The following is a 60,948-nucleotide window of genomic DNA, read 5'->3' as shown; positions in this document are numbered from 1 at the left end:
AGCCCACCTATTGGGAATTCCCACCTGAGTATCCTGCTGAGTTCTTAAATATGGCAGTTCAGAAATAAGGCCTGCAATTCAAACTGCTCATTAAGAGTCCATGCTGCAGAGTTAGAGTGTCTTGTGTTTGAATCCTCCCCCTGTACTTCCTAAATGTAATACTTTGGAAAAGTTACTTAACATCTTTGTGTCACAGTTTCAGTTTTGTTTAAGGATTGTAAAAGCATCATATCTTTCTTTGAATTGTTTTGATAATTAGATGAAAAATATAAGAAAAGTGGATAAAATAAAGTGCTACATATGAAAGCAGTCAAATGGAAGCTGTGGATAGAGATGTTCCTGAACTTATACAGGGGTTATATCCATATTAATTTCTCATAAATTGAAAATATCCCAAGTCAAAAACACAGGTAAGTATTCCTAACCTGCCAAATAACATAGCTTGGCTTAACACCTGCCTAATGTGCTTACCTTAGCTTACACTGGGCATTACAAGAATATCATACCACATCACTAGCCAAGGAAGAGTTCAAAATTCAAAACTCCAAATATTGCCTATCTAAATATATGCTATGTTTGCACTATCAGAAGATTCAAAGATGGTGTAAATACCATGTAAAATAGTTTGATTCTTCCTTAAAAGGCAAAACATAGAATCACCATATCATTTAGCAAATTCACTTTTTTATATAAAAGAAGAATAGAAAACAGATGTTAAACAAAGACATATACACAAATGTTAATAGAAGGAAGAGAAAGGAAAAAAGTCAACTATCCTTTAAATGACAAATTGTAGTGTATTTGTACAATGAATATCATTAAGCCATAAGAAGACACATACTACAACATAGATTAATATTGAAAACACTATTCTGAAGTCAACAAACACGTCACAAAAGATCAGACCATATATAATGTGATTCCATTTTGATGAAATGTTAGAATAGGCCAGTCTACAGACAGAGAAAGTAGATAAGTGTTTAAGGAAGAGTGTCATGTGAGAAGAAGGAGGTGACACAAGAGGACACAAGAATTATTTCTGTCATGATGAAAATTTTCTAACACTGGCTTTGGTGATGATATACATATCTAAGACTATATTAAATATTGTTGAATATTTAATGAATTGTGTGTCCTATGTGAACTATATTGCAATAAAGATATTTAAACACTGGCAATTGAAAATGCTTCATAACCTATTAAAACAATAACATGTATACAAAATATGATCATAAATATATATGTCTCTTATTACTTACACAGATAGTCTAGGTATAGACATAGATATCAATGTTAAAAATATAGATAAAATGATACCAAACAGGAAGTCAGAAGCCCTAGCACCAACTGAGTCACTAATGAGTGAGAAAAAGTAACAAAAAGCTGATAGAAATTATTTTTTCATGAAGGGAATAGTGAGTTGCTTTTGTTCACTTTAATTTGTTTCAGTTTCTTAAAATTTTTCAAAGTCATTTTTGTGAAAAAAAAATGATTATAACTTTAATAAGTTCTGAAACTCTGGAATCCAAATTCATCCTAAACTGACTAAAAGGAAACCTGCAGTTCTCTTGTAGAATTCAAACCATAGTCATAAATAAAGAGCATGTTTATCTGGAAGTAGAGATTCCAAGTTCACAAATAGTGGTAAGTACATGGATATTACCAGACTTCTAAAACTGTAAGAGAATTTCTATACATCACACTCAGGCACATCAAAATACTGATTTAAAAATGATAGAAATCAATGGAACAAATATAATGGGCTACAGATTCTGGCTAATTGGATAATAGCTTATTTAAATAGAAAAATTCCCAGAAGAAACAGGTATCATGTTGCAATTTCTACAACACAGTAGCAATATTAGCACCAGCTAAGAGATTTTGGTTCACATCTTAGTTCAGCAACTCTTTAGCTCTATGGCACTGCACAAATGTCTGACCTGCTCAGTGCCTTGTTTATTTCCTCAGTATGCTGGTAAAATTAGTGAAATCTGCTTAAAGTTATTATATTAATTACATATTTCAGTATTTGGAAAGTGCATAGCACAGTGTATGGACATAGCAAACATTGTAAAACATTTTGTTGAAGATCAAATTGTATACACAAGCAGACATTGATCACATAAGAAACTATATGATCTTACCTGTTTGTCACAAGCTCTTAAACAACAGATTTAAGAGCAGAATATTCCCCAGCTAAAGACAAGGCAAAATTGGAAGGATGGATCATAACTTATTCACTCTTCACAAATATGTGCTTATTAGGTCAGTGCTTTTTTCAGAGCCTGTTGTACCTCCTTGTTTCTAAAGTAAAATATCAAATAATTTTGGGAAGGGATCACAATATTGGTCAATACCTGAAGCACAGAGTCCAGTCAAGGGCTGTCGACAGGGTAGAGGTAAGTGAGGACCAACAGTCCATGGAAGAACCGGATGAAAGTCAGGTGGGCACTGCAGGGGAGAAGGCTCTGTGAGGGAACAATGCAAGCATAAGTGAGTAAAGGAAAAACACATGAGTGCAATGAGACCTGCACTGGTGAAACTCATCGTCTGAGCTAGAGAGGTCCCTGAGCAGCCCAGGGGCAGCACCACCAGCATATCACAGAAAAAAAATACTGTCCGCCTTATGGACCACAACAGGACAACTTAAAGATGAGGTATGTGAGGACAGATACATGCAGACCACTCCCATCCAGGTGCCCAGATTCATGACAGCACTCACCTGCTGACTCATGATGTGTCACCAAGAGTGACAGTAAAGCAGTCACATACTGTCGTGGTGTACAGTAAACAACCTGGAAATAGAAGAGTTGAGAGGCACATCCCCGTTAAGAGCTGGCACAATTTTGTCCCATTAGGTAAAGTACCATTTTGGAAGAATTCACTGAAGGGAAAAAGATGTCAAACCCTGACAGATTTCCCAGGAAGAAACATACAGGGTTGTGAAGCTTAGAGGAGATGAGGATGGTGGGGGAAATGAGCAGGCTCCCCAAGCAGAGTAAGCAGGTGGAAGGACAGAAATAGGAAAAAGAGTGTATGTTCCCTCCTATTTGTTTGAGGGATTCCCATCAGGAAGAACTTGGTAGGGTGTGAATTCTCATGCCCATGTCCAGTTAGTCCTGGAAGATCAAAGAATTGACCACACTGTGGAGAGTTTTTCCTAATGAAATACCTTCATAGAATGCATTGGAAGCTAATAACACCTATACACTATAGGACTTAATACTCTTGAGCAATTAATTATTATTTGACAACGAAAGGAAGAGAAATACTAGAGATAGCATAAAGTAGCAATTATAGAATAATTTTTGCACTTGGATATATCTCGGCTTACATGCCACATCTGCTTCCCATTTTGTGACTCCAGATAGAAATATAAAGTCTTTAATGTCTTCTGAATTTCTGTAGAGAGTACACTAGTATCTTACAGTTTTTGTAAATATTAATGCTTGTGTGTGGGGAAGGTTACTGGGGATTGAACCCAGGGCCTCTGGCATAGTAGGCACACACTCTACCACTGAGCTACACTCCCAGGCCCTATGAAGAGTGCTTGAGCATGTAGTACTTAGCGTGATGCCACCCCTTGAGAAGTATCTACTCAAGATATTAATTTGTTTTAAAGGGACCTTTATTCTACAACTCTTCTGTGGGGTGATAAGGAGCTCTCTGGGATTATTATTGACAAGTATTATTTATGAAGCTTTTTTTTTTAACATCTGCAATAGGAACAACTGAAAACAGAATTTTCTAGTGAGTACATAAAACATAATGGAAAAGAAAATATTTAATGTATTTAAAAACAATATACAATTAACAATGTTAAAAAAAAAAAAATGAACTATCTGAGTTACTCAAGATGGCAGATTAGAGGAAAGCTATATTTCCCGTGGTCCGGGATTCAAGCAGAAAGAGCACTGCTTCTTAGCGAGGTGGATTAAAGAGGCAATTCACAAAAATTCAGTATCAGACAGTCGGAGACTCTTAGAGACTCAGAAATTCTGATATTTTGAATGAAAGACCAGAAAAAGTACATTGGAACTAAGCCTCTTGTGACAGCAGCAGTGACCCCCATTTCATTGCAGAGGGAACGGGTAACACAAAAAGAAACAACAGACAACTTTGGCCTGGAAAAAACTACAGAACAGAAAAGCAGTCTGAACTTAACTGAACCAGAGGCTGCACGGTGGGCTGGTGTATGAAAAGTGCTCATTATTTCTCAACTGGCAAGTGGCGAACTGAGGCAGAGAGTCATCTTGTGGAGTTCACACTGAAGCTTGCTCTGGCAATATTTTCACAAAAAATATTGTCACATTGTCCTGGCAAGCACCTACCGTGTGGCCTAGAGTGTACCTAGCAGAAAGTGATTGAAACAGGCACACAGAAGATTATACCAGGGGGTTTCAAGTCAGAGAGAGAGGGCAGTGCAACTCACTTTGTCTTTGAGTCTGGAGGTTCACATGACCAGCTTAAAAGGGTCAGAAACTGAATAGGTGGGTGTGGTGACATTCAGGGCTGAGAGGGGAAGAACTATTGGTCGGTGGCAGAGCATGCAAGACCTGTGGAGGGTTGGCTCCCCAACCTGTGAGTGGAATTCATAGGAGACGAGGGGTGTTGATCTAATCTCTGCAGGGAAGACAGCACCCACCACTATCCTCTAGAACTAAATTCTAGCCTCTGGAACCACCCACTTGGAACTCTGCTGCAACCCCAACCTGGGAGTCTGTCCATCTAATCTGTCAGGACAAAAACTCAAAATAACAGTACTTCCTCTTCTGTCCTACCTTATACTGGTGAGAAGTTGAAAACTATTTCAACAAACTTCAGTTTTAGGCCACTCCAGCTAAAAACCAAGTTAGCAACACCACAAGAGGAAGGGTTTTAAAATCCCTCTGAAGAGTACACAACCCACAGAGAAGCAGGAAAAATGACAGCCTGGCATAGACAGAGATCATCCATTCTCATCAACAGTTTTGACCACCTCACTGGAGACAATTCTTTCATTTCTTTAATAGTTTTTTTCCCTTGTCTTTTTTTCTTCTTTTTCCCCTTGGTGTTTTTCTTCTGTTTATTTGTTCCTGGATATATATTTTTTCACACTTTCACATATATATGCATACATATATTTGTTTCTTTTTTCTAATTTTTAACATTTTTATGAATTTTTTTCTTCACCTTGTCTTTTGAGGGCTGTTTTTCTTTTCAGTTTTGTTTTGTTTGTGTTTGTGTCTCGTTTCTCTTTATCTCTTCTCTCTCTAATAGCCAAATAAACTTATTCTCTGTTTCCCTTTTCTTAGATTTTTCTTTTATTTTTTTTCTCCTTCTTCTTTATAGATGTCACTGGATACATCTCTTCTGCTCTCTCTCTCCCTGTTCACATTCTGAACATTCTGAACTTTCTTTACCTTCCTAACACATTTTTTTTCCTCTTACTGGCCTGCATTGTTAACATCTTTTAGAGGTATTTGGTCTACATAATTCTTGCCATCACCACACATTCTGATGCAGTTATTAGTGCATAAATGGCCGATATTTGTTTAAATGACAAATCTAGTTTATAGCTACTTATTGCTTTTGCTATTAGCAATTTCTGAACAACTATTACTGCTTTTGTGGTAACTGGTGTTGCAGCTGTCCTAGTAGGCATCAGATACTTATTTTAATGTTGTAGATTGTTTGTTTCTATTGTTGTAATGGGTTGTTTTCTCTTTTCCTGTGAGGTGCAATGAATCTAATGTAACACTACAGATTGCCCAGGGTGGAGATTTTCCTGCTGAGCTAAACCAAGACAAGAGACAGTGTGCATTGCTACATGCATAAACAGACCCTGCTCAGTCTTCAATGATACCTTAAGAAAAAATAATAGGAGGTTAAAAACCCCAACCTAAGAACCAGTCCCACAATAGCAATGATGGATGAGGGGGGAATCTCAAGTCCCACTCATGAACATTCACTTCTACATCCAAAACAGAGAAAAGCAACACAAAGTCTGTGACATAACACTGACAAGGGGGTCTCAATTGATATCTGTGTCAAGTCCCTGTAGAATGCAGCGTTGTTAAGTGAAGAAGAGTCATCACCCCATATACCCTGCTGTATACAGCACTATCTCAAGATCTGCAAGAAATACTTCACTGTTTTTTTGAGGCTTCAGGGAAAGTGGAATTCTCAAGCTCTGACATAATCTACACTGTATCATAATACAATAATCATCATCAATGAATGAGCAGGGAAACTATACTAAAATACCCACTTGGAAATATATTGAGAAATTCACAACACTTTGACAAAAGAAGCAGTGCCCTAAAAAGGAACACACATAACAGTGGAAGAGAAATTCATCCCGATAAATACAAAAAACCCAACATGTGCATACAAATGAAAAAAACAAGGTGATACAATGCCTCTCAAGGTCATAATTTCCCAAGAACTGACTCCACTCTTCAATAAGTAGATAAAATACTAGGTAAATAATTAAAAGAATGATTATAAAGATGATCAATAAATTCCCAGAGAACACAGAAAATAACTGAATGAATTAAGCTACTCAATATAGGATGTGAATGAGATATTTAATAGGGAAATAGAGATAGTTCAAAAAAAGAACCAAAGAGAAATCTAGGAAATGAAAGACACAGTGAAACAAACAAATTATTCAGTGGAAAGTCCCTCTAATAGAGTAGATCAAGCTGAAGATTTAATATAAGTGACCAGCCTTGAATATTCAGACAGTATTTTAAAAATGAAAGAAAAGAAGCAACCATGACTAGAATATACAAGAACACTGGAATAACATTAAGAGGGTAAGTTTAAGAATTACTGGAATAAAAGAGGGCTGTGAGATGCAGGCTAATGGAATGAATAATCTTTTCAGGGAAATGATTCCAAACCTCGAGAATGAGATGGACATTCAAATACCAGAAAAATTATGAGCCCCAAATAGGCAAGATCAAAAAGAACCTCTCCAAGACATAATTAAATGCCTGTTATGGTTTAGATAGTAGGTGCCCCTCAAAAGGTCATGCAGGAGAAAATAAAATAAAATTCAGAGATCAAATGATTGTGTTATGACAGTCTTAATCTAATCAGTGCCATTAATTCACTGATAGAGCCTGACTGGGTGGAAACTGTAGGCAGAAAGTTTGTGGCTAGAGGAGGTAGGTCCCTGTGTTTTCCAGCTTTGTATTCTGTCCCTGGTGAGTGGAGATTGATATCTCTCTCTCTCTCTCTCTCTCTCTGGGCTGTTATGTCCTAAGCTGTTTTCCTCCACCATGCTTTTCCACCTTGACATTCTGCTTCACCTTGGGCCCAATGGAGTTGGCCATCTATGGACTGAAATCTCTGAAACCATGAGCCCCACCTCCCCACACACACAAAACTTTTCTTCCTCTAAATCCCTTGTCAGGTCTTTTGATCAAGCAGCAAAAAAAGCTGACTGAAACAATGTTTACATAGGGAACAAGGAGAGAATCTTAAAAACTTCAAGAGAAAAATGCCAGGCCATATTTAGAGGTAAGGAAGTCAAAATTACTTCTGATGAGTAATCTACATCTTGTACAACCATAGAAATGAAAAGATGTACCCAATTTGTGTACAATGAATCAAAATGCAGTCTGTAAAAATAAAAAAAAATTAAAGATATATGTGAATACTCAAAAAAAAAAAAAAGAATTACTTCTGATTTTTCTGATTTTTTTTTCCTCTGAAAAAAGAAGGGCTTAGAACAATGTGCTCCAAGCCCTGAAGGAAATTATCCGTCAACAAAGACTGCTATATCTAGCAAAGAAATCCTTCAGAATTTAATAAGAAATAAAAACCTGATATAAACAAAATTTAAATAAATTCATAACATCTAAGCTGGCACTGCAGAAATACTTAACTGAAATACTACACAGAGAAGCAACCCATAGAATATTTCATTCTTCAACAACCAAATTCACTTTCTTCTCAGCTGCTCATGGAGCTTTCTCTAAAGTACAACATATTTTAGGTCACAAAGCAAACATTAGCAAATACACACACACAAAAATGCCAATATAATTTCTTAAATCTTATTGGATCATATTTGAATGAAATTAGAACTCAACACCAAAAAAACTATATAAAGAAAATATATAGAAGAGACTATATAAATATGTGGAATTGAACAATACACTTCAGAATGATAGAAAATCAGGGAAGAAAATTAAAAATTCTTAGAATCCTGTAAGAATAGTGACACAACACACCAGAACCTCTGGGCATTATTAAGGTGGTTCTAGAAGAAAGTTGATAGCTATGAGTGCCTAGATAAGACTATCAGGAGGATACTAAATAAACAACCAAATGGTGTGTCTTGAGGTCCTTGAAAAATAAGAACAAACCAATTCCAAGACCCATAGAAGAAAGGAGATAATTAAGATGAGAGCCAATATCAATGAAATAGAGAATTGAAAAATAGAAATTTTCAATGAAAGGCTTTCTGGTTCTTTGAAAATATTTATATAAAAAATAGATATACACTTAGACAAACTAACTAAAAGATAAAGGGAGAAGACCCAAATCAATAAAATTGAAATGAAAAAGGAGAAATTACTGCAGATAACAAAGAAATCCAGAGGATCAGTGGGGACTATTGTGAAAATTTATACTCCCCGAAATTAGAAAACCTAAAGGAAATATATATGTTTCTAGATGCATATGAACTATCAAAATTGACTCAAGTGGATATAGAAAACTTAAATAGACCAAAATCTGGCATTGAGATAAAAGTAGTAATGAAAAAGCCTTCCTTCAAAAAAAAAAAAAAAAAAAAAAAAAAGGAACCCAGGACCAGATGTATTCTCAGGACCAGATGTATTCTCAGCTGAATTCTACCACACATTAAGGAGGAGTTAATGCCAATGCTCCTTAAATTGTTCTATGAAATAAAAATAGGTAAAACATTTCCACCTTAATTCTGTGAAGCCAGTATCACCCTCATACCAAAACCAGATAAGGACATATGAGAAAAACAAAACTGCAGAGAAATATCTCCAATGCATTTAGATGCAAAAATCTTTGAGAAAATTGTATACAACAACATATTAAGAAGATTTTACATCATGACCAATTTGGGTTCATGATAGGGATGCAAGCATTGTTATGAAATGTAGAGGGAGGGCAGGATAATAGAGGAAAGGAACAAGAAGAGGGAGGAGGGGAGGAAAGGGAACAATATTGACCAAATTATATCATTATATCATGTGCATGTATGAACACATAACAACAAACTCCACTATTTTATATTATAATAATTCATCAATAAAATGGAAATAAAAGAATCAAATGAGAACAGAAACAAGCATATTGTAATCTCTGGGACACATTGAATGCAGCTCTGATAGGAAAGTTTATAGCTATGAAAGACAAAATAAAAGAATCAGAAAGATTGCAAATAAATGGCATAATGTTGCTGCTTATCAAAACAAGAACAAATTATTAGTAAAACAAGAAAGAAAGAAATGGTAAAGATTAGAGCTCAAGTTAATAAAATAGAGAATAGAAAAGAAATTCAAAGGAATTCAAAGGATTAATGAAACAAAAGAGTTGGTTCTTTGAAAAAACAACACAGATTGATAAACCTTTAGTTAAACTAACCATGTTAAAAAGAGAAAACCAAAATTTATAATGTTAGAAACAAAAAAGATGATATTACAACAGAATGAAGTAAAATGTAAAAGGTCATTAGGGACTATTTTGAAAATTTATATTTCAATAAATTAAAAAAAGATAGAAGTAGGTAATTTTCTAGATGCATAAAACCTAACAAAATTGAACCAAGAGAATATAGACCAATAAAAAGCAATTAGATTGAAGAAGTAATAAAAATTCTTCCCACAAAAATGCTCAGTACCAGATGATTCATAGATGAATTCTACCAGAACCATAAATTACTTGTGCCAACACTCCTCAAATTATTCTATGAAATAGAAAGAAAGTACTTTCAATTACATTCTACATAACAAAAATATTACAGATACCAAAACTGGATAAGGAAAGTTCAAGAAAAGAAAATTACAAAATATTCTTTGTGAACATAGAAACAAAAATCCTTAATAAAATGTTGGCATAGCAAATTGAATGACACACTAAAAAGATCATACATACGTCATGATTAAGTTGGTTTTATTTCTGGGATAAACATATTATGCCATATAAATTGAATCCAGGACAAAAGTTACACAATCATCTCAACAGATGTAGAAAAAATTTTTGTCAATATTCAACACTGCTTTATGATAAAAAAAAAAAAACCTGAAGAAACTAGAGAGAGAAGGAACTTGCCTCAACATCAAAAGGCCATATACAACAAACTCAAAAACAAAAACAACATTGTACTGAACAGGGAAAAACTGAAAACATTTTTTCTAAAGTCAAGAACAAAACAAGGATGTTCACTTTCACTATTCTGATATCACACTTGAAATTTTAGCCAGAGCAATTAGGTTATGGAATGAAAATAAAGAAATTCAAAAAAAGATACAAATAAGAAAAAAAGAAAATCATACCTGTTTGTAGACATGCTCCTATACTTAGAAAGAAAAAGTTCCTCCAGAAGGCTTCCAGAGCTAATAAACAAATTTAGCAATGTAGTAGAATACAAAATCAATATACAAAAATTAATAGCTTTTCTATACCCCAAAAATGAATCTGTTTACAGTGAAACAGGAAAAATTCCATTCATGATCATTTCAAAAATAAAAGACATAGAAATAAACCTAAGCAAAGAGGTAAAAAGCATCTTCAGTGACAATTACACCTCACTAAAAAAGGAAATTGAAGACACCAGAAAACGGACTTCCCATGTTCGTGGACAGAAAGAATTATATAGCTAAAATAACCATATTACCAAAATCAATCTACAGACTCAGTGTAATACACATCAAAATACCAATGATATGTTTCTCAACACAATCTTAAAATCCATGTGAAGAAAGAAAAGCCAAACCAATTCTCAGCAAAAGGAGTACTGCTGGAGGGACCACAATGCACAATTTCAATTTATACTATAGCCATAATAACAAAAACAGCTGGATGCTGGCATAAAAACAGATATGTAGGGGCCGGGGTTGTAGCTGGGTTGGGGTTATGGCTCAGTGATAGAGTGCTTGCCTAGCATGTGTAAGGCACTGGATTCAATTTTCAGCACCACATACAAATAAATGAAAAAAATAAGGGTCTATCAACATCTTTAAAAAAAATATGTAGACCAATGGAATAGAATAGAAGACAAGAGTAAAAGCCTATACTGTTACCGTCATCTGATTCTTGACAAAGTTTCTTAAAATATATATTGGAGAAAAGACAGACTCTTTAGCAAGCAGTCCTGGGGAAACTGTGTATCTCATTGTGTATATATACTATATTTTCTTTTCTTTCTTTCTTTTTTTTTTTGTACCAGAGATTGAACTGAGAGGTGCTTAACCACTGAGTCACATCCTAAACCCTTTTGAAAATATTTTATTTAGAGATAGAGCATGATTAAATTGCTTAGGGCCTCACTAAGTTGCTAAGGCTGGCTTTGAACTCATGATCCTCCTGCCTCAGCCTCCTGAACTATAGGGATTACAGGTGTGTGCCATATATACTACATTCTCTTTATCCATTCTTCTGTTGACAGACACCTGGGTTGATTCCCTAGTATAGCTAGTATAAATTGTGAAGTGATAAAATTGGAGAAGCAGTGAAACTAGATTCTCATCTTTCCATATACAAAAATCCACCTCAAAATTCATCAAAGATTGCATTATAAAACCAGAGACTTTGAAACTTTTAGAAGAAAACCTAGGAGAAACACTTCAACATGTAGAATCTAGCAAAGATTTCCTAAATAGGACACTTATTCCTGAGGAAATAAGAAAAAAAAAAAGTTCAACAAATGGTGCAGCATCAAATTAAAAACCTTCTGCATAGTAAAGGAAATTTTTAATAATGAGGAAACATTATACAGAATGAGAGAAAATCTTTGCCAGTTACTCTTCTGACAGGATTAACATCCAGAATATATAAAGAAATTTTTTAAAAACCAACATAAAAGTGCAAGTAACACAATCAATAAATAAGCAAATGGAGTGAAAAGACACTTCCCACACGAAGTGCAAATGGCAAACATCTATAAAAAAAAGTTCAACATCTTTAGCCATCAGGGTAAGGCAAATCAAAACTACTCTGAGATTCTATTTCACTCCAGTTGAAACTGAAAAAACCAAGAACACAAATAATGACAAATGCTGGTGAGGATGTGTAGAGAAAGTAACTCTTACACGTGATTGTTGGCCATGTAAGTTAGTACTGCCATTATGGAAATCAGGATGGAGTTCCATGAAAAACTAAAAATAGGGAACTATAGTATTATCCAGCTATACCTCTCCTAGGTATTTATCCAAAGTAATTAAAATCATCATACCTTAGAGATAACTGCTTCTCTAATTTTATCACTTCACAATTTATACTAGCTACACTAGGGAATCAACCCAGGTGTCTGTCAACAGAAGAATGGATAAAGAGAATGTAGTATATATGGCACACACCTGTAATCCCAGTAGTTCAGGAGGCTGAGGTAGGAGGATTTTGAGTTCAAAGCCAGCCTTAGCAACTTAGTGAGGCCCTAAGCAATTTAATCATGCTCTATCTCTAAATAAAATATATTAAAAAGGGCTTAGGATGTGACTCAGTGGTTAAGCACCTCTCAGTTCAATCTCTGGTACAAAAAAAAAAAAAGAAAGAAAAGAAAATATAGTATATATACACAATGAGGTTTTAGTCAACAATGAAGACAAATAAAGTTACATCATTTGCACAAAGTTAGATTGAATTAGAGCCTACAATTTTGAGCAAAATAAGCCAGATTCAGAGAGAAGTATCATTTGTTTTCTCTCATATATAGAACCTAGAGGAAATAAAAACAGGAGCAAAAAGAATGGCCTGAAAATAAACCCTATGGTTATAGGGTGGAGGAAGGAAATAGAGGGGAGGCAAGAAGGAAGGATGAAAGGTTATTGGGGAGCAAGTTTGATTAAATTATGTTTTGTATATATATGAATATGCCACAATTAACTCATCATTATGCATAATTAATATGTATCATTTTTAGAAGAAAACTAATGTTCTTAACCAAATAAATGAGAAATAAGAATTTTTTTAAAGAAAGCATGATTCATGTGATTCATAATAAAAGCTTATCTTTTTTGACTAGCAGTGATCATTTTTTGTGAAACTACGTGATATAACTCGCATGTCATAAAACTCACCATTTAAAGGGTACAACTCAATGACTTTATATTTACGGGGAGTATTTGTAGAGAACAAATATTTACAGCACTATACAGCTCTCACCTCAATATAATTTTGGTACATTCCCCTCACACTAATAAGAAACCTCATGCCCATGCATAATCATGCCCATTAGCACCACCGGCTCTAGGTAATTACTAACCTATTTCCTTTCTGTATACATTTGTCCATTTGGACATCCACAATAAGTGGAGTTTTACAGTATCTGTTTCCTTTTACTTTGTTTCCTTCACCATGCATACTGTTTTGAAATTTCTCTGTAGTTACATGTACAGAGCCCATATCTTGCTTTATTGTTGCTGATGAATAATTTTCCACTGCATGAATATTTATAATTTTTCCTGCACCATAGCTAAGATTTTAATTTAATTTGTTCATATGGCCTATTGGTCCCCAAATCATTGGCTTAAACTTAGAAGCATTTCAAGCCCTCAAATTTGTCATTATCTTCATCAAGTCAAAGTGAATTATTTTGGATTAAGTCACATATTAAACAGCTCCATGCATGAGTCCTGGAAAATAAAATAGAAATGAATTATTTATTTTCAGCTTATCATCTCACTTTCCTCCTGAGTCACTACGAAAACCAGTTCAGAGTTAGGGAAAACCAGCCCAATAAAAGTAATGTTGACTAGCAGTGCTCCCCAATTTATATATATATACACACACATATATATATATTTAAATTTTTTATTATAAATAGATTGTTTCACATCTAAGTAATTCCAGGAATTAATTATTTGTAACCATCCCTATGACGTACACATGTACTAGAAAACAACATTAACAACAGTGTATCTGTACATTGTATTACAAAACATTTCCTTTCAACTTCCTCGAACTCATGTTTTCAGCAAAACCCCAAGAAATAATATAAAATTGTAAGTAACATAAAAGCCCCATATTGTGTTATTCATTGTAAATCATTCATTCCTTTAAAAAGTATCCATAACAGAAATAACACATTTGTCAGATGGATATATTAATTCAGGTGTCTGGGTCATTACTAACAAAAGATTTGTTTCACACAAAACTTTATGAACATATTATTTGTATATTATATATACTGAAATTAACATATGGATTTACAAGAAGAAATGCAATAACTTATTAACTAGAATGCATGTGTTAACGGTTCAGCATAGTCTTTTGTAAGTGGGAGAATTTTACATTTTAAGCAAAACACTTTCTTCCGGGAACACTTGGTTTTTACAAAGTTAAAATAGAGTGGACTAGATGATTATAACCAAGGGGTCTCCCTCTACAATGATTTGACCCACTTTTCTTCACTGTGTCAGTATAGCTTTCAACAGGTTGAACTACCTGTCATTGTCATTTGCTATTTCCTCTCCACCGGACACTAGATATACACCTTCTATTTGTTAAAAGTCTACTTCTTTTTTACTATTCAACAGCTTTATAAAGGTATAATTTATAGGCCAGTTCTAACTGTGAAATTCAATTTTTTCCAGACATTCATAGCATTGTACAAGCATTACTAAAATCTCAAACATTTCCATCATCCCAAAATTTCCTGGGGTCCACTTGCAACCAGTTTTCAGTTCTACTTCCTTCCCCAGTAAAGCACTAGTTGACTTTTTGGTCTATAAACATTTGTCTTCTCTAAGCATTTCATTTAAATGAAATAACATAATGTATTGCCTGTCGAATATGGTTGTTTCATTTACCATGATATTGTTGAGGTATATCCATGCTATAGAGTATAAAATAATTTGTCCTTTTTACTTCTGCTTAATATTCCATTTATGGCAATACAACATTATCTCTTCACCACATAAAGGACATGCAGAATGTTTCCAGTTTTTAATATACTATCAATGTTTCTATGAATATTGATACACAAACTTTTGTGTGTGTTTCCTGATTTAGTCTATCACCAAAGACTAAATTATTTTTTGAGACTTTTAAAATTATCATAGTATCTTTTTTCTCAGATCTGTGGTAAGCCTCATAAAATCAAACTAGGTTGTAGAATGACTCCTATAGACATTTAATTTCAGCATTTATCTATTTAATTCTCACTAGTTAGTGTTTCAAAGGGACTCTTTCTATAGTTCATTGGGTCAGCCCAATATAGACATTTATATAGACACTACACGTAGGTGGGCAAATTAGTTTTTCCCAGATTAGTTATTTCAACTACCACTTATTAAGAATAGAAATATTTCACTGAAACGGCAGCAATCACTGTGTTGAAATTTTGTGTCCTTCCTCACCTACACATTAAGTCGTATCACATATACAGATGTGCATGGGTCCCTGATCCACCTGCTTGCTAACAATAGGACTATCATGGTACCATGTGGCTTAGAAACTGACAAGCCCGACATAACCACATCGGACTACATCACCCACTTTGAGATATAAACCAAAGTGAAGTCTAAACTGAAATCTCTGAAGACGATTCAGGAAACTAGAAAAAGGAAAACAAATGTATTCACTGGGGAAAAAAGTATAGTTAACTCCAGGCCTAAACTACATGCTCTAATTTAGTAATTATACAACTTAGTTATCAGTGTTAAATTGTTATTTTCATGAAGTCTGACACTTGGTTTTATCCTAATTGATTCCAGACATGGAAGAAAAATACAAGGGTGTTGCATGTTATCCGCTCAAATATCAGTAAATTGAAGATAATACCATAGGCTGGCAATTTGGAAGAAATAAGAAATAGATCAGATTGTTGGCATTTCAGAAAAAAAAGCATGTAAGAGGAATTTGTGAATATTATAAATAACAGTGAGCTGACTTAATGAGCCTCATGATCTTTGATTGCATTGGTCTGGCATAGGATGGTGGTTGAAGTGGCCAGAGCTGGACAAAGTCTCTAATCCAACAGTCACATAGGCAGCTATGACCTGTCACATCCCTTGACATATAAAATAGAGTTGTTTTCCTTAGATATATAGAAATATTTTTCTCAACCCTGATCCAGATTCAACTAACTGCTGCTGTCTCTTTCACTGGTTTGAATAGAGTTAGATTTTTTTGTTTTTGTTTTTATTTTTGTTTTTTGCCTTATACACCTTAAGATTATTCTTTTTTTATTATTTTTATTTTTATTTTTAAAGTTCAAGGTAGATTGACAGACGTATGAACAATGCAAAGAACACTGAATGAAGTTTCTCAGAGCAAATAAAAGATGATCTGCATACTTTTGACAATAAAATATTTCAGGTTAGTTGGATAAATAGGTCATGCATTAAAATTATGTTTAATTTTGCTTTTTAAAATAATGAATTCATTACATTAAAGTCTCTGACAGTAGAGTTTCCTCCTTTCCTAGGAAAAAAGAAATTGGTCCCTATGATATACAAAGTATTTTAAAGTATTTAGAAAGATAAACATCATAATTCACTTCTTAAAGTGCCATTTTATTGATTTCAAATTTGTTATTTCAATTCATTTCACAGTGCCAATGGGAGGAATAAAAGTGATTTAAGTTAGCCCATTTTGACATCACAGAGGCAAAAATGGAATAATATTTGCAATGTACTTTGTCTTCAGATAAGCACTTTGGATTTCCTCTTTTAACCAGATTTGTAGGTCCCTTCTGTGCACAGCATTGTTGCTTTTATCTCAACCTACATTTTCCCAGCCCCTCTTCTATTTTTCTTCCAACTCTTTATCCCTATCACATGTGGAAAATTTGTTACATACCTATATTGTCAAATATGTTTTACCCACTAAGTCTAAAGACCATGTCTATCTTATTCACCACTGTCCTATTTGGCTAGTACTGCACCTTATAAGTAGGGCCTGTCAGTAAATAGTTGACCTTACTCTAATGGCTAAGCCTTTCTGACTTAACTGTTTTCTAGGAGAGTATCTAAAATGTTGAATAATAATTTATGAATCATCAAACAATTCAAAATGATGATAGAAGCCTCACAATTTCTACTTCATGATAATGAAGTAACTTAAGCAATAAAAATCTATCAACTTAGAGAAAAAAGGAATTTTCCTGGAACAGTGTGTTTAGAGAAAGAACAACGGAAATGGTAGAGACAACATCAGTATTCTGGACCATCAGAGATTGACTAAGACAATGAATAATTTTCTTCTAAGGTGCCAAGTTTTGGAGAAATTTGTTGTACTATAATAGATATCTAATGCTATACCATACATATATGGCACAGGAAATCCAAAAACTTTCAAAGAAGGAAAATAATGTTCCCCACAAAAGAAAATGTGGTGATATTAGTAATTGGTAGGAAAATCAGGTGAACATCTCAAATATACAGGATTCTCACAAAGGCAGAGAGTAATATAGTAAACATTCTAAGGAAAATCAGGTGGTGAAGAAATGAGTAGTTCAGGATGCATCTTTAGCAGATAAAATAATTTGTAACACATATAGTATTCCAATAAAGTATTCCATAAAGTATTCCAATAAAGAACATGTTTCAATAAGGTAGAAATATGTGTGGTTAGAAACATCTTGATACTTTTATAACAATCCATTCAAATGATGGAGCCTAATTTCTCTACTACTGAGTATGGACTTAGTGACTCCTTCTAATGAAGAGAAAATAAAAGCAGAAGTGACTGCATGTGATTTTGGAAAGTAGGTCAGGAAATGATCTGCAGGCTCCTGCTGATACCCTTTTTTATATCATCCACTATGAGATAATCAGCTGCCTTACATGTGTGAGGACATGTAAGTAGCTATTGTAGTGAGAGGAACTGAAGCCTCCCACTTATGGCCCAGTACTGAAGCATCTTGCAAGTAGATCCTGTGTTAGATGACTGTTGCCCTGGCTGGCTGAATAACTGCAACCCCCTGAGAGTCCCAGTTAAGACTACCCAATTAAGTTATACCAGTATTATTAACCATCAGACACAGTCTAAGATAATAAATTACTTTCTTCCACCCTACCAAGTTTTGGAGAAATTTGTTGCACTACAATAATCTAAACATGATGCAGGGGATCCACGAACTTTCATATAAGGTAACAGATGTTGTTCATGAAAGAAAATGTGATAATACTAGCAACTATGGTAGTAAATCAGGTGATTGCATATACAAGCTTGATTTATATCACACCTAGATGGTGCTCTAAATGCTTTCACCACTTTGGTCTTTGTATGTATGGGTCATGTAGCAAGCATTCTACCCAGATTCCTTCTGACACCAGAGTTTTAAGTAAACAGTGAATCAAAGACTTATGAATAAATGGGTAAAAATACTGAAGTTATTATTTTCCAGTCGTTGCCTATTTCTGTGAATGTTATCCATTGTGCTTTCCTGTATACACTGTATCATCATAAATTTTTCCATATGTGGTCACTCAACCTTCCTGTACCTTAGTTCTTCCGTATATAATTGTGGATAGGAATCATAAGTACTAACAGAGATGTGCTTCAGATTGCATCAGTCAATATATGCAAATTAATATAACAATGAATGATAAGGAGAAAATTAGTTGTGAGATATCATTATACAGAATTTATGATATTTTCAGTTCTTTTTATAAAGCAGTATTCTAGAAGAAAGGAAAAAGATTCCACAATAGATTCAGATGGTTTAAGCATGAGTAATTCCTGTTCTTAGCCTTTTCAGCTATAAAATGAATATATCATAGAATTTACCTCTTAAAACTCTGATTAATTTAACAATACATGTTAATTACTTTAAATGCTGTTATATACTTAATAAGCAAGTTTTCAACATTACCTCTTCTTCTAGGTATTGGAGTGGATGAATCTAAATAGATGTTAGACTTAACTATGTTCTAGGATAGTCAGTGTTTAAAATGTTAAATACTTTAAGAATCATTGAACAATTCAAAATGATAATAGAGGTATCATAATTTTCATGATAATGAAATGGTTAAGCAATAGAACAATCAACTAAGAGAAGAAAGGAACTGTCTCAGGGATTTTTAGAGAAGGTATTATGGAAATGGTAAAGACAACCTCAGTGTTCTTGACCTTCAAAGACAGTCTAATAATGAATAATTTTGTTTTAAGTTGCCAAGATTTGGATTAATATGTTGCACTATACTAGAATATACTACAATACCATAGATGGTGCAGGAGATTCAAGAACTTTCAAAAAAGAACAATAAGATTGCCCATAAAGGACAACATGAGTATATTAGAAACTATGGTCATGACTTAACTTCAATTAACTAGAGACCTGTTAGATTTTAGGAAACAAAGAGTGCTCACCCAGGATACAAATCTTGGGTTCTAAAAGTCTTTTCAAATGGATTTAAGAAATCTCTTTTCCGTTTTTACACAGATAGATCAGTGGCCAGTTTCTCCCTTGAGACACAATGGATGAAATTCAACAGTAAAATTCTCTGATGACCTTGGTAAAAACCAGAGAGATTATAAACTGAGTGTCGTTATGGTAGAAAAGTGAAACATGTTGACTTGGGGGACTTGAAATGGAGTCAGGAGGGTTTGTTAAACCAAGACTCAGGCACATTCATGGCTAAACCTTGGAACAGAGCTGTCTACAAACCCACTTTGGTGAATGCTGACCAGGTGAACTGAGCTAAAATGCAACTCCAGGCATGAAATACACCTGCCATCAGGACAGTGTGTGAAATACCTCTCATGCTTCCTGAGATGGTGCAATGCCTCTCTTAAAAGGCAGTGTGCTCTTGACACGCCTAACACAAATCTTGACAAATGACTCATGTGATTTCCAACACTCTTGCAGTAAAAGTTATAAAAATAGTCAATGTTCTGTAACGCCTTGGAACATGTTTTCAAGGCTACTTCAATTTGGCATCTCCTGGAAGGATTGCAATCCTAAAGGAATCACAGTAACATAATTCTTTCTTGTTCTCAACAAGGTTGATTTATCTCAGTAGACGCTATAAATTTTTACTTGCCAAATTGTGTAGTCTTCTTACACTACCTTGTCAACTCTAAAACCAAGATTTATAGACTGGACAAAGTGATACTGTTGAAGAAGAGAAAAAGCCATCAATTTGAAGAGGAAGGAATAAACACATGGAGGAATAAGCAGGCTGTGGCCTCTAGACACTTGTTGCTTTAATAATAAACAATCAAAGCAGAATTCCATGAAATACAGAGTGTGGAGCAGACGAAAGATGCTGTTTTGGCAAATTGCAAAAAGAGAAAATGCTGAGCTAACAGGAAGAAGCTTCTTTGAAGGTATAAATCCGTGCTTTGGTCTGCTAAATCCTGATGACATGAATGTTGAAATTTCCCGGAAATGAGAGACAGTAACCTTGCCCAGTTTGTTACTTGACAATAATCCTGGTGCAAAAGGAATAGATCTGAAAAACTAACCCAAAAATCAGAGAGGCACTGTTTCTGCTTCTCAGATCCAAGTTACCATCTTCCTCAGGGCCACTTTCACATCCTTGTTTCTCAAGGAATAAATCAAAGGATTGAGGGAAGGAGTGATGACATTATTCAGCACTTGAACAACAGAATCCAGCCAGGGACTGGAAGCAGGTCTGAGATAGACAAGAATCACTGGTCCATAGACCAAGAGGATGGAGGTCAGGTGGGCACTGCAGGTGGAGAAGGCTCTGCGCCTGCCTTCAGAGGAACGGATTTTCAATATAGAGAGAACAATGCGGGTGTAAGAAGTGAGGATGAGGAGAAAACACACCAGGGCAACCACACCTATGTTGGTGAAACTCACCATCTGAGCCAGAGAAGTGTCTGCACAGGCCAGGGACAGCACCGCCGGAATGTCACAGAAAAAACTGTCCACCTCATTGGGCCCACAGTAGGGCAACCTAAAGATGAGGAACGCCAGGACGCTCCCATGCACACAGCCCCCCAGCCACGTGCACACTGTCAGGCTGGTGCACACCCTGTGGCTCATGATGACTGTGTAGCGCATGGGGTGACAAATGGCCACAAAGCGGTCATAGGCCATCACCGTGTAGAGGAAGCACTCGGTGCCACCCAGGGTGTGGTAGAAGAAGACCTGGGAGGCACAACCCTGGTAAGAGATGGTGTGGCTTCTCCCCGCCAGGGAGGCCATCATCTTGGGGGAATTCACAGAAGGGAAGAAGATGTCAAACACTGACAGGTTTCCCAGGAAGAAATACATGGGGGTGTGCAGGCTGGACGAAGCCAGAATGGTGGCCAAGATGAGCAGGTTCCCCAGCAGGGCCAAGAGGTAGAAGGCCAGAAACAGGACAAAGATCATGTTCTCCAGCCCTTCAGTGTGAGGAAGTCCCAACAGGACAAACTCCTTCATGGAGGTGTAGTTGTTCATGCTCGGGTGCCGGGAGGCCTGAAGCAAAGCAATAATGGTGACATAAGACCAGGAGGACCTGAGAACACCTTCCCCAGGGTGATTTCCCCCTCAGGAGTGGCTGCCAGCAAGAAGGCCAAGGAGGGAAAGAGACCAGCAATAAATCTAGCCTTGTAGTTGAATTGTGTGTTAAATTTGACCTCAGTTTCTTCCTGTTAAATGAGGCAACTAATTTATAGTCAGCAAATATATTATAGTAATCAAAACTTATCTCCAGTTTATATACCCTCTCCTGATCTGGTTCATCGACAAACACACTGGTATATTTCAGAGCCAGGAAAAATTTGCTACAGTTGTTTGTTACAGGTACAATGCCATTTTAGAATCAGTCAAGCCATAGTTTGTAAAAAGGCAGTGACTGAAATACATGCACATTAAAGTTTGAACCCAAGTAGAAATGATGTAACAATTACTTATTGTACTTTCATCAATAGTCTGCATACTCCATCATTTGTATTCAAACAAGAGCATACAATTCATGATCACAACCCACTCACACCCCTGCAGAAAATAAATTGAGTCTGGAAGAAGACATTGCAGAGGTGATAGAAATAACCACAGCACCCCACTAGTCATTCTGTCCTCAGTGAGGTTTCTCTCTTTCATACAGGTCAAGCAATGGCAAGTTAAAAAGCACACCTACTATTTAGTGTATTAGTTAATATATGCACTCAACTTGGGAAGCAACCTAAATTATATTTTTTGAAGCCTTAATTTCTGGGGGTTGTTTTTCATCTCACTTTATTTTACCCTCCATCTATTTCCACCAGATATAGCTAATTTTCCTTACCTGTGAACAGGATTTGTACTCTGAAATAATCTGATAAATCTATTAACACTGCTTTTTAGGTTTCTGCTTTGTTAGTCTTTCCTATTTAGACAAGAACAATGTCTTATGCTGTAGATAAAATCTCAGTATGAGTAATTACAGAAAGAAAGAAGAAGAGAAGTTGGCTGGATCTGCTCAGACTGTCGCTGTTCTCACCCTAATAGCCAGGCCTGTGTGAAGCTGGTTGCATGAAAAGCTTTTGAATCCATTGAAATTCCAGCAAAAACAGAGACAGGAAGTCTCCATTCCAACCTAAATGCTATTCACATTGAGTTTGGGCCATGGCAATCAAATTTAATACCAAACACATTTATTACCTCTTTGTTTGCTAGAAATAGAAAGACGAATAAAATAAAGTACTGTCTCTTGAAGAGCGCATTCTGGAGTTACAGGAAACTGGTTTCTAAACATAACCTGACTCTACTACTTGCTTCCTCTGAGACCTCGAGCAACAGCCTCTCTGAGCTTCATCTGCTGAAAAGAAAACTGGATACTTCCTGCTTTATAGGGTCTTCGTGAAGACTGAGATAATGAATCGGTTCTTGTACTAAATAGGAAATGAGGTTAAACAAATAAATCTCAAGCATACAACACTGAGGCAAGAGTGATACTGTGGGGACAACAAAAGCTTTGAGATGTGATGCAGAAACAATTAAAAGGGACTTTAAAGAACCTGTGGATTTTTAAAAGATTTTATTTATTTTTTAATTGTCACATGAAAACTGTGCATATTTATAGGATTTGTATGATTTAAAAGGCAGAGAAAGAAAACAGGTCAGGGAAATGTTATTTTTTCACACTCAACAACTGTTATATAAATATCCGGACAGAATTAAAAGAACTTTTTGTAAGCTAGAGGTGCATAAAGTCTCCCTTTAATCTGAACCTTTCTGTTTTGAGCTCACTAACCAGTGTTTACCACTACAAGCACAGATGCCTGGTCCAAACCTGCACCAGGCAAAGTGTACATATCACAAGTTGCCGTAGGTACACTTTCAAGATCCGCCTCGCTGCCCTCTGCAGACAGTATTCAATACTATATCTTCATCCAAACTTTATCTCAAGAAAAGACCCAGTCAAAGGAAAACTATCTAGGACTAGGTTTTACTTCATTGTAAAGAGGGTCTTCAGGGAAACACTGAATTTCCACCACAGAGCATATGAGAGTCATCCGTCAGGGCAACAAATGGGATCATTCTCTTGCAAAGAGTTTTCTTCTAACTCTAAATTCTAAAGTTTAAAACATTCACTTTTGATAAACTTTTTGAGTCTATTACCATATTCTGATATTTTCAAAAATACATATGAGGATTAAAGGAAACTCATTAATAAATGAATAGATGTTTAGGGGCAATGATTTCTAATTTTTATGCTAACTGCAAAATAGGATTACCGAATTCAGAGAACCTATCTCCTTCCATGTCACTCACCTTGCCGTATAAACCATTCTACCTGCACGCATGCGCCTGCAAGCAAGCGCGCGCGCACACACACACACACACACACACACACACACACACACACACGGACACACACATTCTCCTGCTCCGTGGCTTCTCTGAGTCACTGAACTCCACCACATGTAAGACTCTCTTCAGGCCCATGAGTCTCCTCCTTGTTTTGGTTGAGCAGGTGAAATGACCAGGACACAGAGCACCTCAGGAGAGTGGAGGAGAGCTGTGTGAGCAGAGCAAGATGAATAGAAGCAGGCAGAGCTTCAGACACCTACCAGCTGATGGAAAGCACTTGTGATGTGGGTTGAGAGGGTTTTTCCTAAAGTTTCTGGGCAAGAAGAATGCGTTCTTAAAGCCTGAAACTCTATTTTGCATAAGTTGCCATGGTGTAGAGCCAAGATTTTGCAACTTTTTCTCTGGAATGCAAGACATACATTTCTCACTCAGTCCTAAGGTATTAGTCTGGTCCTTAAATTCTGAATTTATAATGACTTCAAACTGGAAGTTATTAGTGTCACTAACAGACTGGGTTTCTTTTGAGACAATATCCCCAGTAGTCTAATTCCCACACTCAAGAAGCATGAAGGAGCACAGGGAGTAATTACAGAATGTCATCTCTTTCCATTCCCATTTCCATTATTTTATAATCTGGCTTAATTGTTTTGGGAGTAGTGTGAATATTTATAAATTATTTGGTACATATTCTAAAAGCAACAAATAATCCCACATTTTCTGTACTTTAATTACCCATATTAGTATTTTAGAGTCTTCTTTCTAATCGTTCCACCTCATGGTTGTAGTATATTTTTAACTATGTACAATCACACTATGTATGCAGTATTCCATCTTTCTGTTCAACCTAACTTTGATTCCAAATTTTATTAAAATATCCTCTGTATCACTTAGTTGTTACAGCTATCATTGTTAATGGCGGCCTTTTTTCTACATGTTATGTCTCCTTGACTCCACCATCTTAATTTTTCTGGATGTTTAGTTATTCAGTAGTTTCTCCTGATTGCTCAAAGTGAAAAAGTTCAGGCAGAAAAATATATGAATAGATGTATATGTATTCATAATGAAATACGATAATTTAGTTGTCTATTTATAAGACTGCACTGAAGATAATTTCACCAACATATAGATACTACAAATTTGATGAATACTATCATTTTGAAGATTTTTTAGTATTTTTGTTACTATTTTTTTTACATTTTTGTTACTATTGCTCTGTAGTATAGTTTAAGATCTGGTATTGTGATACCTCCTGCTTCATTTTTTCTGCTCAGGATCACTTTGGCTATTCAAGGTCTCTTATTCTTCCAGAAGAAGTTCATGATTGCTATCTCTTTTTCTATGAGGAATGTCATTTGGATTTTAATTGGAATTGCATTGAAACTGGATAGTGACTTTGGTAGAATGGCCATTTTTGACTTCAAATAGAGCACAATCTCCAAAACTTATAAAGAACTTACAAAAATCTACACCAAAAATACAAAGAACCCAGTCAATAAATGGGCCAAGGAACTGAACAGACACTTTACAGAAGACATACAGAAAACTAATAAATATATGAAAAAGTGTTCAACATCTCTGGTAATTAGAGAAATGCAAGTTAAAACAACTCTAAGATTTCATAACACAAAGAGTAATAGATGTTGGCGTGGATGTGGGGAAAAAGGCACATGTTTACATTGCTGGTGGAATTACGAATTGGTACAGTCACTCTAGAAAGCAGTGTGGAGAATCCTCAGAAAACTTGGAATGGACCCATCTTTAGACCCAGTTATCCCACTCCTTTGTTTATATCCAAAGGACTTAACATCAGCATACAACAGTCACACAGCCACATCAATGTTTATAGCAGCTCAATTCACATTAGCTAGATTGATGGAACCAACCTAGATGCCCTTTAACAGATGAATGGATAAAGAAACTGTAGTATATATACACGATGGAATATTGTTCAGCCATAAAGAATAATGATATGATAGCATTTGCAGATAAATGGATGGAATTGGAGAATATCATGCTAAGTGAAATAAGACAATCCCAAAAAACCAAAGGCTGAATCTTCCCTGGTAAGTGGATGATGATATATAATGGGGGCAGGGGGTAGGGGGTGAGAGAAGAATGAAGGAACTTTAGATTATATAGAGGGAAATGAGAGCAAGGAGGGGGTGGAGATATGAAAAATGGTGGAATAAGACAGACATCATTATCTTATGTACATGTATAATTACATGAATGGTATGAATCCACATCATGCGCAACCATTGAAACGAAAAGTTGTACTCCATTTGTGTTCAATTAATCAAAGTGCAGTCAGTAAAAAAATTAAATAAATAAATAAATAAATAAATAAATTGTGTATGTCTTCCTGATTCAGTTTTGGAGGATCATATGTTGCTAAAAGTTTGTCAATGTTTTCGATTATTTCTATTTTGTTGGATTATAGGTTTTCAAAGTAGTTTCTAATTATGTTATGTATTTCATGGTGTTTGTCATTATCTTTCCTTTTTTCATCACAAATTCTAGTAATTTAAGTTTTCTCTCGCCTCTTCATTAGTGTGGCTAAGGGTTTATCAATTTTGTTTAGTTTTTCAAAGAACCAACTTTTTCATCAATTTTTTAAATTGTTTCTCTTGTTTCAATTTCATTGACTTCAGCTCTGATTTTAATTATTTCCTGTCTTCTACTAATTTTGGTGTTGATCTGTTCTTTTTTTCCTATGGCTTTGAGATGTAATGTTAAATTATTTAGTTATTGACTTTTTATTCTTTCAGTTTATGAGCTCAATGCAATGAACTTTCCTCTTAGTACTGCTTTCAGAGTGTCCCAGAGATTTTGATATGTTGTGTCCTTGTTCTCATTTACCACTAATATATTTATTTCCGCCCTGTCTTCTGTTATCGTTGTATCATTCAATAGCATATTATTTGGTCTTCAGGTGTTGGAGTAGTTTTTGTTTTTATTTTTATCATTGATTTCTAATTGCATTCCATTATGGTCTGATAGAATACGAGGTACTCTATTTTTTTTTGAATTTACTAATGGCTTCTTTGTGGCATAGCATTTGGTCTATTTTGGAGAAGGATCCATGAGCTTCTGAGAAGAAAGTCTATTCACTGAGTGGTGGATTTATTCATATTCATTAAGTCTACGTAATGAATTGTATTAAATTCTATAGTTTCTTTGTTCGGTTTTGTTTGGAGGATCTATCCAATAGTGAGAGCAGTGTGTTAAAATCACCCAGTATTATTGTGTTTTAGTCTATTTGATTCTTGAAATTGAGAAGGGTTTTTTTGATGTACATAGAAGCTCCATTGTTTGGGGCATAAATATTTAAAATTGTTATGTCTTCCTAGTTTATGTTTATGAAATATCCTTCTTTATCCTTTCTAACTTAGGGTTGAAGTCCACTTTATCTGATATGAGGATAGAGACCTCTGGCTTTTTACTGAATCCATGTGCATGGTATGTTTTTCCCCCATCCTTTCACCTTTAGTCTGTGGATGTCTTTTTCTATGAAATGAGTCCCTTGAAGGCAGCATTTGGGGGTTATCTTTCTTTTTAATCTAATCTCCCAGTCTATGTCTTTTGATTGATGAGTTTAAGCCATTAACATTCAGGGTTATTATTGTGATATGATTTGTATTCCCAGTCATTTGGGCTTATTTTTGGTTTTTAACTTGGCTTGGTGTCTCCTTTGATTGACTTTTCCTTTAGGGTAGTTCCTCCCTTCACTGATTTGTATTGTTGTTTTTCACTTATTCCTCATGAAATATTTTGCTGAGAATGTTCTATAGTGCAGGTGTTCTATTTGTAAATTTTTTAACTTTTGTTTATAATGGAAAGATTTTATTTCATCATCAAATATGAAGGTTAGTGTTGTGAGGTATAAGATTCTTGGTTAGGATCCATGTCCTTTCAGAGGTTGAACTATATTGTTCTGGGTCCTTCTAGCTTTTAGGGTATGGACTGAGAAATCTGCTGATATCCATATTGGTTTCCCCTTGTAAGTAATCTGATGCTTTTCTCTTGCAGACTTTAAAATCCTGTCCCATTTTGTATGTGAGGTATTTTCATTATAATGTGTCTTGGTGTGAATCTGTTGTAATTTTGTGCATTTGGTGTTCTATAAACCTCTTGTATTTGATTTTCCATTTCATTCTTCAGGTTTGGGAAATTTTCTGATATTATTTAATTGAACAGATTGTTAATTCCTTTGATTTGTATCTCTGTGCCTTCCTCAATCCCATTAATTCTTAAATCTGGTCTTTTCATGATATCCCATAATTCTTAGAAGTTCCCCTCATGATTTCTTACCATCTTCTCAGTTTAGTCCACTTTATTTTCAAGATTAAATATTTTGTCTTCATTGTCTGAGATTCTGTCTTCCAGGAGATGTATTCTGTTGGTAATGCTTTCTATTCAGTTTTTAATTTGGTTTATTATTTCTTTCATTTCAAATATTTCTATTTGGTTTTTGTTTCAAAATCTCTATCTCTTTATTGAAATGATCATTTGCTTCCTGCATTTGCCCTTTTAACTCTTTATTGGAGAGATCATGCATTGCCTGCATTTTCTCTCTTATCTCATCTTTTGCTTCATGGATTTTTTTTTATTGTAAACAAATGGGATACATAAGGACTAAGGAGAAATTCAGTGACTGATTGAAAGTTTACAAAGTCCATCTGACTGGATAAAATATCCAGTTTGATTCCAATTGCTGTTGTTTTTTCCATTTTCAGCCTTATGTGGTTGCTGTTTTTTTCTTTTTTCTTTTCTTTTATTTATTTATTTTATTGTAAACAAATGTGATACATGTTGTTTCTCTGTTTGTACATGGAGTAAAGGCATACCATTTGCGTAATCATAAATTTACATAGGGTAATGTTGTTTAATTCATTCTGTTATTTTTTCCCTTCCTCCCACCCCTCCCACCCCTCTTTTACCTCTATGCAATTCTTCCTTCCTCCATTCTTGCCCCACGTCCACCCCCCCATTATGTGTCATCATCCGCTTATCAGCAAGATCATTCGTCCTTTGGTTTTTTGAGATTGGCTTATCTCACTTAGCATGATATTCTCCAATTTCATCCATTTGCCTGCAAATGCCATAATTTTATCATTCTTTATAGCTGAGTAATATTCCATTGTATACATATACTACAGTTTCTTTATCCATTCATCAATTGAAGGACATCTAGGTTGGTTCCACAATCTGGCTATTGTGAATTGAGCAACTATGAACATTGATATGGCTGTATCTTTGTAGTATGTTGATTTTAAGTCCTTTGGGTATAGGCCAAGGAGTGGGATAGCTGGGTCAAATGGTGGGTCCATTCCAAGCTTTCTGAGGAATCTCCATCCTGCTTTCCAGAGTGGCTGCACTAATTTGCAACCCCACCAACAAGGACTTAAAAGCCCCCTAATTGCATGAGTCAATTCCTATAATAAATCTCCATTTATATATCTGTATATCCTACCAGTTGTTTCACAGAGAACCCTACTATAACTCTCCCTCCACCAAAAATTATTAATGTTTTTGGTTCAAAACAATACAGATTTCAGCAATGTGCCCCATGAAAATGAACTGTGTAAGACACGTGGGAAGAGAAAGCCTGCACACGGCACCTGGAGAAGTGACTTATAAGGCAAGACAGATATGAAGCAGAGAAAAGACAGAATGGCAGGTAGAGGCAGAAATGTCACCAACCCAGACAAAAATGAACAAATGGCATCAGGAAACACAAACATTCACAGGAAAAGAGAAAAATAACAACTATTCTGAGTATCCACTATGTTCCCAACAGTTCTTACTTAGTCCTCAGAGCAACAGTATCATGATGCTCATTTTACAAGAGGAACTCTATAAATTTCAGAAAGGTAGAGATAACTGCCTGAGGTCCTACAGCTGATGGTGAATGCAAAAGCCAATATTCAAACTCAAAGCTCCTCTCCTTTCTGCCCAGTTTCAAAGGAAAAAGCAAAGGAAAAAGAAATACATCAAGAAAAATACTTTCTTTGTTGGTAGGATTTTGATGACTTCTTCTATTTCATTGCTTGAAATTGATTTATTTAAGTTGTGTACGTCCTCCTGGTTCAGATTGGGTAATTCATATGTCTCTAGAAACTTGTTGATGTCTTTGAGGTTTTCTGTTTTGTTGGAGTATAGATTTTCAAAATAGCTTCTAATCATGTTTTGTATTTCACTCATGTCTGTAGTGATATTTCCTTGTGCATTCCAAATTTTAGTAATTTGAGTTTTCTCTCTCGTTCTCTTTGTTAGTCTGGCTAAGTGATTATCACTTTTGTTTATTTTTTTCAAAGAACCAACTCTTTATTTTGTTAATTTTTTCGATTGTTTCTTTTGTTTCAATTTCGTTGATTTCAGCTCCAATTTTAACTATTTCCTGTCTTCTACTCCTTTTGGTGTTGGTCTGCTCTTCTTTTTCTAGGGCTTTAAGCTGTAGAGTTAAGTCATTTATTTGTTGATTTTTTCTTCTTTTGTTGAATGCGCCCCATGAAATAAATCTTCCTCTAAGTACTGCTTTCATAGTGTCCCAGAGATTTTGATATGATGTGTCTCTGTTCTCGTTTACTTCTAAGAATTTTTTTATTTCCCTCCTGATGTCTTCTTTTATCCATTCATCATATAATAGTGTATTATTTAATCTCCAGGTATTGGAGAAGTTTCTGTTTTTTATTCTGTCATTAATTTATAATTTCAATCCATTATGATCTGATTTAATACAAGGTAGTATCTCTATCTTCCTGTATTTGCTAACAGTAGCTTTGTGGCATAAAATATGATCTATTTTAGAGAAGAATCCATGTCCTGCAGAGAAGAAAGTGTATTAACTCTTTGTTGGATGGTATGTTCTATATATGTCTGTTAAGTCTAAATTGTTAATTGTGTTATTGAGATCTATGATTTCTTTATTCAATTTTTGTTTGGAAGATCTGTCCAGTGGTGAGAGAGATGTATTAAAATCATCTAGTATTATTGTGTTGTGGTCTATTTGATTTCTGGAATTGAGAAGGATTTGTTTGACATACATGGATGAGCCACTGTTTGGGGCATAGATGTTTATGATTGTTATATCTTGCTGATTTATGCTTCCCTTAAGCAGTATGTAATGTCCTTCTTTATCCCTTCTGGTTAGTTTTGGCTTGAAGTCCACATTATCTGAAATGAGGATGGATACCCCAGCTTTTTTGCTGTGTCCGTGTGCATGGTATGTTTTTCCCCATTCTTTCACCTTTAGTCTATGGGTATCTCTTTCTATGAGATGAGTCTCTTGCAGGCAGCAAATTGTTGGATTTTTCTTTTTAATCCAATCTGCCAATCTATGTCTTTTGATTGATGAGTTCAGGCCATTAACATTCAGGGTTATTATTGTGATATGATTTGTATTCCCAGACATCTGACTCATTTTTGTTTTTTGACATGATTTGGTTTCTCCTTTATTTGGCTATTCCCTTAGGCTAGTTCCACCCATTTCTGATTTGCATCGTTGTTTTTCATCTCTTCCTCATGGAATATTTTGCTGAGAATGTTCTGTAATGCCAGCTTTATTTTTGTAAATTCTTTTAGCTTTTGTTTATCATGGAAGGATTTTATTTCGTTGTCAAATCTGAAAGTAAGTTTTGCTTGGTATAGGATTCTTGGTTGGATCCATTTTCTTTCAGGGCTTGGTAAATGTTGTTCCAGGCCCTTCTAGCTTTTAGGGTCTGGATTGAAAAATATGCTGATATTCTTATTGGTTTCCCCCTGAATGTAATTTGATTCTTTTCTCTCATGACCTTTAAAATTCTGTCTTTATTTTTTATGTTAGGTATTTTCATTATAATGTGCCTTGGTGTGGGTCTGTTGTAATTTTGTATATTTGGAGTCCTATAAATCTCTTGTACCTGGTTTTCCATTTCATTCTTCAGATTTGGGAAATTTTCTGATATTATTTCATCGAATAGATTGTTCATTCCTTTGGTTCATTTCTCTAAGCCTTCCTCAATTCCAGTAATTCTTAAATTTGGCCTTTTCATGATATCCCATAGTTCTTGGAGATTCTGTTCATGATTTCTTACCATCTTCTCTGTTTGGTCAATTTTGTTTTCAAGGTTAAATATTTTGTCTTCAATGTCTGAGGTTCTGTCTTCCAAGTGTTCTATCCTATTGGTTATGCTTTCTATGGAGTTTTTAACTTGGTTTATTGTTTCCTTCATTTCAACGATTTCTGTTTGTTTGGTTTTTTTTTTTTTTCAGTGTCTCTAACTCTTTATTGAAATGCTCTCTTGCTTCCTGTATTTACTCTTTTAACTATTGATTGGTATGATCATTTAATGCCTGCATTTGCTCTTTCATCTCATCCTTCAATGCCTGCATTTGCTCTTTCATCTCCTCATTTTCTTCCCTGATAATTATGTACATTCTGAACTCCCTTTCTGACATTTCTTCTGCTGTGCTGTCATTGGGTTTTTTTGATATAGTATCTAGGTTTGTTTGGGACATTTTCTTCCCTTATTTTCTCATATTGGTCAGATGTCAGTGGGACTCTGAGATATTGCATATTTCCTCTATTAGCTTATAGTGTCCCTATAGATTTCCAGTATATCACCTCCCAGCCTTCAGTAGCCTGAAGTCTTGGAGGAACTTGATAATGCAATGCTTCCAAAGAAAGCTGCCCCTAGCCCACTACTGGGTCCTGGGCTGGTGGCTGGCTCTGTGCAGAAAGGCTCTCACTGGCAGGCCTGCTCCAAGAAGCTGGCTGTAAACAGGGCCTGCCACCACCCGAGGGAGCCGTGCTGCTCATGGAAAGCCTCTTGCTGTTTTGCCTTGGTCCCAGGAGACCCTGCGGGCGGGCTGCCACTGGGTTCAGGGCTTGGTGTTGGCTCTGTGCAGAAAAGCTCTCACTGGGCGACCTGCTCTGAGAACCTGGCTGTGGACCGGGTCTGCCGGGGGAGGGAGCAGGGCTGCTTGGGGAAGTCTCTCGCTGTCCTGCCCTGATCCCAGAAGCCGCCTGTGGGCCAGGACCTGCTGCTGGGTCCGGGGCTTGGGGTTGGCTCTGGGCAGAAAAGCTCTCACTGGGCGGCCTGCTTGGAGGAGCTGGCTGTGCATCGTGCCTGCCGCCAGAGGGAGCAGGGCTGCTTGGGAAAGACTCTCACTGCCCTGCTCTGCTCCAAGAAGCTGCCCATTGTCCCGGCCTGCCACCCAGGCTGAGCTTCACCCAGTGGGAGAGACTCACCCCGTGGCTCTATGTTGGTCCAAGTCTCTCAATACCTCCCCTTCTTGAATCCTGAGTTCTGGAATGACGGGAGATGCAGTCACCCTCTAGTCCACCATCTTGGATCTCTCATGGATCATTTTAATTATGCAGATTCTAAACGCTTTTTCTGTCATTCTTACTGCCATGCCGTCATTGGATTCTATCAAAATAGGATCTTGGTTTGTTAAGGACATTTTCTTACCCTGTTTTTTCATATCGTTTCTGAATATTTACCTGTAATAGTGAAGATCTGAGGTATCGCAACTCCCCCCTGTAGTGTTATTGTAACCCTACAGATTTCCAATACCTCCCCTTTGAGAGGGAGATCAATATTAGCAGCACCCAATACAAACAGTATGCAGTCCAATACCAAATAGCCACTATAAAGACATTAACATTATTGTAATAAACAGGAGGAGTTTGATTTTTTTCTACAGTATAGCCAATAGGCTTGCAATGAGCTCTACAACTTCTAGTGGCAGATGAAGAGGATGGGGAGCGGTGTAAGATATAACCATTAATGGGATAAGAAGTGAGTAAATACAGTTACCAGATCAAGGGAAGAGTGACAATGTAATCAAAAGAAGTTGGTCTTTAGCATGAGAATAGGGAGAAAGAGATTCATTCTTGCGGATTTATATGATGGTGGAATTTACTTAGATTTTTTTTTCCTTTATGTAGAAAAATTATGTTGAATTCATTACACTGTCTTTCTTATTCCTATCCACCCTCCCTTCCCTTCATTCTCCTTTGTCAAATGTACTGAATTTTCCTTCCTCCATCCCTTTATTGTGGTTTAGCTTTCACATATCAATGAAAGTATTCCACCTTTGATTTTTCAAGATTGACTTATTTCACCTAGCATGATAAACTCCAGCTCAATCCATTTACCAGCAAATGCCATGAAGTCTTCTTTATGGGTGAGTAATGTTCCATTGTGTATATATACCACAATTTCTTTATCCATTCATCTGTTAAATGGCACATAGGTTGGTTCCATAGCTTATCTATTGTGAATGAAGCTGCTATAAACCTTGATGTGGCTGCTTCACTGTAGTATGCTGATTTTAAATTTGGGGGTGTATGCTGAGGAGTGGGCTAACTGGGACAAATGGTTGTTCCATTCCTAGCTTTTTGAGGAATCACCATATTGCTTTGCAGAGTGGTTGTACCAATTTGCAGTCCCACCAAAAATGTATGAGCATATCCTTTTCCCCACATCCTCACCAACATTTATTGTTGCTTGTAATCTTGATACTTTCCATTCTGACTGAAGTGAGATGGAATCTCAGTGTAGTTTTTATTTGAATTTCTCTAGTTGCTAGAGATTTTGAACAGTTTTTCCAATATTTGTGGACCATTTATATTTCTTCTTTAGAGAAGGATTTGTTCAGTTCCTTTGCCCGTTTATCAATTTTTTTTTTATGTTAAATTTCTTGAGATCTTTGTATATCCTGGAAATTGATGATCTATTAGGGGAGTAAGTGGCAAAGATTTTCTAATATTTTATAGCCCTTTCTTCATGATCTTGATCATTTCCTTTGCTGTGAAGAAGATTTTGATTTGATTCTGTCCCATTTATTGATTCTTTATTTTATATCTTGTACTTTAGGAGTCTTGTTAAAATAATCAGTTCCTGAGCTAATGTGTTGCAGAGTTGGGCCTACATTTTCTTCTAGTAAGTATAGGGTTTCTGGTCTAATCTTTAAGTCTTTGATCCATTTTGGGCTGATTTTTGTATTGCACAAATTTCAATCAAAATTTCAAAATTCCATTTTGGCTTTCCACTGCTTCTGTTGACTGTGGATGAATTTGATGGATAAGATGATAGTGATTTTTTTTTTTGCACTATATACTTTTATTTGCATCATAAAAGGAAGAGTGTGTCACTGATAGAAGACTTACACATTTTAACAATAGGAAAAATCATTTTCTATGATCATCGTCATATAAGAACATTAATTTTCACACTGAGCAATATTGGCTAAAGGACTTTTAAAGAATTTAAAATGTTCCTATAGAAAGATCACAAGGTTTTTTATTTAGCAGTTACCATCACTTGGAGAACACAGAAAAGACCCAATTTTTCTCAGGCCAAAGTAATTGGAAACCAAGGATGGAAACCTTCCTGGTTTTCTAACTTTTTATGAATAGAGGGAACACAAAGCATTTTTAGAACAGTGAACAGTCTACATGATACTACCATGATGGGATCCCATTGTTATAGATGTGTGCAAATGCATAGAAAGTGCACCACCAAGAGAGAATGCTAATGTAAACAATGGACTTGGCATGACAATGATGTTTCAATGTAGGGTCACCAAAAACAATCAATATACAGCTGGTAGGGATGTTATCTATATGTATGTATGTATATATGTTTATTTATTTTTTGAAGACCTTAATTTTTAAAGCAGTTTTAAATTAAACTAACAGCAAATTAAATTTAAATTTAAAGTAAATTGAGAGGAAGGCCCAGAGATTTTCCATACTCCCTGCCCCCATGTGGGTATGTTATCCCCCATTAGATAATGAATCTTTAATGCTTCCCAGTGTGCTTTTTGATCTAATAGTCATGTACCCAGGTTGCTTTTGATAGAATAGGTTGATGATATTTTGCTGGTGATAACTTTCCACAAGGGTATAATAAGACCCATTTTCAAAATAGCCTTAAGAAAACCTTTTGTCTTAACAATCTTCCACAGTGTGAGAACAATTGAATCATACTATAAAAGTTTTAAATGCATTTCAATCGATACATTATAACATAAATTGCACACATTATTGGGGAACCATGTACTTTTTGATACATTGTGTAATGTTTAAATTGGTTAAACTTGTCTCCTCAAATACTTATCATTTCTTTATGGTGAAAACTTTCAAAATCCTTTCTTCCAGGTTTCTAAAATGTGCAGTACATTGCTGTTATCCAGTCACCCTGCAGTACAACAGCACACAGAATTTCTTGCTCCCATTGACCTATAACTTAGAAACCACTGATCACCATTTCCCCAGTAAGAAGGGATATTATCAACAAGACTAAAGATAGAAAGTGCTGGAGAGAATGTTGGGAAAAGCAAATGCTTCCACACTGCTGGTGAGAATGTAAATAGTCATGCACCAGTACAACCAGTATGGAAAACAGTATAGAGTTGCCTCACAAAAGTTTCAATAGAACAATCATGTGATCCAACAATCCCAATCCCTAGTATATATCCAAAGGAAATGAAATCAGTGTGTTGAAGACACATCTGCTTTCCCATGTCCACACTGTGAAGTTTTGAGTTAATGAGTCCACATAAAACTCCCTCCTCTCCACCTGCAAGGACAAGGTAGGATTGCAGGTTCTGGTTGGTGGCTATAAGTCCTGGTCAAAATATGTGCATGTTCTGGACTTTTAAATTATTAAGGAATAAAAATATTGTAAAATATTTTGGTTTTGGTTTCTTATACCCAATTTTTCTTTCATCAGAATTAAAGAATTCAAAATACAGTATGATTTAGTATAGGAAAAGAAAGCTCTGTGAATTTGGAACACACCCTGAAACATGAACCGCCCTGAACTTTATGTTATCCATATTCTACATGTAAATTATTATAAATAATATGGTTGGGGATTCCACCTTTGGGTCCCCTTCTTCCACCCAGGAGAAGTCTGCTTTTACTTTCCTTTATTAAAGCTTCTTACTTTCTATTCTACGCTTGCCTCTGCATGCTTCTCTGGTGTTATACTTCAACACCTGAGGAAGCAGTACTCGTCACCGGTAAATGGTGGTATCAGATTTGGAGGTCCCACCGAGATCTATGCCAAGGTAAGTGAGCTTCTCTCTCCGTGCACCCCACATCTGTCTGAGGTGCATCTTTCTATCTCTTTCTTTCTGGAGGGCAAAATGGGCACCTGTCAGCTACTTAAATGCAGTCAGTGCAGCCCCATCCTTCAAGACTCGTGTGAAAGGTTTCCCGGCCCAAGTAGTTCCTAATCACCTACTCTATGCAGACCAGGCATGTTGGACTCTGCCGAAGCCATTTCCTAATTTTCTGTCCAGGGCTGGAGCACAATTGCCTTCAGTACACAGTGCCCCTTGTCCTGAACTACCCAGGATGCATGTAGGCGGAGGAAAGATTGGAACAACTGCAGGGTTCTCTGGCCCAGGCTACTCTCAGGCTGACCCCAAAGGTTCCTTCTCTGGATTTCCCCTTCCAACCACCCTAAGGGGTATCCAGGGTGTTTGGTTGATGAATGGCACTGAGGGAAAGCGCCAATTACCTTTGCCTTCATATGGTCTGCATAACACTCCCCCACATCCTCTCCCTCCTGGATGTTTCCCCTTCACTCACCGATCAGACATTAAGCATTCAAATGGTAGGATCGAGAGAATGACATGGGACAATTAGTAAGAAAAGGCCCAGATTACCTTTGTTTGCATATTTAGCCTTTGCTAGTTTGTTTAGAGTTTTCCTGTGCTTAAATGTGCTCAGCGTGTTCTAAACTGCAAGGAGGATGTATTTTAAATCAAACCTTCTTCCCTTGAATCCCTCAGAGAACAGGGTATTGTATGCCTAACAACCAATAGGTGTCCCCTCACCCTCAGGAGATTCCTTTAGTCTACAAAAATAGGCAAGAAGATGTGCAATTTTTCTTTTGTTGTGCATCTCTCTTAATTAGGAATTTATAGTGGCAGGGAGGAAAGCAGTAATGCCCTTAAGTCTGAATCCTCTAAGGGTCTCTAGCACAGGGCAAACTGGGACCCTAGCACTTTGCCAAAGAAGGACATAAATAACTTTGGCAAAGTCAGGTAGTGAGAAATGGATTTTCTGGACCTGATTGAAGCTCAAACTTAGGGAGACATCCCTAAAAATGGTCTCCGGTGCGGGCACCTGAGGTCTATTTTTCTTCCACTCCGATGGGAGCTTCACTCTCAACAGTATTACCAGGTTCACCACTAGCCTGCATACTGAGAAACTGGGACAAATTTGACCCACAGGTACAAGAAAAAGTGCCTCATTTTCTTCTGCCACCAGGCCTGGCCTCAGTACCAACTCTCTGATGGAGAATCCTGGCCACCATAGGGAAGTATAAATTTTAATGCCATTTTACAGCTTGGTAGATTTTGCAAAAGGGAAGGAAAGTGGTGTGAGGTACCTTATGTTCAAACCTTCTTTACCCTAAGGGAAAACCCCAAATTATGCCAACAATGTAAAGTAGACTCAGCCATAACCACTGCCATAAGGGAAGAAACCTTAAAGAATCATCTACTGAGGGAAAGGAATCATGGGGACCCCCAAAGCTCCATTTTCTGCTAATGGCCATCAGCAGACCTCCTGTCCTGCATACCCTGGCCTTTCTCCATCTGCCCCAATGGACAGATCAAATATACTTCCTCTCCAGGAGATGCCAGGAGGAGAATTTGGACCAATTAATGTATACAATCCTTTTTCCCTCCGAGATCTAAGACAGATTAAAAACAGGCCTAGGGAAATTTTCAGAAGATCCAGATAAAAATATTGAGGTATTTCAAAACCTAGGTCAAGTGTTTGACCTCACCTGGAAAGATATTATACTGTTACTTAACCAGACTTTAACCTCCAATGAGAAGGAAGCCACCCGAAAAGCAGCTGAACAGTTTGGGGATGACCTACACCTTGCTCATGCCCCAGGAGCCCAAACTAGATCTAAACCCAACTATCCATTGGGAGCACAGGCAATTCCCAGAAATGATCCTGACTGGGATCCAAATGATGAACAGGATACTTGGAAGATCAGACACTTCCAAGTGTTAGTCCTTGAGGCCCTTAAGAGAATCAAACAGAAGCCTATTAGCTATTCTAAGATTTCTGACATTATACAAGGTCCCCAGGAAAGCCTGCCTATTTTCATGGAGAAACTCAGGGAGGCAATGAGAAAACACACCACTGTGGATCCTGAATCCACAGAAGGCCACTTACTTTTAAAGGACAAATTTATCTTCCAGTCAGCCCCAGACATTCAGAGGAAATTACAGAAAATGGCATATGGCCCTGATCAATCTTTAGATGATATCCTCCGACTTGCAACTTCCGTTTTTTGGTTTTTTTTTTTTTTGTAATCAAGATGAAGAGGAAAAGAAGGAAAGAGAGCATAGAGTCAAGAAAAACGCTGAAGCGCTGGTCTTAGCCCTAAGAGGAGTTAGCTTCCCGGGTGAAAAAGGAGAAAAATGGAATGTACCTCAGGCCACAAAAGGGATTTGTTTCCATTGTGGAGAGGAGGGACATTTCAAATGGGAATGTCCCAGAGCCAAACGGCCACCTCTGGAGCCCTGCCCTAAATGTCAAGACGATCATTGGAAAAATGACAGTCCTCAGGGGCTTAAGTCCTCGAGGCCAGACTCTTCCACACAGGCCTGATAGGGCCCAGGGTCAATTCTAATGGCTCCAATAACTCCTAGCACTACACATGAGCCCCAGATATGCTTCTCCCTAGGGAGTCAAGAGGTCAACTTCCTCTTAGATAGCGGCGCCAGTTTTTCGGTGCTCACCTCTTATCCTGGACCTCTTTTCTCTAGTACTATAATGGTGCAAGGGGTGTCCGGACCGCCTCTATCAGAAAGTTTACTCCCCCACTGAGTTGTGAATGGGGTGGGATGACGTTTTCTCATGCATTCCTGATAGTCCCAGAATGCCCTACCCCTTTATTTGGAAGGGACTTACTTTCAAAACTTCAGACTTGCATTACCATGAATTCAGGACCACAAGGATCATTATGTTTACCTCTATTAGAATGTGATATAAACCCTGAAGTATGGGCCACTGAAGGCAAGATTGGATGGGCAAAAAGTGCAATCCCAATTAAAATAGTTTTAAAGGATCCCTCTGTCTTTCCACATCAGAGACAATACCCACTACACCCAGAAGCAAAAAAGGGCTTATTAAAGATCATCCAGAACTTCAAACAGCAGAAACTTTTAGTACCTTGTAACAGTCTGTGCAATACACTGATTTGGGGAGTTCAAAAATCGAATGGGGAATGGCATTTAGTCCAAGACCTCAGAATAATTAATGAAGCAGTTGTTCCCCTCCACCCAGTAGTTCCTAATCCATATACTCTGTTATCTGAGATTCCAGCAACTGCTGCTTGGTTTACAGTGTTAGATTTAAAAGATGCCTTCTTTTGCATACCTCTGGACTCTGTCTCAGTATCTGTTTGCCTTCAAGGAACTAGATAGTGGATCTCAACCTGGACAGTACTTCCCCAAGGATTTAGAGATAGCTCCCACCTATTCAGACATACTCTGGCTAAGGACTTAACAAAATTCAGAGATAAGACATCTGCAATTCTTCTCCAATATGTGGATGACATCCTGCTATGCGCCTCCACCCAGGAGGAATGTCAAAAGACTACTACAGAACTCTTAAACTTCTTAACCATTCAGTGTTATAAAGTCTCAAAAAAGAAAGTTCAATTATGTCAACATCAGGTTCAATATTTAGGATTACAACTATCTCAAGGAATCCAGAAACTAGGATGGAAAAGAATAACTCCCATAGGACAATATCCTCTGCCTCAGACCATAAGGCATCTCAGAGACTTCCTACAAATAACTGGATACTGCAGACTTTGGATTCCTGGGTATGAGAAATTAGCTAAGCCTCTTTACAGCCTTCTGAAAGAAACTTTACACCAAGGAGGAATCACCCTAATATGGGAACTAGAATATATTAAAACTTTAAGACATTAAAAGTGGCCCTACTCTCAGTCCCTGCCCTTAGTTTATCTACCAAAGAAAAATTTAACCTGTTTGTCACTGAAGGAGGAAGAATAGCCCTAGGAGTGGTAACACAAAAGAATGGACCTGTTCAATAGCCAGTAGCCTATCTCAGTAAGGACACCTCTGGCAACGTAACTGACATCCTTAAAGATTTACACTGGCAGATAGAGGCCATGTCCTCCCCAGACTTATGGGAACAAATTCTTAGCTCCTGGTTCTCTGGTACCTCTTGGTGGAAAACATTATTTGTCTCTGTCATCACCATCATATTCATTGGCGTGTTCCTATGCTGTGACAATTACTGTTGCAGTAATCTTATCCCAGTACTCATAATTTCTTGTTTCTCTTATAGACCACCCATTTCTCAAATGACCCTCCAGCCGATTACTTCTCAACCAGACTTTTACTGTGGACCCCTTGATCGACCCAATTTCTAAAAGGGAACTCCAAACTGCTTGGCCCACGCTGCCTGCTTCCAGCTCAAAGCAGCCAGAGCAGTTGTTGCTCCCTTTCCTTATAGCAGTAGGGAGTTCATAAAACTAGAGAGGGTAATGAAGCCAGAATTGGGGACAGGCAGTTAGTGTAGAAATAGGGGATCAGGTCAGATCGAGGAAATGGGGGCCATGAAAGCCATCTGCCTCTGGAAGTTGGAGACTGTCCTGGGAGAATGGAATGTCAAGGACCTGCAGAGCCCAGTGATAACTAAATTTACCTGCCCTTGTCAGGAACTACAGGCAAGGAGATGCTAATTAATGCTCCCTGAGCCCTTACCTGCCTGAATCACCTTGGCCCTCCCCTTGCCCATGGCTTCTCACTTTATGCAAATCTGGGCCTAATCAAGTAGGCAGGAAGGAAAGAGATAAGGTGGAAAGAACAGGAGAATAAAACCTATAAAAAGGACAAGGTTTGCTCAATCCGGTGGATTCTGCCTTTGGGTCCCCTTCTTCCACCCAGGAGAAGTCTGCTTTTACTTTTCTTTAATAAAGTTTACTTTCTACTCTTAAAAAAATAAATAATAATAATAATTATTATAAGGTTGGAGCATGCTTTTGCCATTTTCATGTATAATTCTCATTTTCATATGCTGATTCACTCCACTAAGTCTAGGTTAGGCCTCTTTTTTCCCTTCTTTTCCTGTTTTTCTTTGTTTTACCAGAGCTGGAGATTCAACCCAGGGCCTTGAGCATGCTAGGCAAGTGCTCTATAACTGAGCCACATTCCAAACCCTGTGCCAGGTATATTTTAACATGGACTTAATAACACCTTTGTGTACGGAGGTTCTCTGAAGAAACTGCATCTTTATGAAAGATCCTGCAGACTGTTGATCTTAGCTAACTAAAATACTGTGGTTGTGGAGAGATGGTATGCTGTTGGTCAAGAACCAAGATTATCTTGGTCTATTTTGGTCATTTTAATAGCCACTGAGTTTCAACTTCAGTATCTGACCTAACATCTTCATCGTTATCAAAAAAAATGTTTGGAATATACCATTAATCTCAGTAGTCCTTCAGCCTCCACCAACCTTCAGGTTAAGAATGCTATAAGACAGCATGCAAAAACTACAAAAAAATTTCCCCACTCAGCAGTAGCTGCCTGTCTGTGCCAGCATCAACGTATTATTGAATTATTGCTTTATCACTTTCTTTGTTCTGTGGCTATAAAAGTTCATGGGGTAACTTGAATACAGGTTCCCAGGCCTTAGCCACTTACATTTGGCTCACAAAAACAAACCTATTTTCTTTAAATCAGGAATTATTTTATGTCAGTATCTCATATATTTATAACACTCCAAAAATCCTTCAGTTTCCCATTGAACTCCTGAGTTCTGGAGTATAAATACTATCTTAAAGATCTGGGCCCTTTGTGCCAGAAATTTAGTACTCAGAGAATTAAAATGGATGTACAAAATACTGCACTGATTTATGATTAACAGAATAGGACTGAACTGACGAAGCATCAGCTTTGGGACCACTATAAACATCACCCTATTCCTTCAGGATTTGAACCAGGTTCTTCCTGATTTAGTTGTTCATTCATTATAATTTAAAAGCCTTTTCAATCACTAGTCAACTCAGAAATTGTAGCTTGAGGAGCCGATCAGATGCACCAAGGCCACACCACACAACACTTTGGAGATTCTGGTGATCAGGGAAACAGCACTAATGAGGATCCTCAATGGACAGCATCCAGTGCAGTGCTCCAGAGCTGCTGTGTGGGAAAGAAACCTCAAGAGAACAGATCCAGATCTGAAATCAAAGAAAGGAAACTGAGCTAAAGTTTCATCATCCCCTGGGTGAAATGCAAACATCAAAGCCTGTTTTGGGTTTTTTTGTTTAGTTTTGTTTTTAATTTTTCCCTTTTGAAAATAATACTGATTGCTCTGAGATCATAATAAAGATGCAATGAGGTATTTACAAAATGAGGGTTGTCTTAATTATTATCTGATAATGCAAAAGATTCCTTATTGAGCTATTGAATTATGTCATATTTTATTTATTTTGCAGAGCTTTTGTTAACATTTTGTGTCACCCTACCCACCTCCCTGTCTTTTTTATTTATCTCTTATTGTACTCTACCTTCAACTGCATGAAGAAGATTATGTCTGAGGAAGAATTATAGGCAGGCCCTTAGAATTTCACATAATCTTTATCAGGTCAGTCATGGCACTTATGAAAAGAAACAGAACAGAAAAGGAAGGAAAAAAGGTTTGTTTTAGATGGGCAGAGTTTGATGGAACAGATCTATATCCAAAGGAAAACCTCTAGCAAACTAAAATTATGATGCACTCACACCAAGAAGTTAGGACCTTGATGGGTACAAAAGGAAGTCATTCAGTAGGAGTAATAAATAATGCTATGAATATGTGTCCAAAGTTATGTTCCTAGAAAACTCAGAAAATATTTGAGAAGATACATAAATCAGTTTCCAGAGAAACATTCTATAGAAAATGGACCAAGATGCATACAGGCAGATAACTATAAAGCTAAGACCATATTTTTCACTGAGGAGTTTAATGTGGAGCACATAAATAAACAGATGGGATGATATATTCTGATGAAGTGAATAAAACTGGATGGAGTGGAGAAGGGTGCTTTATATTGTGAGGGAAGATTTAAAAAAAAAAAAGCCCAATATTGATATATAAAATACATGTGATTATACAAAAATCTTGAACAGTTCAATAGCAAAAATTAATAATAATCAAAATAAAATAAACAGAAATAAAAACCAAGCAAGGAACCTGAAGAGAGTTTTTTTTTTTTCATAGAAGACATAAAAATTACCAACAAACATATGAAAGGATAACACCACTAGTCATCAGGAAAATGCAAGTCAAAACTACAATGAAATATTACTCATCTCTTAGGATGGCTGTTATCAAAAAGTCAAAACATAAATGATGATGTCAAAAAGAGAAATTCCTATACGTTTGTGATGGGAATGAAAATTGGTGCAGCCACTAGAAAAAACTATGGAGGTGCCTCAAAAAATTAAAAATATAATTGTCATAGAATACTTCAATTTGACTTATGGATATACAACCAGAGACAGTGAAATGAGGGTGTCAAAGATTTGTCTGCACCCCCAGATTCACTGCAGCAATATACAAGTAAGTGTTTGTCAACAGAGGAATGGCAAAGAAGGCATGGACACATATACCATTGAGATATTATCCAACCCTCCATACGAAGGGGACCCTGCCCTTTGTGAAAGCATAGATGAACCTGGAGGCCATTATGCTTAGTGAATAAGCCAAGAAAGATAAATACTGTATGATTTCACTTCCATGTTTAATCTAGAAAAAAGTCAAACTCAGAAAAAATAATGATAATAAGAGGGGCTAAAGGTTGGAGGAGGAGGGGAGAAACTGATCAGAGGGTATGTACTTTCATTTATGAGCTAAATAAGTTCTGGAGACCTAAGATCCAGCATAATGATTATGATTAATGATAATGTATTGTATACTTGACTTTGACTAACTATGTAGACCCAAGTGTTTCATCACCAAGGGAAAAAAAAGTTACGTGAGGTGCTTTACCTATTAATTAGCTTGATTATGATAATCATTTCAAAATAAATATGTGTATCAAATCAACATGTTGTAATCTGTAAATTTATTTAAAACTTTGATTTGTCAATCATATGCCAATAATGCTAGTAAAAGAAATAAAATTATCATACAAATGGCAAGGACAGCATTGAAACAATTCGTTAACAGAATGATTCTCACAGGCCAGTTATCTAGATGGGGGCCCTAGATTTGAATTTTAAAACATTTATTAACAATTTATTACAAATGCTGATTCAAGTCACTTGTTCAAGCCACTTTTACTTCTATTAACTCACTTAATCCTCATAACAATATTTTGAGAACATGGCTATATTCTCAGAGCTTTTCCCAAAGTGTTTTCACATTATTACAAAGGAAAACCTATCATTTAAAAATAATGACTGTGGTTAAAGGGAGAAGAAAATAAACGTGTCTAATAAAAGACTTGCAGTATATTTATGCTTTCAGGAAATAAAAATGTATGTGTATTTGCTAAAGCTAAGGCAAAAAAATTATCAACAAACATAAACATAGTTTATGGTTGAAATTTTACATTGAGAGAATGTAGAATTATTTATTCAGTTCAACTGAGTGTCCCCAATTTTTCTATTATTAATTTCTACAAGAACAATTTCATAAAATTCAAAATCAGAAGTGTAATATTGAGCATTTTTTAAGTCTCAGTTTGTGAATGTTTGCATTTATTATTTTATCAGAAGGTACCTAACAATTCCGAGTGGTATCTATTGCTACAGTTGTGGGGAGAAAGAAAACCCCTCTTCCCCTTTTCAGTTTTTCTGAGAATCCTTTTTCTACAATTGTTAACAGAAAAGATTAAACTATTAAGCTTAAGTTCCATAATTTAAGCACAAAAAATATTAAAACTTTAAATATGGGAAATGAAAAGGACAGAAAAAGTTTTAACAAGGAGAGTATGTGATGATGATCATCTGTTTTTACTTGTAACCAGGATCAAAATGGAGGAAAACTAAGTCGTTTCTTCTATAAATTCTAAGTCTATTGAGAATTTGGGGTTTGAAGAAGAGAGAGAAAAACATGTGTATCAGGAATATTTTAAGAGCAATAAAATCAACAAAAATATTTTAAAAAACAAGAATAAACAGAAACTCAAGATGAACTGTGGAAAAACAAAAGAAGGTAAAACAAAATGGAGTGGAAAGATAGCAATTCATTTTCTACCTATGGAGTTAAATAAGATCAATGGACAGGGGCTTTCTTTCCCATCACAAAACTTTCTGTCAAATTTCGTGTAAATTTTATTGACCTTTATGTCAAGAAACAATATGTAGCCAGAAAACTCATTTTGTTCTATTTCCTTTTGTTGAATTTAAAACTTTTACCATGTTATCATCACACAATTTCCTAAACTGAAGTCATCGCTGGGACTTTTTGAAAAAGGAGTTCAAACCCATTTTTATGGTGATGATGTCCAATTTCTTTCCCTCCTGGCTAAGAGGAGGAATGAGCGTGTGCTGAAGCTGATCCAGGTGGTTCTTCAGCTGTCTGTAACCATGGTGTGGAGTTCTTTGACATCTGCAAGCCAGGTTTCCATCAAGGCTTTGCTCGCCTCTCACCGGAATTGCATCTCCTACTCACTGTGGGCTCATAGCAGGGCATATATGGCGTCAGGCACAGGTAGACGTGATAGTAATATAATAGCTCGTTGAACCTTTCTCTCTAGAAGTCAACACACCATGGCACCATCCGAAGCCAAGAGTGTGGCTGACCTCTTGCACAGCTCCCCTCCTTTCAACGGTTCTTCTCGTCCTATCAATTCAGTTTCAGAGTCTTCATTGCAGTGACGAATCTGTCGTGTCCTGTCCTAATAGTACCATCTGCCGGCCAAAGGTAGGAACTTCACTTTGATGCACAGGCAAAGCACATGATTTCACAGCCAAAAGTGCAGGAAATGGAAATCATTGTGCCCACCAAAATCAGAAATCAAAAGACCTCTGGGAACATTTTTAAGCCATGACCAACTCCTTTTAAATACTTATCCCTACAATGACACGCAGTTTTTAGATTTGAAATGATCCTTAAAAATTATGAAGTTCAACCTCTTCAGTTTAGGAGTTAGAAACCAGGGCCATTGATGTAGGATGGCTTGTGCATGGCCACACAGCATGTTTTAGGACAACCACTTCCACCAGAGCCTGGGTGTTTTGCTGGTTGTTATAAAATTGCTTTGTACATTATGTCTTTGGGTAAAAGACATTTCTGCTCTTTCCCATTTCCTCATTAAAGGCCATGGTGAAAGAACACTATTATTACTTTCCTCCACTATACTATTTGGGAATCACTAGAAAGATTCTGTCCCTCTTGGGGAAGTCTACCTTTTTTTTCTGAGGGTTATGTTTTCCTTTCAAACTGTGAGTTTCTGTTATCAATAAAAGAATAAAAAAGAACGGAAGTAAGGATGCAGGTGAGCACATGCACACACACTCATAGTACAAAAAGATGTTCTGCTTGGAATCAGAAAGTCTCTTGAAATGAGAATTAAATTTCTAAACTGAAACCCTACACAAATCGCATTATTATAAAATAGACATTTTCTTTTCTTTGTTTTTTTTTTTTTTAACAAGAGCATTCTAAAATCTTAAACAGAAATCTCAACAACTGAATTGAGTTTGAAATAGACTATTTTAAAGTAGTTTGGAGAGAATTTTCAAGATCCTCATCTCAAAGAAATGAAATTGGAGGTGATAGATATGCTATTGCCCTAATTTGATCATTACACAGTGTATACATATTTAAATTATACTGTATCTCATAAATGTGTAATTATTATTTATCAATTCAAAATAAAACAGAATAAGTAAACCTTATTTTTGGTATAATTAAGTAGATTCAGTTAGTGTTTCTTTTGTTTACAACACAAGTTCATTTGTTTAAGTACGTGTGTGTTCATAAATATGACCTACAAACTAGGTCAATGGTCTAAAATTTCTGCTTCCTTGATGGTAGAAAAATACACATGAAGATGAAGTACAGTGGTTTCTATCACTAGGGGAAACGGACTGAATAAGTTTTGATGATCTGTTAACTGGAAGTCTCTTAATTCAGTCTTTCAGCATAGCACATAATCACTTGGGATGTATTTTAAGTTTATTAAGTGAGAAGGCAGGATTAAGAGGAAAAAGAGTGCATAAGGGAAGATAGAACAGGTAGAATAAAATAATCCCAGAACATTTGTTACACCCTGACATAGTTGATGGTATTTCTGCAATGTTTTCATCAGTACAATTTTTTTTCCTGTTATTCAAAGTCATGCAGGTATATAATCCAGTCCCAATGTGGAATAGTGCTTTCTATGGCCTAATGAAATTGATCACTCAACTTTCCATTATTCCTGCTCACCCATCATTACATAATTTTCCTCATATTTAGGTAAGATTCATTTTCTTCTCAAGCTAAGGACTCTGATTTTGTTCATCTGGGAAAGAATGAGTCAGAAAGTTAGACCTGTACGTGTGGCTCTTCACACCTCCTCCCTTTCAGTCTCTGATACACTCTCTTATATTACGCTAACTGCTCACCTCTGTGTCCTCTATGCTAGGGATCCATACCTCATTTCCTTCTGCCATTATCCTTGATCCCCATTTCCCTTCTCTTCTTACAGGACATTGGATGACTCCTTTCTACTGTCAACGCAAGGTGGACATCCTGAACTTTATCCTGTCACCATCCTGGACAATGGAACCAGCATCAAGGAATAGGAAGAAAGGCACTCAAGAAAAACCTCAGGTAGTAGCTATGACACAGAGCTAACCGTGGAAGTGAGAACCACATATTTCTAGTTCTAGCACTAGAAATGCCACTTTGGAATGGGAGAACACAGTCAGACAGGGTTTTGGTGACTCCCACAATGGCAGGTAAGATTTAAGACACTCATCTACTCAGTGAAAGAAATGTGTGAATGAGTGCCTTAAGAAAGTAGGCTTATTAAGTAATTCAGTTTTTAAGGTTGATATTTACACTAATTAATAGGTCTTAAAACAATGTGAAATGAGAAAATGAAACAAAGCTGAAAGGTTACGTACAGATGCCATTAATCCCACTTCACTTAAAAATGTACTTAGCGTCTTCTGTGTTCCAAGTACTGAGGTAGATGCCTGAGCTATGGAATTAATACGATAAGGCCTCTGTCCACAAGGAATTCACAGTACAGTACCTATGTGAATGTGGGATGGGGAGGGTTACATCAATAAATTTCAAAGCATTATTTTAGGTTCAACAATTACATACTAGCTATAACGATAGAAAGCAAGGTGACATCCATGCACTTAGGCTGGTTTAGGGACAATTTTACATAATAGAAGATAATAGAGCTGTGCTGTAAGAATGAAAATAAAAGTAAGTTATCTCTTCCTGAGAGTCTACCATGGGCCTGACAGTGTGTAAGATCATTGGTGCCAATTATTTCATTTAATTCTTTCAACAGTAAGACACTATGAATGATAATGCCAAATTTATAAGTGATGTACTGGGAATCTAAGAATAATGAGATTAGAATCAAAAGGCACAACCTCTGGCCTCTGAAGTTCACATGACTGACTCATCATTTGTATCCACAAGAGTGCAGTAGGGGAAGAAAAGGATGCTTGTCTCAAAAAATGAAATAGCTCTTCCAGAGTTTGAATAATTTGAAATGCTGAAGCATGAATGTGCATGAGAGGAGGGATCACATATGAAAGCAGACAAACAGCAAAGCAGGAGGCTGGTCTAAGAAGGGTTTTGAACACTTCTCTTCAGACAGAATTTTCTTTGTGATAAGTATAGGAAGAGCTGGCATAGAGCATGCTGTATGAGATCCTAGGCTGGAGGAATGGAGGGCAGTGGAGCTAGGAATCAATAAACATACACCAACTACTATGGATAGTAGAACTAGGGGAGAGGTATATTCAAAATTGAAAAGAAATGATAAAATCATGAGAAAGTTGAAAAACAGAAACTCCATTGACAAGATTTCAGTGAGGCAGAAGAGAAAGTCTAGTGAGAATGGAGTGACAAAGTTAGATTGAGAGAAAGAGAGAGAGAGAGACACAGGTTCAAATTTGAAATTTCAGAAGCAGGAACTTGGGAGTGGTTCAGTGATAAGAGCTCCTGCTTAACTTGTGAGAGGCTTAGCATGAAAAGAGGGAGAGGCAGAAAGAGAAGGAGAGTGAGGTAGAGGAAGGAAAGAAGAAGGAAGGAAGGAAGGAAGGTGGGAGGGAAGGAGGGGGACAAGGTAAGGGGCGGGAAAGGAAGAAAAAAGAGAGAACTACAAAAGTGGGGCAGGAATGGGTGAGGGCAGACTCTAAGGATGACCCTGGAATGGGTCCTGAAATAGAGTGGAGATAAGAGCACACGCATGAGAACTCTGAGCCCAAGACTATTAAAGAATCAACCCTGAAGGCTTAAAATTGCCCACAATCAGAATAAGTTTAGGTACAGAGAGAATGATCTCTTTCTACCCAAAATTTCAGTTAAAGTTTTAGTTACATTGTGAAACCAACTGAGAAGGGAATGAAGATAGAAAAGCTGCTAAGATTTCCACAAAAGAAAAGACTGGACAGAGGAATACAAATAATGAACCAGGGAAGTTCAAAACTAACCCTCTGTGTGTAGATTTTAAATAATCAATTTACATGTTCTATTAATTCAGTTGCAATATTTTAAAATTGGGGCCAACTTTACACAAATTATCTGCATTGGGGGGTTATTTGACAGAATTGGAGGCCCTATCACCTTCTAAATTGCCTACCAATGTGTCAAGTAGCTCACTTTTATTTTTTTTTTCTTTTTTGGCTATACACTGGAATTTCAGAACAAACATAAGTTCTGCTGAATGGAAGAATCTTCCATCAGTTAAAACTAGAAGTGAAGTAACATCTGAAAAAGGTAAGGATGTATGAACCTTTAATAGCAATAAAATCCAAGGAGTTAAGGAGTTAAATTAGTCAGTGTAGAGTAGGCTATGTCGTGAGAGGAAGTAATCTCAAGAGTTCAGCAAACACACTACAGATCTATTTTTTAGCCATGGAAAGTTTTATACAGGATGGGGAACTGCTTCCATGGCTTCTAGAGTTCCCATGCCATGGGGAGGAGAAAGTCACTGAGGTTGTTTTAATATGCCACCCTCCAGAGTGGCTGGCATCACTTCAGTGCACATCCTGAGGGAAAGAAGCCAAGAACAGGTTCCAAAGCAGCCCTCAAGGAGTCAGAAAAACTCTCTTCCTTTGTTCCAGGAAAATAAAATAAGACAGGATCTAGTGTCCAGGAGATACTGCATTTGTCCAAAGCACTTTTGCAAGAGACAAGAGGAAAGGTAGAGGGTTAATGAACCCATGGAAGAATCATGTGGAAGAAGAGTAGAGCAGCTGAGTATTTTAGTATGGAAGAAGGTGCAGAGCACAGGGGGTAGAGTTAGGGGTTGTATTTATGGTGGCAATTTACAATGATAAGAATGGCATAGGATTAAAGTAATCTAAGGTTTTATGTAAATACAAACAAATTATAACCAAGGCTTGGGCTGAACTAGGAGAAAACAACAGTATCTGTGAAGTACTGGGATTAGAACGAACTGGCACTTCTGTAGTGTCATAGTTCAAGTGATTCTGGAAGTTAAAAGTCTTCCATTCATGCATAAATACTATAAGCTTTCAAATACTGCTGGCTAAAGAAAAGTCTTCTGTGTTTATATTCACCAACTCTTTTATGCTTATGACTATAATAAAATGGAAAGATGATGAAAAAGTTTATACAGTTGCTAAAGAATGTTGAAATTTTAATTTGTGTCGCAAACAGACTCACAAGGTTGGTTTTCAAGATGGCGGACTAGAGGGCGGCTGCATTTCATGTTGCTCCAGGACGCAGGATTCAAAAGAGGAGATAGTGAGAGACTTGGGACCAACTGAAAGCTGCCGGGTGAGTCTCCCGTTGGGGAGGCATCCCGGATGGGGCGGTAGTCCCGGAACGCAGGGAACTTTGTGAACTTTGTGAAGTAGAGTTGCCCAGTGAGACACCCATCCCCCCACTGGAGCGGTAAACACGGGCAACTGGGAACATCGTAGAGGTGGCTGCTCAGCACAGCGCTTGGACTCGGAGCAACCACTGGGGCTCCGGGCAGCTGCCTCAGGAGGAGCTGTGTGGCGAGCTGTTTGGACTCAGAGCGACCGCTTCTGAACACCGGGGGGCTGCCCAGAGGAAGAGGAGGAACATGACAGGTCACTTGGTCTAGGAGTGACTGCATCAGAGCTACAGGCGGTTGCCAGAAGAGGAGGCGAGTGGTGAGTTGTTTGGACTCAAAGTGACCGCTCCTGAACACCGGTGTCCTGCCTGGAGGAAGAGCGCAGTGGGTCACTTGGTCTGCGAGCGACCGCTCCTGAACACCTGGGGGCTACACCGAGGAGGAGGAGGAACAGGGCGGGTCACTTGGACTCGGAGTGACTGCCTAGGGCTACAGGCAGTTGGCGGGAGGAGGAGACGCGAAGTGAGTTGCTTGGACTCCTAGTGAACACAGGGCAGCTGTCCGGAGGAGGAGGTGTGTGGCAGGTCTCTGGGTCTCGGACCTATTGTACGGGGCTCCAGGTGGCGGCTCAGAGGAGGGGCCACATAGCCAGGCAATTAGGTGCAGAGCAGGGTCCCAGGACCTAGGCGGCTTCTTGGTGGAAGAGCCGCACAGAGACACGCCTAGGGGCGGAGCGAAGGTTCCAGGACTGCGGGCAGATTCTCTGGGAGAGGCAGCTTAAGGAGACTCGTCTGCGAAGGGTGAGGCTCCCAGGCCCAGGAGGTAGGTCCAGGCCCCTGGGAACATTGCAGAGGAAGGCAGCCCAGCCCAGGCAGTAGTTGTAGATTGAGGGGAACCTTTAGAAGGGTAATTGACCAGTGAGACCTCCCCACCGGTGAGTGTTCCCTGGCGGGTGAGGTTTTCCCACAAGGATGGTAAAACCAGAGACACAGGCACAAACAGGCCTTCCCTCAGTCTGCAGCCTAGTTGCCCTTTGGATGACTATTGGTCAACAAGTGGAGGCACCTCTGCCCACTATCAGGGAATATACCCCACCTGAGGGTCACCACCCCTAGAGAGGCAGCTTCCGAGTGGAGCACCGCATTATCAACTTCCTCCAAGACTTCAGGCTACTGAAGGATAAGAGGGGATATACTAGCAATCTTCAGGGACATTATAAGTCAATAGAGGAAATCTGCAATATCTTAATGATCCACTGATTCCTGAACAATATGAGAAAACAAGGGAAGAAATTGCCCCAAACAAATCTAGATATTACGTCAATAAAATCCAACGACAGCATAGCAGAAGAAATGACACAAAGGGAGTACAGAATGTACATAATTAAAACAATCAGAGAAGCAAATGAGGAGATGAAAGAGCAAATGCAGGCATTGAATGATGACATGAAAGAGCAAATGCAGGCATTGAATGATCGCACCAATCGACAGTTAAAAGAGCAAATACAGGAAGCAAAATATCATTTCAATAAAGAGTTAGAGATATTGAAAAAAAAACAAACAGAAATCCTTGAAATGAAGGAAACAATAAACCAAATTAAGAACTCCACAGAAAGCATAACCAATAGGATAGAACACCTGGAAGACAGAACCTCAGATATTGAAGACAAAATATTTACCCTTGAAAACAAAGTTGACCAAACAGAGAAGATGGTAAGAAATCATGAACAGAATCTACAAGAACTATGGGATATCATGAAAAGGCCAAATTTGAGAATTATTGGGATTGAGGAAGGCTTAGAGAAACAAACCAAAGGAATGAACAATCTATTCAATGAAATAATGTCAGAAAATTTCCCAAATCTGAAGAATGAAATGGAAAATCAAGTTCAAGAGGCTTATAGGACTCCAAATACACAAAATTACAACAGACCCACACCAAGGCACATTATAATGAAAATACCTAACATACAAAATAAAGACAGAATTTTAAAGGCGATGAGAGAAAAGAATTAAATTACATTCAGGGGGAAACCAATACAGATATCAGCAGATTTTTCAATCCAGACACTAAAAACTAGAAGGGCCTGGAACAACATTTTTCAAGCTCTGAAAGAAAATGGATGCCAACCAAGAATCTTATACCCAGCAAAACTTACCTTCAAATTTACGATGAAATAAAATCATTCCATGATAAACGAAAGCTAAAAGAATTTACAAAAAGAAAGCCAGCATTACAGAACATTCTCAGCAAAATATTCTATGAGGAAGAGATGAAAAACAAAGAAGCAAATCAGCAAAGGGAGGAATTATCCTAAAGGAACTGTCAAATGAAGGAGGAACCAAGTTGTGTCAAAAAAAGAAAGAAAGAAAGAAAATTTTAAAAAAACAACCAAATGACGAGGAATACAAATCATATCTCAATAATAACCCTGAATGTTAATGGCCTGAATTCATCAATCAAAAGACATAGAATGGCAGATTGGATTAAAAAGAAAGATACAACAATATGTTTCCTGCAAGAGACTCACCTCATAGAAAGAGATACCCATAGAATAAAGGTGAAAGGATGGGGAAAAACATACCATGCACATGGACTCAGCAAAAACACTGGAGAATCCATCCTCATTTCAGATAATGTGGACTTCAAGCCAAAGTTAGACAGAAGGGATAAAGAAGGACATTTCATACTGCTTAAGGGAACCATAAATCAGCAAGATATAACAATCATAAACATCTATGCCCCAAACAGTGGCTCATCCATGTATGTCAAACAAATCCTTCTCAATGCCAGAAACCAAATAGACCATAACACAATAATACTAGGTGATTTTAACACGCCTCTCTCACCACTGGACAGATCTTCCAAACAAAAATTGAACAAAGAAACTGTAGATCTCAATAACACAATCAACAATTCAGACTTAACAGACATTTATAGAATATACCATCCGACCAAGAGCGAATACACTTTCTTCTCAGCAGCACATGGATCCTTCTCTAAAATAGACCATATATTGTGCCACAAAGCTAATGTTATCAATTACAAGAAGATAGAAACACTACCTTGTATTCTACCAGATCATAATGGATTGAAGTTAGAAATAAATGAAAGAGTAAAAAACAAACTACTCCAACACCTGGAGATTAAACAATATGCTATTATATGATGAATGGATAACAGAAGATATTAGGAAGGAAATTAAAAAATTCTTAGAGGTAAATGAGAACAAAGAAACATCATATCAAAATCTCTGGGACACTATGAAAGCAGTACTTAGAGGAAAATTTATTTCATGGAGCACATTTAATAAAAGAGGTAAAACTCAACAAATAAAAGACCTAACACTACAGCTCAAAGCCCCAGAAAAAGAAGAACAGACCAACACCAAAAGTAGTAGAAGACAGGAAATAGTTAAACTCAGAGCTGAAATCAACGAAATTGAAACAAAAGAAACAATACAAAAAATTTACAAAATAAATAGTTGGTTCTTTGAAAAAATAAACAAAATTGATAAACCTTTAGCCACAGTAACAAAGAGAAGACGAGAGAAAACCCAAATCACTAAAATTCAGAATGAACAAGGAAATATCACAACAGACACGACTGAAATACAAAACATAATTAGAAGCTATTTTGAAAATCTATACTCCAACAAAATAGAAAATTTCGAAGACATCAACAGGTTTCTAGAGACATATGAATTGCCTAAACTGAACCAGGAGGACATACACAATTTAAATAGACCAATTTCAAGTAATGAAATAGAAGAAGTCATCAAAAGCCTACCAACAAAGAAAAGTCCAGGACCAGATGGGTTCTCAGCCGAGTTCTACAAAACCTTTAAAGAAGAGCTCATCCCAATACTTTTCAAAGTATTCCATAAAATAGAAGAGGAGGGAACCCTCCCAAACTCATTCTATGAAGCCAATATTACCCTGATACCTAAACCAGACAGAGACACATCGAGGAAAGAAAATTTCAGACCAATATCCTTAATGAACATCAATGCAAAAATTCTCAACTAAATTTTAGCAAATCACATACAAAAACATATTAAAAAGATAGTGCACCATGATCAAGTGGGTTTCATCCCAGGGATGCAAGGTTGGTTCAACATCAGGAAATCAATAAATGTAATTCACCATATCAATAGACTTAAAGTCAAGAATCACATGATTATTTCAATAGATGCAGAAAAAGCATTTGATAAAATACAGCACCCCTTCATGCTCAAAACACTAGAAAAAATAGGGATAGTGGGAACATTCCTTAACATTGTAAAGGCCATCTATGCTAAGCCCATGGCTAATATCATTCTAAATGGTGAAAAACTGAAAGCATTCCCCCTAAAAACTGGAACAAGGCAGGGATGTCCTCTTTCACCACTTCTATTCAATATCGTCCTTGAAACTCTAGCCAGAGCAATTAGACAGACCAAAGAAAGTAAAGGGATACAAATAGGAAAAGAAGAACTCAAACTATCCCTATTTGCTGATGATATGATTATATACTTAGAGGAACCAGGAAATTCCACCAGAAAACTTTTAGATCTCATAAGTGAATTCAGTAAAGTAGCAGGATATAAGATCAATGCACATAAATCTAATGCATTTTTATACATAAGTGATGAATCTTCAGAAAGAGAAATTAGGAAAACTACCCCATTCACAATAGCATCAAAAAAAATAAAATACTTGGGAATCAATCTCACAAAAGAGGTGAAAGAACTCTACAATGAGAACTACAGAACACTAAAGAAAGAAATTAAAGAAAACCTCAGAAGATGGAAAGATCTCCCATGTTCTTGGATAGGAAGAATTAATATGTCAAAATGGCCATAATACCAAAAGTGCTATACAGATTCAATGCAATTCCAATTAAAATCCCAATGATGTACCTTACAGAAATAGAGCAAGCAATTATGAAATTCATCTGGAAGAATAAAAAACCCAGAATAGCTAAAGCAATCCTTGGCAGAATGAGTGAAGCAGGGGGAATCGCAATACCAGATCTTCAACTCTACTACAAAGCAATAGTAACAAAAACGGCATGGTATTGGTACCAAAATAGAAAGGTAGATCAATGGTACAGAATAGAGGACATGGACACAAACCCAAATAAATACAATTTTCTCATACTAGACAAAGGGGCCAAAAATATGCAATGGAGAAAAGATAGCCTCTTCAACAAATGGTGCTGGGAGAATTGGAAATCCATATGCAACAGAATGAAACTAAACCCATATCTCTCACCATGCACGAAACTAAACTCAAAATGGATTAAGGATCTCGGAATCAGACCAGAGACCTTGCATCTTATAGAAGAAAAAGTAGTTCCAGAGCTTCAACATGTCAGCTTAGGGCCAGACTTCCTCAACAGGACTCCCATAGCACAAGAAATAAAAGCAAGAATCAATAACTTGGGATAGATTCAAACTAAAAAGTTTTCTCTCAGCAAAGGAAACTATCAGCAATGCGAAGAAAGAGCCTACAGAGTGGGAGAAAATCTTTGCCAATCATACTTCAGATAGAGCACTAATCTCCAGAATCTATAAAGAACTCAAAAAACTCTACACCAAGAATGCAAATAATCCAATTGACAAATGGGCTAAGGAAATGAATAGACACTTCACAGAAGAAGATATACAAGCAATCAACAAACATATGGAAAAATGTTCAACATCTCTAGTAATAAGAGAAATGCAAATCAAAACCACCCTAAGATTCCATCTCACCCCAATTAGAATGGCGATTATCAAGAACACAAGCAACAACAGGTGTTGGGGAGGATGTGGGGAGAAAGGTACACTCATACATTGTTGGTGGGGCTGAAAATTAGTGCAGTCACTCTGGAAAGCAGTGTGGAGACTCCTTAGAAAACTTGGAATGGAACCACCATTTGACCCAGCTATCCCACTCCATGGCCTATACCCAAAGGACTTAAAATTAGCATATTACAGAGATACAGCCACATCAATGTTCATAGCTGCTCAGTTCACAATAACCAGATTGTGGAACCAACCTAGATGTCCTTCAATTGATGAATGGATAAAGAAACTGTGGTATATATATGTACAATGGAATATTACTCAGCCATAAAGAATGATAAAATTATGGCATTTGCAGGCAAATGGATGAAACTGGAGAATATCATGCTAAGTGCGATAAGCCAATCTCAAAAAACCAAAGGAGGAATGATATTGCTAATAAGTGGATGATGACACATAATGGGGAGTGGGAAGGGTTAGTGTTAGGGTTAGAGATAGGGTTAAGGTGGGGGGCAAGAATGGAGGAAGGAAGGGCTGTATAGAGGGAAAAGAGGGGTGGGAGGGGTGGGAGGGAAGGGAAAAAATAACAGAATGAATCAAACAACCTAACCCTATGTAAATTTATGATAACACAAATGGTATGCCTTGACTACATGTACAAACAGAGAAACAACATGTATCCCATTTGTTTACAATTTAAAAAAAAAACCAGACTCACAATTTGAGAGAGTTTAGCTATTCTAGGTTATATCATATGGTGTTATGATTCTATATTCTAGTTCATATCATATGACTGCTTAGTAGAGTTTTGCTTTTGTTTTGGCAGTGCTGGGGTTTGAACCCTGGGCCTGATGCAAGCTAGGCGACCACTCTACCACTGAGCCACATCCCCAGCCTCTCAGTAGTACTTCAGTAAAATTGGACCAACCATGTAAAATGAATTCATTTCACTTGTTGGACTTAATTTAATGATATATTAACATGAAACTAAACAGAAATAATATAAAAACATTATTTTGTTGAAAATACATTAATGAGCTTCTTTTCTTTTTCTTTGAGTAGTGTAAATACAGAAGAACTGTTTCAAGTTCTGAAAGTCTACCATCTAAATATTTATAGTAAAACATTTATTACATTCAGTTATGGAAATCTGGCACATTCCCCACCAAATCCAAGCTGGAATAAGTCTAAAAGTGAGACTCGCCAAAGAGGAAGTACATTTTACAATAACATGTTTCTATTTGTGGAGGTTGTGACTCCATGGGGTGGTGGATTGACCATGCTTTATATTAATAACCTCATTATTAAAATTCTGATAATGATTTTCCAACTTGAATTATGCTGGAAATCAATAATATAAAAAGAACTTTGAACAGATATCTCAGGATCTGAGGACAATTTCCAAATAATAAGAATGCAAAGATCAACGATTTAAATCAGAGTGATGGAGAGAAATCAGAACCTAAGCATGAACTGAGCTCAGATAAAAATGCAGGTTGAGCAGGGAGAGAAAATAAGGAAGAAAATGCCACTGTCTGCTCCCCACCCCAGGGTTCTATGCATCCTCCTAAGTCCACAATACCATTCCCTTAAGCACTCTTCTACACCAATGTTCCTTTCTACAGCTCTTTGGAGACAGCAATGTTTAGTATACAACATAGCAGGATAGCTGGAGAAAGAGGGAGAAACAGGTGGGCCTTCAGGCATACAGCAAAAATGAGGACAAATCATCTGCAAATAATGTACTATAGTTGATACAGGTAAGAAAGACAGGGTCTCTGGTAAGAAGAAAAAGGAGTCAGAGATAACAGGTTTGGAGGAAAATGGCATTGGTTAATATATAAAAGTGTCTCTTTAGAAATCCAATACTGGAATTTAAAGACTTTTTTCCTCTCTGCAGTTACATGATAGATTAATAATTTATGTGTTCCAAATTTACATATTATCACAGTTTAGGAAACCAAAGCAGTTAAATATTGTAGTATAAAGGAATGGACAAGAAACAAGTTGGGAAATAATTAAAGTAATTGAATTGTGCAGCTTAAATTGGTTTTAAAATTTTTGTATTTTGTAAGTCTGGTTTAGATGCTGGCATACGTGAACAATGATGCAAGTTGACTATGTATTAAGACATAGCACTCCTAAATCAGTTACAAATTGTAAAATTTGTCATGCCATTTTCCAACAAGGAAAATATAACTATTTTTCTATTGTTTTTCACTTACAAGAAAGCAACCTTAAAATTAACTTGTCGTAAGAAAGTAAAGGCAGTAGGAAGTAAAATAACTGTCCAAGTGACAAATATAAAAATAATATTAATGTCAATATTATTAATTCTTAATATAATTATCTTATTAATAACATTAATAATTATATTATAAAACAATGTAATTATATCAATAATAATTATATTATAAAATAATAAGTGAAAATAATAAATATAAATGAATAAATAATTGACCAAGACCCTATATGCAACAAAGCTATATTTTAAAACATAAAGGTAAAAGCATTCTCGGATAAACCAAAACAGATAAAAACTGCTTCAAGCAGACCCATGTTACAAGAAAAAATAAATGAAGTTGTTTAAGCTGAAAACAAGTGATTACAGACAATAATCTGAATTCACAATATAAAGAAGCACAGGTAGCAGAAATTATGTAAGTATAAAAGACCATTTCAATGCATATTTTTTTCACTTTTCCTAACCTATTTAAAAGCAATTGCCTCTATCCAGTACTAAGGGACATGCAACATGCAGAAATGCAATACATTTGCAAAAAAAAGGAAGCCTATAAAAACAGAAATGCATCGGATGGTAATTCAAATCCACAAAGAGATGAAGAGAAACATAAATGATTATTATAAGAAGTATTGAAAAATGTATTTTATTTTAAAAGACATAATATTTTATAGATTATTATAGTAATGTATTGTTGATTTGTAACAGTCACATATATGTAAAAGGTATAACAAAAATATTCCAGGAGCTGAAGAAATAGCTCATGTTGGAGAGTGCTTGCCTAGCATGTGCAGGGACCCCAGTTCGAATCCCCAGCCCCTCAGAGGGGACAAAAAAAAAAAAAAATTTGAAAGGGGGAAATGGTGGAAAAGAATTACATAGCTATGAAGAAGTTTTCTTAATTTGATGCCATCCATTTATTGACTTTTGATATTACTTCCTACTTGAGGAGTCTTGTTAAGAGTCAGTCACTGAATTGATGCATTGGAATGTTCAGCCTACATTTTCTTGTAGCAGGTACAGTGTTTCT

The 60,948-nt window shown here is 36.7% G+C and overlaps 1 protein-coding gene across 1 annotated transcript; it reads right to left on the bottom strand.

The window, feature by feature from the left end:
• Nucleotides 1–1,164: 1,164 nt before the first annotated feature.
• LOC124959681 (putative olfactory receptor 10D4) lies at nucleotides 1,165–21,550 on the bottom strand. Its single transcript, XM_047518029.1, has 4 exons — nucleotides 20,651–21,550; nucleotides 2,723–2,795; nucleotides 2,358–2,468; nucleotides 1,165–1,196 (listed from the first exon to the last, which is right to left on the bottom strand). The coding sequence occupies exons 1-4, from the start codon at nucleotides 21,548–21,550 to the stop codon at nucleotides 1,165–1,167; spliced, it is 1,116 nt and encodes a 371-aa protein (XP_047373985.1).
• Nucleotides 21,551–60,948: the final 39,398 nt, after the last annotated feature.

This window comes from Sciurus carolinensis, chromosome 11, assembly GCF_902686445.1.
Source record: "Sciurus carolinensis chromosome 11, mSciCar1.2, whole genome shotgun sequence".
Lineage (NCBI taxonomy): Eukaryota > Metazoa > Chordata > Mammalia > Rodentia > Sciuridae > Sciurus > Sciurus carolinensis.
This window is presented reverse-complemented; position numbering and strand designations above follow the sequence as displayed.

Bases quoted from the DNA above. Each gene is read 5' to 3' on its own strand.
- LOC124959681 (XM_047518029.1), bottom strand. From the start codon at position 21,550: ATGAACAACTACACCTCCATGAAGGAGTTTGTCCTGTTGGGACTTCCT. The intron at 2,469-2,722 runs GTGAGTGCTGTC...GTTCCCTCACAG, and splicing joins GACACATCATGAGTCAGCAG to AGCCTTCTCCCCTGCAGTGC. The intron at 1,197-2,357 runs GTATTGACCAAT...TTGTTTTAATAG, and splicing joins GACTGGACTCTGTGCTTCAG to GTTATGAAGCATTTTCAATT.